At 49.8% G+C, this 55092-nt stretch overlaps 18 protein-coding genes across 18 annotated transcripts; 9 read left to right on the top strand and 9 right to left on the bottom strand.

Moving 5' to 3' along the window:
- Positions 1 to 924: 924 nt before the first annotated feature.
- Positions 925 to 4020, top strand: ANOM_007881 (uncharacterized protein; the record flags this gene model as incomplete). Its single annotated transcript, XM_015553137.1, has 4 exons — positions 925 to 1189; positions 1237 to 2388; positions 2724 to 3434; positions 3595 to 4020. Coding segments are annotated over 4 exons (2331 nt in total), but the record flags the coding sequence as incomplete, so codon positions are not given.
- Positions 4021 to 5650: 1630 nt separating this feature from the next.
- bgt3 (putative cell wall glucanase) lies at positions 5651 to 8257 on the top strand. Its single transcript, XM_015553138.1, has 2 exons — positions 5651 to 7679; positions 7733 to 8257. Exons 1-2 carry the CDS (start codon positions 5767 to 5769, stop codon positions 7875 to 7877), a joined length of 2058 nt encoding a protein of 685 aa, XP_015405496.1. The 5' UTR covers positions 5651 to 5766; the 3' UTR covers positions 7878 to 8257.
- A 127-nt stretch (positions 8258 to 8384) lies between these two features.
- ANOM_007883 (SRR1 family protein) lies at positions 8385 to 9240 on the bottom strand (the record flags this gene model as incomplete). Its single annotated transcript, XM_015553139.1, has 2 exons — positions 8385 to 8734; positions 8787 to 9240. The coding sequence occupies 2 exons, from the start codon at positions 9238 to 9240 to the stop codon at positions 8385 to 8387; spliced, it is 804 nt and encodes a 267-aa protein (XP_015405497.1).
- Positions 9241 to 10163: 923 nt separating this feature from the next.
- Positions 10164 to 11028, top strand: ANOM_007884 (copper acquisition factor BIM1-like domain-containing protein; the record flags this gene model as incomplete). Its single annotated transcript, XM_015553140.1, has 3 exons — positions 10164 to 10389; positions 10453 to 10766; positions 10822 to 11028. The coding sequence occupies 3 exons, from the start codon at positions 10164 to 10166 to the stop codon at positions 11026 to 11028; spliced, it is 747 nt and encodes a 248-aa protein (XP_015405494.1).
- A 231-nt stretch (positions 11029 to 11259) lies between these two features.
- ANOM_007885 (alpha/beta fold hydrolase) lies at positions 11260 to 12481 on the bottom strand (the record flags this gene model as incomplete). Its single annotated transcript, XM_015553141.1, has 2 exons — positions 11260 to 11672; positions 11773 to 12481. 2 exons carry the CDS (start codon positions 12479 to 12481, stop codon positions 11260 to 11262), a joined length of 1122 nt encoding a protein of 373 aa, XP_015405495.1.
- A 564-nt stretch (positions 12482 to 13045) lies between these two features.
- Positions 13046 to 14439, bottom strand: ANOM_007886 (uncharacterized protein; the record flags this gene model as incomplete). The annotated part of the gene is made up of 3 exons (XM_015553142.1): positions 13046 to 13986; positions 14057 to 14186; positions 14245 to 14439. 3 exons carry the CDS (start codon positions 14437 to 14439, stop codon positions 13046 to 13048), a joined length of 1266 nt encoding a protein of 421 aa, XP_015405508.1.
- Positions 14440 to 14925: 486 nt separating this feature from the next.
- ANOM_007887 (aminotransferase-like domain-containing protein) lies at positions 14926 to 16749 on the bottom strand (the record flags this gene model as incomplete). The annotated part of the gene is made up of 4 exons (XM_015553143.1): positions 14926 to 15183; positions 15299 to 16458; positions 16518 to 16551; positions 16603 to 16749. The coding sequence occupies 4 exons, from the start codon at positions 16747 to 16749 to the stop codon at positions 14926 to 14928; spliced, it is 1599 nt and encodes a 532-aa protein (XP_015405509.1).
- Positions 16750 to 17299: 550 nt separating this feature from the next.
- Positions 17300 to 19024, bottom strand: ANOM_007888 (uncharacterized protein; the record flags this gene model as incomplete). The annotated part of the gene is made up of 3 exons (XM_015553144.1): positions 17300 to 17785; positions 18353 to 18912; positions 18970 to 19024. 3 exons carry the CDS (start codon positions 19022 to 19024, stop codon positions 17300 to 17302), a joined length of 1101 nt encoding a protein of 366 aa, XP_015405510.1.
- Positions 19025 to 19189: 165 nt separating this feature from the next.
- On the bottom strand, positions 19190 to 20114 carry ANOM_007889 (sulfotransferase family protein; the record flags this gene model as incomplete). The annotated part of the gene is made up of 3 exons (XM_015553145.1): positions 19190 to 19735; positions 19806 to 19972; positions 20030 to 20114. 3 exons carry the CDS (start codon positions 20112 to 20114, stop codon positions 19190 to 19192), a joined length of 798 nt encoding a protein of 265 aa, XP_015405511.1.
- A 1061-nt stretch (positions 20115 to 21175) lies between these two features.
- Positions 21176 to 22543, top strand: ANOM_007890 (uncharacterized protein; the record flags this gene model as incomplete). The annotated part of the gene is made up of 1 exon (XM_015553146.1): positions 21176 to 22543. The coding sequence occupies one exon, from the start codon at positions 21176 to 21178 to the stop codon at positions 22541 to 22543; it is 1368 nt and encodes a 455-aa protein (XP_015405500.1).
- A 1690-nt stretch (positions 22544 to 24233) lies between these two features.
- ANOM_007891 (uncharacterized protein) lies at positions 24234 to 28454 on the top strand (the record flags this gene model as incomplete). Its single annotated transcript, XM_015553147.1, has 2 exons — positions 24234 to 24343; positions 24399 to 28454. Exons 1-2 carry the CDS (start codon positions 24308 to 24310, stop codon positions 28452 to 28454), a joined length of 4092 nt encoding a protein of 1363 aa, XP_015405499.1. The 5' UTR covers positions 24234 to 24307.
- A 4141-nt stretch (positions 28455 to 32595) lies between these two features.
- On the top strand, positions 32596 to 34990 carry hexA (putative Woronin body protein HexA; the record flags this gene model as incomplete). The annotated part of the gene is made up of 3 exons (XM_015553148.1): positions 32596 to 32617; positions 32968 to 33373; positions 33901 to 34990. 3 exons carry the CDS (start codon positions 32596 to 32598, stop codon positions 34988 to 34990), a joined length of 1518 nt encoding a protein of 505 aa, XP_015405502.1.
- Positions 34991 to 36689: 1699 nt separating this feature from the next.
- On the bottom strand, positions 36690 to 38828 carry ANOM_007893 (putative transcriptional regulator (Cti6); the record flags this gene model as incomplete). Its single annotated transcript, XM_015553149.1, has 4 exons — positions 36690 to 37390; positions 37448 to 37704; positions 37786 to 38064; positions 38224 to 38828. The coding sequence occupies 4 exons, from the start codon at positions 38826 to 38828 to the stop codon at positions 36690 to 36692; spliced, it is 1842 nt and encodes a 613-aa protein (XP_015405501.1).
- A 2345-nt stretch (positions 38829 to 41173) lies between these two features.
- Positions 41174 to 43180, top strand: ANOM_007894 (uncharacterized protein; the record flags this gene model as incomplete). The annotated part of the gene is made up of 3 exons (XM_015553150.1): positions 41174 to 41294; positions 41444 to 42208; positions 42273 to 43180. Coding segments are annotated over 3 exons (1761 nt in total), but the record flags the coding sequence as incomplete, so codon positions are not given.
- A 1259-nt stretch (positions 43181 to 44439) lies between these two features.
- ANOM_007895 (uncharacterized protein) lies at positions 44440 to 45111 on the top strand (the record flags this gene model as incomplete). The annotated part of the gene is made up of 1 exon (XM_015553151.1): positions 44440 to 45111. One exon carries the CDS (start codon positions 44440 to 44442, stop codon positions 45109 to 45111), a length of 672 nt encoding a protein of 223 aa, XP_015405503.1.
- Positions 45112 to 45348: 237 nt separating this feature from the next.
- On the bottom strand, positions 45349 to 46939 carry ANOM_007896 (GATA-like domain-containing protein; the record flags this gene model as incomplete). Its single annotated transcript, XM_015553152.1, has 4 exons — positions 45349 to 45995; positions 46068 to 46524; positions 46601 to 46785; positions 46834 to 46939. The coding sequence occupies 4 exons, from the start codon at positions 46937 to 46939 to the stop codon at positions 45349 to 45351; spliced, it is 1395 nt and encodes a 464-aa protein (XP_015405506.1).
- Positions 46940 to 50341: 3402 nt separating this feature from the next.
- ANOM_007897 (C2H2 type zinc finger domain protein) lies at positions 50342 to 53254 on the bottom strand (the record flags this gene model as incomplete). Its single annotated transcript, XM_015553153.1, has 7 exons — positions 50342 to 50568; positions 50633 to 51048; positions 51102 to 52143; positions 52197 to 52308; positions 52371 to 52486; positions 52541 to 52951; positions 53062 to 53254. 7 exons carry the CDS (start codon positions 53252 to 53254, stop codon positions 50342 to 50344), a joined length of 2517 nt encoding a protein of 838 aa, XP_015405505.1.
- Positions 53255 to 53540: 286 nt separating this feature from the next.
- Positions 53541 to 54153, top strand: ANOM_007898 (SDR family NAD(P)-dependent oxidoreductase; the record flags this gene model as incomplete). Its single annotated transcript, XM_015553154.1, has 2 exons — positions 53541 to 53598; positions 53654 to 54153. 2 exons carry the CDS (start codon positions 53541 to 53543, stop codon positions 54151 to 54153), a joined length of 558 nt encoding a protein of 185 aa, XP_015405507.1.
- Positions 54154 to 55092: the final 939 nt, after the last annotated feature.

Below are 55092 nucleotides of genomic sequence, written 5' to 3' on the forward strand. Positions count from 1 at the left end.
TTTTCCATTTTTCCAGAGCATCGCGTTGGACTTGTTTCAAAGTCACATTTCAATAGCACTATTTCCATTCAAGGGCAACCTAGCTTTTGTATGAGGCTTACCACCAGAGACTCGGCAATAAGCTAGAGATCCTGGACTCTTGGGCCTGTACTCAAGAACCACCGTCAGTTCTATCTTCCTAGTCCTGATCACAGAGCTCCATCCATGGGTATGCTTGCCTATAAGCTGATGCAGAAGCATGGCCCCTCTTCCCCTTTGCTATTTTGATCCCATTGATATCTTGACTACGTCCGGAGTTTGATCCTACCCTGATTCCGAATGTGGGTGCGTTTGCAAGCTACAGGCCCCAGCATGAACCACTTCCTGTATCACCGAGTTATGAGATACCTGAATGCGTCCCGCTGTTATACCTGACCCCAGTCATTGAGATCCTGTGTCATTCAGCCTTCTCAAAACTATTTGTTGGTGACCCTTCCGCCAATGTGACTTACGCGTTCAATCGGCGTGTTTAGCACCAAGTTCGTGCTGAGCTGCTGGGTGAAATCTTGGATGACTCTCCATGGGGGGTAAAGGAAACAACAAAAAGAAATTTGGTGTCTCCTTTCCTATTGGATTCAGTGGTGAAGTTGCAAGAAATGTTTCATCAGAGCTACTCCTGTCTTTGAGGCATAGATCTGCGACTGGAACTAAGTTGCCTGCAACATCTTGCTACACCATGGATATGACTCTATGGAGCTCCCCTACGTCCAGGACTTGAACGATCATTGCCAACACAAAATGAGTCAACCCAGTTTATCAGAGCGTGCAATTTCCTACTATATACTGTTACCCTTCTCTGTTCCGCAAAAGCCCGTGGAGACTTGCTCCAATAGTCTTTCCTGAACAATCAGGCAATAGGCAAGAGCTGACTGGGTCTGTTTATAGCTTCGGCATCCTGGGCATCAAGGCCCGCCACATCTTCAACTTCAACATCCAAGACCACCGAGTCTTGTGCACCAACAAAAACACCCCAACTCTCCTCTTCAGCCCAGTGCAAGTCTAAGTTCTGGTTCATACACCCCCCACGGCCTTGGAAACGGAGTTCTACACCATCAGAACCCGTACGGACCACCCACACAAGAACCAGCGTATTACGCATCCCATCCTCCATATACAGCAGCAAGTGCACCAGCACAGTATCCCTCAAGTGGTGAGTTAGAAACCTTCATGGGTCCTCTATATGTTCTACCTTCATAGCCGGCCATATCGTCCCTGAACAGAGCAAGATCGAGTCGTCAACCGTTTCGGAAATCCCATCCTGGTCGTTTTCTGTCGTCACTGACTTGTTGCTAGGACCCCCTGAAATGATGGCAACAACCACGCAGATGCAGAGGCCTTACCCTCCAATCTACCAAACACCACAATCCAATTCTCCAGCATCGGTAACTTCTCAGTCACATGAGCAACACAGCCGGAATCTTTACAGTCAATCGCCACAGATGGCATCGCAGATGTATGGCTACCAACCATATTCCCCTATAAACCCCGTGCAGCCTTCACCGTATGCACACACCTCGTCACAGCACCCTCTCACATCTCAGTCGATGATATTACCTCACCAGACCAGTTCTGCGCCGATACCCCATACCCAGGCGCCAGCTGTCACCATGGCGACTAGCCCCAGTACAATTACGGCTCAGCAACAGCCGACGCCTCCGCAAAGGACGGTGCTGAACCCACCACTTCCTGCAGCGACCAGTGGCCCAATTCATCCAAGTGGTGTGCATCATCAAAACTCAGCAATAGGAGCAAGCACTAGCGCTGCACCAGGCCCCATTCCGGCCACCACCCCACTAGTCGTACGCCAGGACAGCAACGGCGTCCAATGGATTGCTTTTGAGTACTCTCGAGATCGTGTGAAGATGGAATATACCATCCGTTGTGATGTTGAATCTGTTAACGTGGATAGCCTCAGCCAGGAATTCAAGACGGAGAATTGCGTCTATCCTCGAGCCTGCTGCAGTAAGGACCAATACAGAGGTAATAGACTAGTCTACGAAACAGAATGTAATGCTGTTGGATGGGCTTTGGCAGAGCTTAACCCATCATTGAGGGGGAAGCGGGGTTTGATTCAACGTGCTGTTGACAGCTGGAGGAATAGCAATCAGGATCCCCGACTTCGAAGCAGACGCGTGAGAAGAATGGCTAAGATGAATAGGCGGCAAGGGATCCCAGCACAGCCGCCTGCTCATATGGCTACTGCTTCACCTGTTGCACCCGGTGTTCCCAGTGCTGGGCTGACAGCTCCCGGCCCACGTCCGTCATTGGGTCCTCTAGCAATGGGTCCTCCACAACTGCATCACCACCACGCTCAACCCGAGGGAAATGCAAGTAATGAGGAAGTAAGCGGTATGTTCCACCACGTATGATTTGCTTTCGCCACCATTCTCAAGATTGATCAAATGGTGGCCTTGTTTTAATATCATGTACCATCCATCTGTATTTTCATAACACCTTGCGGAAGGATACCATTTTGGGCAGAGGAGGCCTTATGGACTGGTGGATATTGTACCCTATGTATTTGTATCGTGTCTGGAGTGGCCTTCGTCTTTTTATCGTTTTACCCATACCCTTTCGTGTTTGTTATTTTACCATCGACACCGTACCCTCGACGCCCTGAATCATGATCCGCAATATGCATTTCAGTGTAGGCTAATATACATACTGGTCTGTTCATAATACAGGTACCGCTGATTTTGCGAATGGTACCAATCGTCCACCTGCATCGGACAGTCATCCGACCCCTGGGCATTCACCTACAGAGATTCGCACTGCCCAGGTATTCCACGGCTTCCCTGCCTTTCCGCCTCCTATTGGGGGTGCTAGGCCTTCAATACCTCCCCTCATCCGAGATAGTGGGATCGCCACCCTTGGGAGGCACCCAGCTGTTGCGACATCTTCAAGCAAGCTCGAGGAAGTCGAGGAGGACGATGACGATGAGCACAACCCAAGCAATGATGCGTTGTTCGGCGTATTTCCCGAAGGCAAGCGCCGCAAATTTATACTTGTCGACGATAATCAGCGGGGTTGCCGCGTTCGTGTTAAAGTTATGTTGGATCAGGTGGACATGAATGAAATCCCCGACTCATATCGAATGTCGAACTCCGTCTACCCTCGAACATACTTCCCCGTTCAGATGAAGAATCCTCCCGGTCGAGTCGTCCCTGGAAAGAGATACATCAAGGATGAGAATGACACGGATGATGAGGAAACCCCCACCGTCGGACGCATTCTGGTCCCAGCTCCCAGTATCGACGGGGAGACTGAAGTTGCTGTCCCAAAACTGTCTCGAGCACGTCGAAAGAAGGAAGTCTTACTGAACGACCTGGGTTACCGGATGAGTTGGAGCCAAAGTCGTGTGTTCGCTGGGCGCATGCTATTCCTGCAGCGATCTCGTGCGTAATTCCCCACATCCATTTAGCATTCCTTACATATGGTGTCGACGGATCGGGAAACTGTCCGTCACCGACGCCAAAGTCATCGACGTGGCTCACATTATGAGGTTAAAAGGAATTAGGAAATAATTGAGGAGGCTAATAACTTTCTTGGAAATAGTTGACGCGTATCGAAACAAAATGCGCAGTACTATGCTGGCTGCGGGCCAGGAACCGACTGCAATTCCCCGGCACTTCGAAACCCGAGCCGGAAAACGAAGATTCCTCGAGCGCAAAAGACGAACAACAGCTCCTCTGGGTCGGACCAGTGGAGCAAATACATACTCTGCATCCCGGCGCAGTGCAGAGGAAGTTGAGGCTTAGAGATTCTAGGTCCATATAAACTGTCGTCGATCGTCGAAGCCGAAACCGATCCTCTCATATCATCTCTGCGTTCATTCATTACAGTACTTTTACGAATTCTGTTCTTTGATCCGGCAGTGAACCTGGGGTATGGAACATGGTCGCTGTGTAAAATATATAGAGATCATGGGTGTCTCCAGAACCGGAAACACGGCGGTTTATAGCTGGTCTAGTGTTGGCTTATGAGGCTGTGGTGTTTGGGAGTGGGAACACCATATTTCTTTTCTACATCTTTCTTTTTCTTCTTCTTTGCCCCCCTTTCTGTCTTGTACGACACACTGTTATGACCGTAATGACTATGCTAGCAGGAGGATATGATTATGATGGGACTGTGATGGAAAAATGATTTCCTTATGTGATACGGATAATATGTATGTTGCCAATGAATTACTGTATGTACCATGAATGAATGGGATGCATGTCCTTGCGATCGTTCTTTCGTTTGCTTTTTTTTCCTCCGTGTTGTCGCCAAACCTTCCTGGCTGCCTTCATCCAAATGAATATTTATAGATCTTTCAGATTAAGGTTCAGGCAGACGACGGGACGGAATGCGACGGATCCCGAGACATCAGAATGTTTTCGATACCTAGTAGTTATTTCCGGTATAGATTAAAACCAATATCCGAAGAGAGACTGAGGACTAATTGAAGGAAAAATAAAACAAAAAAGAAAAGGGACGGAATAAGAGGAAATAAGATTCCAAGAAATTGTGAACACGAGGGTCGTGGATGTAGTCCAAGCTTGAATAGGGCATTAAATTCATATAAGCTCTGCACCACGAGAGGGAAGGTCAATCAGTGATCATGGCTTCTGAGACACAACCCGAGGCATGTGCACATAAGGTGAAAAGCTTACGTGTGCATGTCCGGGAGCGGTCGCCTGGGTTCAGGGGAGAGGAATACTGGACAGATTGGGCCAGTGTGGAAGTGTTAGAGTAGAATACAAATCCATTGGATCCAATCTATATTTATAGTAAGTATGGAGTAGTATTCTAGAAGTTGTGCTGGAACAAAGGCTGCATTCAGGGTTGGATCAAGTTGGAATGGAACATTGACATCTCGCAAAGAAGATGGGGAAGCAGACTGGAAAAGGACTAGTCCGGACGAGGTAACGTGGGAGTGGAGGTATTTTTGGTCCCTCCGGGACGGGATTGGACCCTTGGACCCTGTACAGGTACGGTAACGATTTCACTCTCTGGTTGTCAGGGTCACCAGCCGCCACTCAACTTTGCGTCTCTCTTCCGCATGCAGTTGTTCTCTCTCTCTTCTTTTGTCTTGTCTGTCTGTCAAAGGAGACATCGGGTGGACAACTCGCCCTTTTTCTTCCATTGCTTTTTGTTCAGTTATTGAAACAGGCCTTCTTCTTCTTCTACTTCTTCTTCTTTCTCTCTTCCTCCTTCTCTCCATTGTCCTGTCGTGCGATCTACATACATACTTGCATACATACTTCCCGCGTATGGGCTGTGCCCCCCTCACATCCCGTCACATTTATTTTACTGATATCGTCAGATTTCTTGCTTTTTATTTTTTTACAGTATGTTCCCTGCTGGCGCTCTATCGTGTCTCTAGAAGTTCAGCACACTCAATCTGACACAGGTTCCGTGTCGATTCTTGGATGATCCAGACACTTGTCTGGGTCGGGAACCGTGGTTCGAGACTCTGTCCCTGCCCGCTGATCCGGCACTTGCAAGGCCTGTTATTTCTCCATCAATCAACCCACCACTGCGTCTGCGCTGTCCTCGCCTGATTCAACTCCTTGCTCACTCACTCACTTCACTGTTTCACTTCATCCACCCATCGACGGCCTTAATATTGGGTCCCTTCTCAGCTTCGGTTCAGGTCTTATGATTTTCGGGGAATTCTGTTTGAACTCTAAAAGCAACCTTTAAACCGCAAATTAAAATCACCACTACCACTTTTTATCCATCACGATGTCCGGTCCCCACCGGACATTCAGCTTCAACCAAGGTGATGATGGTGCGGAAGACGCAGGGGATGTTTCACCAATCCGCTCTCAAGAAGGTCATTTCATGAACAGCCCTCCGCGGCACAACGACGTGTCCCCGGTTTCTGTCAGAAGCCAGGCGATGGGGAGTTCACCTTCCAGCGGCTTTCTGTCGGCGCACGAGCACGGCGATCGGGGTTGGGGTCAGGGTTCGGGGCACACGCAAGCGATGCGCACGAACTCAACGACGCCAGGAATGGACAATCTTGGCCCTGCCGCCGTGGGCGGTGGTATCAGTGGTATCGCCCTTGGCGTTGCCAACTCCCATAACCGTCAGAGTGGAATTGACGCTTTTAGGGATACAGACGGACGCAATCTGCCTGCTGAACGAGGTTATAACACTACCGGATCCGACAACCCATACGTTCCAGCTCCCCCGGGCGGCGGATCGCACGAAAGCGCCGAGAACCTGCGACTCCGAGATTCTTACGGTTCGAACGTTGCATTGGGTGCTGCCGCTGCTCCCGCAGGCCAGTTGACCCCCGGTGGCTCTAATCCGTCTCAACGCAGTTTATTTGACAGTCCGTATCAGGGTGTGGGGGCTATGGATGCAGGGCCATATCAACGACAGTCCGCCTACAGCACCGCGGGTGACTATCCCCTTGACATAAACCCTGATGAGATCGCCGATGATGGAGATGATGGCTTCATGGCTGCCCCGAATGGCAAGTCTGCGAGTCAAAATGCGAGAGCAGTTCCAGCCGCCGCCGCTGGGGGAGCTGCCGCAGGTGGGCTATTTGGCTTGTTCAAGTCGAAGAAAGTCGATAATCCGTCCTATGGGCCTGTACCGGGAGCAGGTTTGGAGGCTGGAGAAAAGAGCAGATGGACCAAACCTACACCTGGGGGAGGGAGTCGCAAACGTGGCTGGATTGTAGGCCTTGTCTTGGCTTTCATTGTGGTCGGGGCGATTGTTGGCGGTGCTGTCGGTGGTACTCTAGGAAATCGACAGAATGAAGCCCCGGATACTACAAAGTCGGCAACCAGCGATACCGAGTCGAATGGTGACCTCAATAAGGACTCCTCAGAAATCAAAGATTTAATGAACAATCCCGACCTCCACAAAGTATTTCCGGGCATGGATTATACTCCCTGGGGCGTCCAGTACCCGCTCTGTCTTAAATTCCCACCTTCGCAAAACAATGTCACTCGTGACGTGGCAGTGCTATCACAGTTGACCAACACTGTCAGGCTCTACGGCACAGATTGCAATCAAACAGAGATGGTCTTACATGCGATTGACAGACTCGAGCTGAAGGACATGAAGCTCTGGCTAGGAGTGTGGATCGACTCGAACGACACGACGAACGATCGACAGATCAAGCAACTATACAAGGTCCTGGACGAAACGAAAGATATATCTATTTTCAAGGGAGCCATTGTTGGTAACGAAGCACTATATCGGGCGGGCAATGATGTCGCAAGTGCGAGAAAGAAGCTGATCTCGTATATGGACGATGTGAGGAATCACTTCAAAGAGAAAAACTATGACCTCCCCATAGCAACATCCGACCTTGGTGACAACTGGGACCAAAATCTCGTCACGGCTACTGATCTAGTGATGTCTAACGTACACCCCTTCTTTGCGGGAGTTACGGCTAAGGATGCTGCCAGCTGGACCTGGAGTTTCTGGAATGAGAAGGATGTCCCTCTAACGAAGGGCACAAATAAGAAGCAGGTCATATCTGAGGTGGGATGGCCAAGTGGTGGAGGTAACGATTGTGGTTCGAACAACAAGTGTACGGACGATAAATCCGGCTCCGTAGCTGGCATCGATGAAATGAACCAATTTATGTCGGATTGGATTTGCCAAGCATTGGAGAACGGCACAGATTATTTCTGGTATGTTGCCCCATTTACGTTTCAGATGGACCGTATTCTAACAGATTTTCTAGGTTCGAGGCGTTCGATGAGCCGTGGAAGATCCAGTATAACACCAAGGATGAGAATTGGGAAGACAAATGGGGCCTTATGGATGCCGCGCGCAAGTTGAAGCCAGGGCTCAAGATTCCCGATTGTGGCGGTAAGACAGCCGCATAATTGATGGCTCCATTGATTCTGTCGCCCCTCATGATCTTTCCTACGATTCTCACGAACTCCCTTTCCTCTCTCCCCTGTCTTTCCTTCCTATCCTTGATGATAACGACCACATTCCTTTTTATGATGCAGTATAGGCTTGCAAGGATACGCTTTGGTGTTGCATTCTGCTCTTGGGTTTGTAATTTAATGGATGGTTGAAATGTTTGATTGATGCTTTATTTGATATCTTCTTTCTGTGTGAACTATTGAGAGTGGTTCTATATTGCATATGCATGCCTGGATGATGGCTGGAAGAGTGTCATTGTGTATATATCTCCTGAACGCTCGACGTTGGTGGGGTGTTTCAGACTTTTGCAAATACTACTTTCAATTCAGCATCCATCTGTTCGTTGATAGAGATATTCAGTCGTTGTATTATACTCCTATCCAGTTCGTCTAGACGGAAATCATAAATCGTATCATACCGACGTATTTACAGTGAGTATTAACAATACGTTGTCTTCTCATCTATTGCTCATCACTCTTATGTGAATATAGTCTCATATTCCAGAACGCATGTTCCATATCTTCGAACCGCGGGATCCTAACAGACTTCGTTGATTCCATGAACTGCTTCACAGCCTCCGACTCGATGTCTTCTAATGGCCCACCAAAAACCAGTGTAGGCGCGTGCAAAAGAAGTTGTTCAAGGTGTGTCCGTTCCGCGCCGGGGCAGTAGAGGAGAGTTCCAGGACAGACTTTTTCGAAGCCATGGGGGTGGTCGAGAACAGCAATGTCAAGAGAAGCGAGCAGGGATTGGTCATGGGTATTGAACACAGGGTCCTGAGCGCAGACTTCGAGATTCGGAATTGATTTCTCTAGCCAGAAAATGTCAGCGTGCAAGATATTTACCCGCATGTAGAAGCGCACGAAGAAGCTCGAGGACGTAAGACTCACTCAGGCGATCCACAACGCTCACCAACCCGGCGAGCTGATACATTGATACGCTCCTTCTATCCACCCAACCACCCTTCAGAAACCCACTCGGACTTCCCAGTCCAATACAGACAATGCGATCCACTTTCACTGTGGCCGACGACAGTGCAGTCTCGACCACCCTCCAACTCTCCGACCCCTCCCATCGCTGCTGATACCCTCGGAATTGTGCTTGGAGATCTTCCAAATTCAACTGTGCCGGCGCTTCGGCGGGAACAAGGATCTGGGACTGTTCGCCCTGTTCTGGGTTGTCATGGTGCTGTTGGGTGGTACGTAGAGCTCGACGGGCGCTTTTTCCGCCCGTGGTGACGTGCGTCCAGCCGCTGGGGTCGGTGACTTCGAGACGCTTATGGTGCTTGAGGTTTCTCTTGCGATTGCTGTGGGGCATTATTGCAGGGATTCCAACTGGGATTTCGGGTCGGTGTTGAAATCGAGGACATGGTGGTGGTGGTGCGATTGATGAATTGATTAATCGCGATGCGGGCGGTCAAGAGTGGGATTCGTTATCTTATCGGGGATTTTGATCAGCTTTGCCCTTCTACTCCTCCCAACGGTTGATCTTCCTCATTGTATCTTGCGGTACTCTAAGTGTCAACATGATTCTTTCTGGGCGACAACGTTGCTGATTTTCGATGTTACTTCGACTGTGCTCGTCTGTCCAACACCCTGTCCGCGGGTTTTCTCAGATGATCTCTCTAAGCGCCCAGCCTTTGATAGCGGCTGTGATGTGCCTTTGTTAGCGTCCGATTAGGGGCGCTTGCAGGACCGGCCTTCCACGAATGAGATGGCGAATCACGCTGCCAAAAGTGATGCCTCCTGCAGTGAGCGTCTTGGAGCTCCGCGCCGGTCCAATCCCAGGCGTGGACCTGCCGTTGACTCCTCTCGCGCACATCCAATGCCATGCTGCAGCTGTCAAAGGTTTTCACAGAGTTTTGTGTCGCATTCCCCCATCTGCGGGTTGGATCACATCGCTCTTCTGCGTCCTCACTCGTCCGACATGATCACCTCCTCCCCACTGAGCCTGGAGGCGAGCGCGATTGCAGGATTTAGACCATGCGTTGTGCCCCTCAAAAAGTCTTGTCTACCCGCCCATCCTCCTTCAGTTGCTGGAAGCTTGTTTCGATGATGATCGTGGTAAACGATTAAACTGCTCGCATATTGGTTGACGTCGTGCTGGCTTGGATCTCTGGATGCGTTTCTAAGTTGAGAGAGCTCAGGAGAGTTTCGTATCTCTGCGCTCTGGCGTCGTCGCTTTCACCTTTCTTTTCCCTTCCTTGATCGACATCTCTGTCGAGACTTACACCGAACACCATGAGGACATCCCAATCATCAGTATCGCGATGGATGGCCTTCCTCCTTCTGTGTCTGGGCTTGGCAAATGCCCACACGGTCATCGTTTATCCCGGCTATAGGGGGAACAACTTACATACAACCGGCACTGTTCAAGAAGCCAACGGCCTCGGGGCAGCTATGAGCCCCAACGCAACGAACAATAACTCCTTAATATACCCTTATGGACAACAATGGATCTATCCTTGTATGATGACCCAGCAACAGTCTGAATAAGTTGTTATTCTGTTAACAATCACTCATCCTACAGGCGGAGGGATGCCCACAACAACGAACAGAACCAAGTGGCCTGTCGGCGGCGGCGCGGTCTCCTTCCAACCTGGCTGGTTCCAGGGTCACGCCACAGCATTCATCTACATCAACTTGGGCTTGGGCACGGTGCCCGAGAATATGAGCCATCCCATGATCCCACCTTTCCAAATCAACGGTCCTTCCAACGATCCGTACCCGGGCACAGTTTGCTTGCCACAGGTCCCGTTGCCGGCCAACATCAGCGTGAGTCCAGGCGACCATGCTACGATTCAACTCGTCGAGACGGCCAAACATGGCGCCGCTTTGTACAATGTATGTTATATGTGCCTTGTGTATTCTTCATGGATATGTGCTGATATGTTTGCAGTGCGTGGATATCGAGTTCGCGGAACCCGAAGACGTCGCCGAGGTCACCCGCGAGAACTGCTTCAACTCGAGTCATATCAGCTTCTCACAGATCTTCGCTGCGACGTCGCTGACGTCGGGTGCTGTTGCACAGGGTGCAACGAGAGGGACGTTTGCGACGTTATTAGCTACTCTAGTAGCGGCTGTGATGGGTGCTATGATGATGTAAATGCTGATGTTTATTTTACCTCTCCTAATTGCGCAGGCTTGTTATGTTGTCTTCACTCGTACATACCCAATATAGTTACCCTTTTCTCACTGATGTCTGTAAATCAGCTTAGCATAGTATATGGCATGATTGAGCGAATCAATGTGACATTCTACATTCCTATAATCTACCTTCTACCTGTCTATCATCAACTAGATAAGCCACCACTTCATCACCCAGATAGCAGATCAGCTACAGCCCCCGTAACAGCTCCAAAACAACCTCGACCACAACCTCAGGGCATTCCTGCGGCGCCCAATGTCCAACCCCATCCACCAACCTCAGCACTCTAAAGTCCGAACAAACCCTCCCATCCACCATCTTCTCCAAAGCCCCCGGCTCCTGATAAATCCCCCAATCCGCCTTCCCCGACACAAAAGCCGCCGGCACCTCAATCTTGCGGCCAGCATACACATCAAAATCCCCAGTATACCTCCCGCCAGCAGCCGTCCTCACGCGATACCAATTCAGCCCGCCCTGGAACCCCGTGCGCGCATACTCACTCACATAAACCGCCAACTCCTCATCCGACAACCACGCCTTCGAAGCCGCAACCGCCCCCTCCGACTCCGACTCCATATGCCTCCGCACCGCCTCCCGCATATCTGCCTCCAACGGCATCACATAATAATACGGCAACTTGACCAAATCCTCCGCCGTCCACCCTTGCAACGGAAACGGCCGATTCCCACCCCCAACACCCACTCTTCAGATGAAAGTACCCGCGCAGGAACTCCCCAAGCCCCTCCACCGGCTCCACCATCTCCTCATTTGCAGGCTCCGTCGAATAATACCACTTATAGTGCTTCCTGCCGCGCGCCGCAAGCTCGCCATGCACGTGGTCCCCCGCCGCGGACTCCGCCCCTCCACCACCACCACCACCACCACCACCACCCTTCTTCTCCGCTACCTCCCCAGAAGAGGAAGAGCCACTGGCAGCAGTCCCAAACGGCAAAACCGGACTCCCGTTAAACGGGTGGCTGAGGAGCGCGACACTCTTGAAGAAATCCGGCCGCACAAGCGCACACATCGCCGCCGTCACGGCCCCAAGGTCGTGACCCACCACGCATTGCACGGACCGGTACCCCAGCGCGTGCACGAGCGTTACCATGTCCCGCACGACACTCGTCAGCGTGAAGGTGTTCAGATCGACCTCCGAGAAGGGCCGGGTGTCCCAGCCTGTTGTGCGCCCGAAGCCGCGCTGGTCCGGCGCCACAACGTGGTAGCCGGCTGCGGCGAGTGGGGGGATCACTTTGCGCCATGAGAAGGCGAGCTCGGGGAAGCCGTGGAGTAGCAGCAGCAGCGGGCGCGGCGTGCTGGGGTCCGGGTTGGATTCGAGGATGTGGAAGGTTAGGGTTTTTGTGGGGATTAGGCGGCTGGTTATGCCTGCGGGGAGGGGGAGGGGGGTCGTCATTTTTTTTTTTCTTTCTTTCTTTCTTTTTTTCTTTCTGGGTTGGGTTATTTGGGGTGGTGTTGGGGTTTGTGGATATGAAGTGTGTTGGTGTGTTGGTGTGTCGGCTGTTTATACTTGGGGGTTGGTTATGTGTCACTTGGAGAGTGTAGATTAGCCACATTGATTACCCGAGGGGTAAGATGTCACATGTAGGTGTCGGATGAACGGGGCTGTTATTGTGGGCATATAGGACTGATTACGAGTGTTCTCTCTAGGATGTCGCTATGCATTTGTAAGAAGCTTATTTTCTATAGTTTCTGTGACCTCGGTTGTTTGGGATACTGCAGACTGTGGAGTATAATGCCTTAACTCCACCTATGACATCACATAAGTGTTTGGTTCCTAGTTGAAGCCTGAAGAACTAGATCCTCATGTATAGATATATACAACTGTTTATTTAACTATCGTCATATGCCGCGCTATGCTTGTAGACTGTATTGGGGAATGGGCTGATGTACCCTTAATCAGTTCGAGGTCTTAGGCAAACAATACTACTTTCTGAAAAAGCTTATCGATATACCCCAACTATAAATGAGGCTTTGCAGGCCGCTTAGTATCCACTGGCTCCTTCATATACTTCATCCACTGTGCCGATAGGACCCTCCCGTCCTGTCCTGACTTCCCGCTGTCATGCTGGCATTCCCAAAACAATTTTTCTTTCAAGTACAGTTCCAGTTGTGCCTCCAGCCAGAGCGATATCAGCCGCGCTGTATCCTGCACCTTCTCCAGCGGCGCCATATGGGACGAGCCTGGGAGGACCTCGGCGTGTGCGCGTCCGGCTGCCACGCCTCCGCTGCCCCCCAGCCCCGTCCCGATACGCTCGAGTTTATCCCGCCGCCGCGCAGGAATATTAATATGGCTCTTCTCCCCGAAGACAAACAAAACTGACGGCCGCACGTACGGTAGAAACTCAAACGCAATGCACGACCACGGGCACACAGTTACGTAGTTCGGGTTGTGATTATTCCCTTCCTTTGCCGTAACGGCGAGATCGGGATTTAAGAAACGCTCCATGATATCGCTACCCGCGTGTGGGGTGGGATTGAACCGCAGATACGTCCAGGCCTCTTGCGCCTTGGTAGTCGTGAGTATTACGGTTCCCGAGGACGACGTTGGAACGCGCCGCAGCCCGAATCGAATGTACGCATTCACTGCCCTCGGATCCCATCGGCGCCAGAATGCGTTCCTGCGAATGTGAGTCTCCGCGTCTTGCTGGGAGGGCCACGCATCGGTGCGGGAGCTGGTCCACAGAGCGGGACTGGGGCCCCCGGGCTGGCTGGGACTTTCCACTTGGATCATGGGCTCCAGGAAGACATGACTGTGTATAAGGCGGGGGTGCATGATCGATAAATGCACGAGTTGTGAGCAGCTGAAGCTATGGGCGACTCCTACGATCGGAGGTTGGATCTGGTCTCGGAAATGGTTGACCATGAGTAAGAGATCTCGGGAATGATCGAACCAGTTTGCTATTGAGTTCATATATATCGTGAGCAAAGAGACTGGTATTGGGCTTTCTCTCAATGGGTAGTCGCTTACGGTCGTCTCCGAGGATTTGCTCATTTAGCACCCCGCTGGCCCCTTGATGAGAACAGTCGGCCATCCAGATTGCCTTGATTTTCACGTGGGTCAATCTGAGGAGATCATCCCAGATGGGCTCATAGCACTCCTATAGAAGGGGTCGGATCTTAGCAAATGTAGGTGCGGATGGGGAAGCCCACACTCACTTTGGGGATTCCATTGGCATGTCCAGCAATGATTGTAATATCATCTGGGCTAGGGTTGAGGTTGTTGAGCGGAATGTATTGCTTGACTGCTAACTGCAATGGAGGGTCGACTCCTTTCACTGCATGATGATACTCTCGAATGGATTGACACGGGATGGTGTGCTCTTTGACCTGGAACTGAGAGGTTGTCATCATGGCAGCTTGATCTATAATTCCTTAGCCTCCCTGGATAAAAGGGAGACAACAAGGAGAGAATGGTGGGGAAGAAGAACCCGTCGTTTATTTTCCTGACCCCTGTAATCTCTCGGGAGAGCCTACCAGGGCTGAGCGTTAGTACTAAGCACTAATACTAACTAAAGGGCTCTCAGGAAGACTTTTCAGCCCATTCGTCTCGGTCACTCAGTTTTCTACACCTCCAAAGGCTTAGCTTCTACTGTTTCTAAAGGCGGTTTCAGATACTCTATTACCTCGATGTATAACTGTCTCCTGTATCTAAACATTATAAAGTGGTTTGTATGAAGTACGAAGAACTAGGATCCCACTCGTAGACCAAGTTCCATTATACCATTTCCTATTGCTAGGTGCTATACTGGGCCATTGTTAGAAATCCCCAATATAACCTTCTAATTTGTGGCCTGGGGTGACATCGTCGACCAGCCACCTGTACACTCGGCATTGCATCTACTCGATTTGATATGACTGGCGGATCGCCTGGCCCAATCGCTGAATGGCAGTGCCCATCGCTTCCTCACTGGCGCTTGCAAATGTTGTGCGAAAGAACATCCCACTCGCAGGCGTGTTCGGCTCAGCGCGGAACCAGGCACCGCGAGTACAAAGGACGCCATTGCTAATACCCTGAAGGAAGATCTCTTCCTCAAGCTCTTCGATGGAACGACTGGGGTATTCTGGGTGTTTTGTATGGTCTACCTTGAGCCAGAGCTGCAGTAGTGCGTCAGTGAATGTTCAAGGAACTTATAAGAGCAACTAGTTGTCGTTCTTCAAACCAAGGAGATAAAAAAGAAAAGAAAAGAAAAAAAAAAAAAGAAAAACTTACAAACATCCCAGCTGTGGGTGGTGTCCAACTAACAATAGCTTTGGGCAAGAACTGCTCGCAAGCGGCAAGCAGCATATCCCTCCTACTGGTGTAGTTGTTTTTCAAATCCATCAGCCATTTCAGGTATCCTTCATGTCCCCAGGTCTCATCAAGCAGCTTCCAGAGCATGAGTTGTGAGATCCCACTTGGGCCATGGTTGGCGACCTCAGCGTGGTTGATATATCGGTCGACGACTTGTGCGCTGGCTGTAATCCATCCCAACCTTGATCCTGGCATGAGTACTTTGGAGAAAGAATCCATACGTAGTACTCGGCCGTCGACGTCAAGGCTTAGATACGAGGGGACAAGCCCGGTCAGAAAAGATTCAATATCTTCGGGAGACTTTGCAGCGGTGCCCTTGCCTTGGTAGGGAGGCATTTGAATGAAGTAGTATGGTTCATCTTCAATGATGTAAATGTCATGCTTCTGGCAGATTGCGTAGATTTCGCGACGTCGCTTGAGGCTTTGGGTCGCGCCCGTCGGGTTCTGTCCTGAGGGAACAGTATATAGGACATGTGGCTTTCGGGCGCCACGGACCTTTTCATCCCAAGAACTGAGAAGGCCATCCATACTCTCCGGTAAGAGTCCTTCTTCGTCCATTTTGATGCCAAAGGCTTTAATACCCTGGGGTGCAAAGGTTTCAAGTGCGCTGGAGAAAGTATACTCTTCTGTAAGGATGGAATCATTCCGTCCACGGTCACAAAGCATGCGGACCGTTTGCTCAAGGGCACCGGTGCTTCCGACCGTCAGACAGACTTTCCAGTCGGCATAGGGCGGGTTGGAGACTAGCTCGGTGTGCTCGGTAATGAAGCGTGTCATCTGGGGCGAACCCGTTGACTGCCCATAGTTCAGTGCGATAGAGAGGTCATACTCGGAGAGCTCATTATTAACGTCATACTTCCCAATGTTTACAGTCTGGACTGTAGGACTGTCGGGCGATAACGCATCTTTCTCGGCAAAATACGGCGGTTTGGGCACACGAAGTGTACATTCATAGAGCGGAAAGTATTCGCTGGAGGGGAGCCCACCCCCAAGAGAAATCAGACCCGGGGTTTTGAGGTAGCCAGCGGTTTGTTGAAGCACACAGGGCAATCGTGCCTTGCATTCCGAGCTAAAATGGGCTTAAGGATTTAGTCAGCAACTGAAGGTATTCAAGATCATGAGGGAATTGAAGCCTCACAGTCCCAGCACTTAGCCTTCGGTTTTCCAGATTCCTAGCTTTCGTGTTAGAGAATTTAAGATGAAGCTTGAGTAGGTGGTCTCACCTTAGCCTTGAACAGGTCACTATTAGATTTAGCAGCCACGCCAGCGACGAGCTTGCCAGCTTTGGCTCTTCTTTCATAGATCTCGTTCAGAAGTCTCCATTTTTCAGGAACTTCTGTGCAAGACGATTGAGTTGCAGAGTGGTCCATTATAATATCGACCGGAGACCCGTTCGTAGAGGCGCTTCTGTCGTCAGATTTGATAGCTCAAGAAGCGGCTCAAACATTGTGAGCGAGCCCATTTCCGGGGGGCAATTGAATATTTAAACGACGCATATTGTGCTGTTCGCTCATGGTTCGAAACCGGAGGTCCCTTGAAGTCGGTGAAGACCCAGTACGTGGTCTGGCGCGAGATAAGCCTTAAGGCGCAGTTTAGTGGAGAATGCGCCCTAAGGCTAGCTTATCAGAGCCCACTCAACCCATTTTCAGCAAATAACCAACAAGCCTGTATCAGAATAAGCTCGAGTTGCCCCACCTAGCCTCTCGGTTTCCTCTTACTCATTTTACGAGTACATCGGAAGAGCGATGTGCCTTTAAGAGGGTGCAGCCGTGCAACATACTCTGAGCCCCACTGAGTCACCGCGCTCATATCACGTGTAAAGAAATCAGTTCGGATAAACGGTGATAATCTAGAATATTCGGGAAGCTAAGTATAAAAGTCCTTGTGGCGCTGCACTGGAGAGCATCAATCATTTACCATTCAAATCGGTGGAAGGCACTGCCTCCGAAAGGCTGCCAACCACTCGTTATTATCTGCTACGGTTTGCTCCCATGCATCTTTATCTCCATATACCAGCCGCCGGGATTCATCTTGAAACATCTTATCGGTAGGAAAGATACCGTTTGCGATACTCTGTTGTGCGAAACGGCCTAGGCGGAAAGTCACCCATCTCATATAAGATGTAGGTGTGAGGTCGAATAACGGGTCACCCTCCGAGGCGACAGCATCCAGTTGTTGATCTGAATATATCTCTCCATTCCGTTGATAGATCTGGGACAAATGATCGAGTGTCGCAGGGTCGGTCGCGGAGAACGGCACCATGCTCTTAGCTTCAGACGCCAGGAGGTAAGGGGGGAAGGCATTCTTGATTTGAGCCGCAATGGATGGCTCAAAGCAATGATCGCCTTTCCAGTCGCTCATGGTCAAGCCCTGCCGGAAATGACCCGCCAAATGATCGGCACGAGCCTGCCATGAAGGTAGCTTTTCATCACAGAAACCACACCGAGAGGTGACTAAGGGGGGCTCCACCTTCCAGTCTTCAATGGTTGGTAAAGTCTTAAGATTATGAAATCCTCGAAGGTGCTGTACAAGGTGGTCTTTTCGTCTAAAGAAACGAGGTTCTTGAGCGCTACGGCAAGCGCTATGGTTATGGCTCTCCAGATGATCGTCAGTCGGATCGAGCAAATTGCAATAAGCACAGTGGTTTCTGCCTGTCGAGGACAATATTGAACCGCCATATGGGGCACAAGCCCATTGGTCGACGTTTAAGTGGAGTGATTTTTCGTGGCGAGTCCAATCATGCTTCCTTCGAAATGTATCGCAACAGAACGTACAATGAAACATCCGAACGTCGCTTGTCTGTACGGCAATATCATTGCGTGTCTTTCTTACTCGGCCTCTGAACTTGGGTACTGGACTTCGGCGGCTGACTGATTTCGATGATCTGGTCGATGCAACTGAGCTTGAAGAGAGACTAGTGCCGCTCTGAAGGCTTGCGATAGATTCCGCTCTTCCACCTGAGCTCGAACGTACATGCCTACGAGTAGACATTGTACGCAAGGCATCCGCTATAGCCGACAAAGATGCTGCTTCGGTTTCTGGGGGACTCTCGCGCCATCTCTGCATCGGATCCATACCGCTCTCTGATAATATAGATATGGGCGTTGATAAAGAACTTCCAGTTAATCGGCTGCGACTGTTACTTCTGCTGCCAGATAGACTTGCATTTGAGCTATCAAAATCTCGTGAAGCCATGTCGGGTTCAAAGAAACTCAGGTTCTGCGTCGATGTTACGCTAGGTGACTGTTGTAGCTGTCCATCGTAACCACTGATAAATTGCGGCTTCTGCAACTCCGCTGCATTCCAGATGTCAATATCGTGGGTATCGTAAAAGCTGTAGGACGACCCATCATCCAGAAAGTCGTTCAACTGCGTCTCGGGGAGCGCAGCCTCTTCATTGAGAGTGCCGATATCGAGTGGTGCATGTTGCATATATCCAGGGAGGGATGTTATGTGGTCATCAGATGTCACATAATTCTGATAGGTATTGTCCCCCTGCAGCAGAGCCGACAGAAGACTGTGGGGTGCTTGAGCTACAGATACTAGTTAGGGGATACCACTTTCTCGCAGGGGATTATTTTGATGCTCACTATCAGGATACACACTATCAAAGTTAGTGATATTCAGGTCACCCTGAGAATCCATGGGGTGCTAAAGTTGTGCGGGGAGGAAGTAGTCGGATTGAAGGCGGAGGAAAAGTCACTAAGAGTCAACTCGGCGACTCGGCCTTTTGCGCTAGTCTGCCCCACCGAACCGTTGATGAATTTATTTATCGATAAGGTCCACGTTTATCGATGACTTAACCTAATCTCACTCATCTCGAAAGTACCCCTGTCCCCAGTAGAACCCATGCGCCAAAATCCACACGCAGACAGCTGCTACAGCTACATTTCGAATGCTCCTCCCAACACCGTCCCTCCATCCCCTCGCAGCAGTCCTCATAAACTGTGCCCCCGTATGAACAACCGGAAATGGTTCCTTGGGCTCCTCCACCTCCAGAAAATGGCACAGAGGTCCCCATCCTTCCTGCACTTGATACTCCAGCAGTCGCTCTGGCGGCACAACCTTCCGAACATAATTGTAGTGCTCGACGAACATCTCCAGGCATCTCTTTCCTTCATCTCCTCCCCAGATCTCATCCCACAGAGTAATATGATGCTGCACGATTGCTCCTGCGTAGTGCGGATCCGTGTATGCCAGGATTCTCCAGGATGGCCATCGCGCGGCGGCGAATACAGTGTCTTGCATTGATTCGAGCCATCTGTGTGGATCGCGGTAGTTTAGTATGACCTTTGCGGTGGGGTAGGCGGCTATTAGTTCGTCAACCAGGAGGCAGCAGGGGGTGTCGATGATTGCCTATTAGCTCCTTCTCTCAGACATGAAGGGAAGTACAGAGAGCTGAAGGGTAAGGAATGGGGTGCGGTACGTCAAAGTCACTGGTGAGCTGGTCCATCTCGTCGACTTCGAGAGGATAGCCACGGCCCAGGTATTTCGCTTGGAGGCCTTCGGTCCACCGAGGGAGGTGACCGAGCATACATCGGTCAGGCCAGTCGTAGGGCTTGTATCCCAATTTTTGGAGGGCGGCTGTGAGAGCTGTTTGGTGGTTGTTATCTTGGTATTCCAGGGGACTGTGGGGGGCTTGCTACTTACATGACGTGCCGGTGCGGGCTAAACCAAGGATCAGTACTTTCATTTCCCGGCTTCGGGGTTCTCGATCGTGCGGAAGGTTAGCCATTATTGATGGGCAGTTTTTAGTGAAACTTGATGGGTAGGTTCAGAGAATCTTTCTGCAAAGGTGTAGTGAATTATAGTACGAGGGGGATTGGCAATTGAAGGCAGATATGGTCACACAGTTCTCACGTAGCCTCCGCTAGACAGGTTTCACAGCGATAATACAACCCGAGACCCTCAGCCTCTGGCCTGGGGATATCGATGAGAAAAGAGATCGGTTAGTCTGCAGAAATACGAAACCTTAAATACATCTGTCTAGTAGGATGGCACGCAGATTGCACTCAGCGACCTGTCCTGTCTCGTTGTAATATGAACTGAAGTAGTCAGAATGAAGTATTTTCGGATCTTTACCTCGATTGTTTCACTCAATTTAATTCAGAGAGGTGGCTGACCTTGGCCACCGTAAGCTTAAACAGATAATTACCATTGGCCAATTCCATGGGACGCCTGTCATATGACAGCAACCAAATGAGGCCCTTGTTGAAACTCGGAATGGGGCGACCAGAGGCTTGATTTTCTGTGGTTCTGGTTATTTCTGTAGAATGGTGTCCTGGCTGTACTTCAGAACACAATGCGTGGCAAACTATTATCCTCCTAATCGATGCTTGACACGCATAAGAAAGTGAAGCCGCTAAATGGCATGCATCTCGTTCTATCCAATTTTGGCTATAGCTAGTGTCTGAAAACCCAGCATCAATGATTGTATAACAATTTATACTTTGAACCCGGGGAGTTCAAGAAGTCGCACTATCATTAAACAAACACATTACCAAGTAATAATTGGTTCCTAGTAGCTTGGTAGAAAATGATCCCATGATTATCATTGAGTTCTACCTCGTAAAGCCGACTATGGCACCTCTGCTAACGTCATGTCTAGCCCCTTGGAAGGAGCATTGAATGGTAGGACGAAGCTGTAAGCTTACTCAAAGTTAGCATATGAAGTTGGCTATTTGCCTGCTCCATTCCCTTGGAGGCCTCTTTAACAAAAGTTGTCATAATAGAAAACCCCTCTATATAGCATATCCTATCAATTTATGGCCGCAGGGTACATAATAAGATTTCGAAATGTCTTCAACCGTTGAATATTGTCTAAAACATCGCTCCACAGCTGAGATTAACACGTATCCTGATTCTCCTGCTAATGGCGCGTTCTCAGAACTCCTTCTCCCTGCTATTATAGTGCTGAACAAGAGATATTACCCTAATAAACATGGATCCGCAGCTACAGTGGGAACTGAGGCGTTATCGATGTCCGTCGTACAGGCATTCAAGAGCATGAAGGTCTTTTGTGGCATCATCCTCTACCAAAGGGACGAGACTATTGATGAACCATCCATAACCATCCAAGTTATTAACTTCAATCCATGTGCGATACTCGCGTTCAATTTTAACATGAGCACCCCTAGCGTAGAAAAGGCCATGGCTCTTGCCGCTAGCACTCTCATGGAGAACTCTGGCTTCGAAGGCACTCCCATGCTCTATCATCAGACAGATACCCTTCTGGAATATCATCCCTGTGATTTGCCATTTTGTGTCACTCATCATGCCCCATTCCATCGGCATTTCTCTGAGGTTTTCTCTGAGGAAATGGCAGCTCACGCGTACGGGGATGCAGGCAAGGCGGAGCACCTGGCACGAAAGCAAGAAATAGGGTTAAAGCTTCTCAAGCGCCGGGGAGATGGCCACGTGCTGCAGATTTCACGTTTACAGAGGAAGCTTCTCTTGTCTTACGGGGTGAACGCAGCGAAGATCAGGGAGATATGTCCTTCCATCCAACTCTCTAATCCAAGCTACCATGTCGAGAGCGAAATTGCGGAGATATTCAACACCGACCGGATTACGCTGTTCACGGCAGTTGCTCGAGTTGATTACTTCAAGAATGTTGATCTCCTCGTTGATGCAGCGGTAGCTTTGTGGTCACAGAATGTCGCTGTGAGACTCTTTATCGCCGGAGGTGCCAGCATGGACAGCGTCGAGCTCCACGAACTGAGCAACAAAGTTCCCAGGCAGTTCGCTCAGTATGCAACTTTCAGATCCAAACTATCTCGAACATCACTTCATGCTCTGCTCCGCCTTGCAAAGGATAGGGGGGTTTTCATCTGTACCTCTCGCTATGAGACACTGGGAGTCACACCCTTGGGGGCAGCCCTAAGCGGGGTGACCACGCTCATCGCCGATTCAGGTCACGTTGAGGCGTCAAGATATTTTCCAGAGAGATATCGTTTTCGGCCAGTCAAAGAGGAACTATGTCAAGTGATTTCAAACTTACAAAGTCGAAATTTGGCGTCTTTGGGAGAGGTGCTTCGATGCCATGTGGAAGCTCACGTCTCCGATCAACGATTCCAGATGGACTTGTATAATGCTTGGGCAGAATTTTCGCTGCAGTCGAATCCTATGCACCTCGATGACTCCCATGCCAGGGCAATGAATTGATCTAGATACAGCAACTTGTTCGTCTTCATATTGGTCTGTTCTGCCGGAGGATCACTGAGTGCTGAGGCCAAAACCAGGCCCTCTATTCATTTTATCCGCGAGGAATGGTAGTCAAACACAAATCATCACTATGCCTCTCAAAAAAGAAAACAATAAGAATCCACTAAACATAGCAAATCTTACCGCTGTCCTTCTAGTTGAACCTACGCGGTATCCTATATCTTTGTTCGTCTGGTGTCCTTTCACTCTGTCCCGCAATGCCTTATCATTGGGTACAGCCTCACACATTCTTTCAATTAGTATATGTACCTATGTTTGGATAATCAGACTGTGACTGGTGAAAATCGAGTATGTAAAATCCTAAACTGATCTGAGTCGAGGATCCCAACAAACGTCAACAACCACATCAGATGAAGCACTCGTCTCGATAAGTAAAATGTCATTGCAGGGTCTACATGTTGCAAAAGGTAGGTCGAAGGCCAGGTAATGTTGATACTCCAATTTGCCAATGTAAGAAGGATCTTGTTGTTCATCGTGAGATGTTCATTCCTATTTTCCTCACAGAGAGTGGTGTAGACCGGGCCAAGAACCACTAGTGCCACCTACTGAAGATGTCTCCGCCCCGAAATGCTAAGCGCCTCGAATCAAGCCGCCGCTGTGTATTCTGAATACAGCCGTCGATGGCCCTAAACCCTAGCATGGATCCTATACCAATGACTAGCCATGAGTCGTCTTACCAAGTTTCATCAAGGAAAGTCTTGGCAATGGAAGAATGCCAGACAATGAAAGTCATATCGATAATTTCAACCGATATTCAATTGGAAACACGTTGCAGCCGGAAAATTATCTGCAACAAGCGAACCGTAGTTTCTTGTCCAGGAGTTTAGATTGAGACCAATGACCCCTTATGGAGTCTTCTAAACTTCAGATATCAGCGCTACTCAGTACTCCGGAGTACATGAAGCAACTCTAACCATAGGTCATTGTTTCTTAGTGATCTCGTAGCGAATTTCTCCTTACTAACGAAATCGAATAGCGCCGAATTATTTACAAATAGACTCTCATTTTGTAGGTATTTACTGTGTATCCCATGTAGTGGGGATTCCCTTGCCCTTCTACGAAAATCCGATATGATGTATAAAAACGTTATTCTCGGGAAATAGATCAACCCTTACAGGGAGTTTAAATTTGTTTTCCTCGAGCTAATACTGTTTAATTAATGTATGCAACAATAATAAAAAAGTTCTATGTTCCTGCGGTTGGTTTCTGTAGGTGACAAAAACTAAAATTACTCAGGGTCCAAAAAAAACACAACCTTAAAAAACCCATATTTATCCGTTAGTTTCGTATTGATTGCCCGATTTGCAACTCCACCGTCATGACGCAAGTTCCAGACTTTGTTCCTTTTGCTCTCCGCTCCCTTTACTCGTTACTCGTGCTTCTTCCTTCGACCACTGACTTCATCATTTTTACTTGGACACGGATTAACTAAAAGCAAATCCATGGGGCATTGGCTTCCTTTCTTAACCTTGTTTTAGCTCTTACTTGGCGAACCCCTCGAACTTCTTCCACTCACCGGTTTTTATTTCCTTGTGTTCCATCCCTCTCTTCTCAGTCAACAACGCAGAACCCGTCAAAACAGTCGCATTCTTTTCAAAGGCCCCAACCATTCTTTTTGCCGGGGAGAGAGGAATAATTACTCTTAACCCTGCGTGTCTGCCTGACGGCGACACGTTCTAGGGGTTTTGGTCTTGGTCCGCCAAAATGTTCCGGAGACGAAGGAGCACGTCGCATCATCAGGTATGGCAAGCTAGTCTAACACCATGAACAACTAATAACTAATGTCTATCTCTAGCAGCCCCTTTCGACATCTAATGCGCAATCGGCGCAGTCTGCCGCCTCCCATGCCTTCCTCCAGTCTCAGCCGTCCTCATCGAGTCTTTCATCTGCCGCCGCTGCCGCTGCCTTACGGAGTCTCACCCCCACTCCGACTCCAGTGGGAAATGTTCAGACAAAGCGAATGATCCAGCGGCGCGCCTCCATCACCTCCCAGTCTAGTATCACTGGCAGCTTGCGCCCTTCTAGCCAAAATACCCTTCGTCGAGCTAATAGCTCAAGCTCTATGAGCAACCGGACCTTCCGGGATCAATCCCCTCGCCGTCCGGCTTCCAGCTCCGGTCCAGTTCCCATCGCCCCTCCTCTCCCTTCGATCCCCCGGGAATATGCGACTCGGACACCCCCAAATCGGCGCTCAGTTAGTGTCGGACCGACCTTGCGACCAACGTCACCTGTGAAACGGCAGCCATCAGGTCGAGGAGTGAGCGTTGACCCGGCTGCCAGAGGCTCCGTTAGCCAGCCATCAGCTCGCGGCCACGAATTGGACCATATACCAGAGCTCCAGAGAGCTGGAAGTAGAAATTCGATCAACTTCTCCTATCCGATGAACTCTCGGCCCAACTCTCCGGCCTTGGCTTCTGAGCCCCTTGACAGACGGGACACTTCGGCTTGTGCATCCCTAGCTGGCCAATTATCATCCCCGGATTCCCCGAGGACTCAGAAATCCGCTCTGCAGACTGCCAATACTTCTGCACGGAGGAAGACAAGGGGGGTTCTCTCGAGCAGTCCTGGGAGAAGCGTCCAGCCGGTAGACACCGCGGTCCTTGCAGCACAAGCAGCAATCGTGCCCCGAAGCGAGGAAGCGGCATATCAGTCATCCCCTCCTCGCTTAGCTGCGCCTCGAGATCAGAACACCAGAGATCTGACATCTAAAGCTCCTACAGCTCGAGAGACTGGTGGTCGGTCAGTACACGACCAGCAAGATCAACATCAGTCTCATGATCCTGTGTTCAGTCAGCAGCTTTCAGAAACGGATCATAAACAGCCACCACGTTCGGTTCTAACAAAACGACCTTCGACCGTTCCTGAAGACTGCACAGGGGAGGAACGTGCAGAAGCAGACACCTCAGCGGAGGGGATCGAACATGCGCCGGTCGAGCGTTCCTTGCCCCAGACCAGATCAACAGTCCGGACACCAACACCTGAAAAGTTAAAGGATCTATTGCCGAGTTCTATTATCAGCTCGCCAGAGTCTACTAGCTCAATCGGTCCTGAACGGGAATCCCGGCTGTCGCAGGCTCGCCCGCCGAGCAGCAGTCCCGGGAGATCCACCCGCTTCTCCGATCAGCTCTCGGTTATGGGCCTTGTTGGCGAACATCTGCACCAACCCCCTCCCCGCTCAGTTTCTCCCGCCAAATCAGCAATGAAGAATCCGAGAAAATGCTCACTATCCCCTGATGGAAGAAATGGGGCAGTGCTGCGGCCCGGGCCAGCTCTTAGCGAGCTCTCGGATGGGACATCTGCTGGATCTGATGAGGGTTCTAGGCTTGGGTTCCGAAGAAAACCTGTCAAGGTTAGCTTTGATGACGAGGCAGAAATTGTTGGGGTGGCTGCGAGTCCACCAACCTCCCTAGAAGATATTGTTTTTGAGTCGCCTCCAGTGAAGCCCAAGGGGAAGACAAGTTTGTTTGGAATTAGTAAAAGGAAATCTGCTACAGTGGGGTCGGATGAATTTGATGAAGTATTCAAGCCTCGGCCTGAGCTCCCCTCGTTTGGTAGCATACGAAAGACTAGGGATGGTGAGCTGCGAGAACCTGCCCGGCAGGATATGAGTGATAATGAATCGACAACTTCCTCAGATCCTTCTGTGTCTCCAGTCTCCTTCTCGAACGACCATGCAATTGGAGCTATCATCTCAAATACACAGTCACGAGACGCCAACCCCAATGTACAACTCGACCAAACACCATCACCTACCCCTGCGATGACGGCTCAGAGTGGAGCACCCATGTCAGAACTAGGCGAAAATAGTTGTGTTTCAAAACAAGACACACAAACTAAACAGGATACTCGGTCAGTATCATTAGATTCACGTCAAGAGAAGAAGCTGGGGACCAGCGAAAGCTTGGCAGTCCCTGGGATTGCAGTTCAACCAGCCACCCCAGAAGGCGAAAGAGGGCGGTCGAGCCTTGATTGGTATACAGTACCGGGAGGATTTCCGCGGTCGTCTTTGGAGCTTGATAACACAATCCACGACTCTACTAGGCGGAAAGGCAAAAAACATGCCCCAGGTGACCCTGCAGCTGATGCGACTCGGAGCAATATGAGCGATGAAGACGAATCTGGCGAGAGCATCTACAGTGACGCTGAGGAAGGACTTGAGGGTGATGGTTTTGGTTCTATCAATGCTGTGGTTGATGAGCCTACGTCCACCCAGTGCAAAGATGCAGTGGAAGTTAATATGACCACGGATAACATACACAGCATTGACCAAGTACCTCCGAACTTGGCTGACATTCCCCAAACCTGTCAAATTGCTCGCCTGGCAAATCCAGTACACACTATATCCCTCTCGCCGGTTCCCGAATCCCCAAGCTCATCACATGAGCGCCTTCCGTACTCGTCTCCATACCCGCCGTTTCCCAAACGGTCCAACAGTAGGACGAGTGCGCGAGAAGCCCCCCGCTCCTCTATGGCTGTGGGTACAGTAAGACGGTCTATGTCTATGTCAGCAGACGCTCCCGACAGTCGCCATGCGCGTGAAACAACTAATTCAGTTGTTCATGGCCCGTTACAACCACAGTCTGGAAATATTTCCAATCAGCCGCGTCACAGGGCTGGCGATGAACAGATCAAGAAGCGACCCGCTTCGTGGGCCCCAAACCTGCTGAAAGGTGCCCTTGATGACGATCTATATGTTAATGGGAAAGGCCCCGAGCCTCAAAGGCCACTATCAAACGGTAGTGATTCATCCAGCAGCTTCAAGAGGTCTAATCGCCCCCGGACAGACTCCCCGCATACAATACGACGGACTCTGCGAGGTCCTTCAAGCAGCCCCCCCAAAGCCTATTCTCCTCAATACACAAAATCACCACCTCCCAATAGCCGACCTCTTTCATCTGGTTCAGGTACCGGTGCTCTGCGTGCTACTCTGCGATCAAACGATACTCGGCGTGAGAAACCTGCTTTCTTCTCTACCGGAAAAGTGCAGAAGGCCAGGATTACAAAGGCTTCAGGAGCATTATTCACGTCACGATTCGCGGAGTCGGATGATGAGCAGGGAACGAGTCAACAGAAATGGAAAAGCCGGTTTGAGGATTCGAGCGACGATGAAGAACGTGTGGTGAATAATCTCCCTCCCGTTCGCGGCATACCCCGACGGGCAGGCGCCCATGATGGTGACTCAACAGAGTTAGAGGATAGCTCTGATAATGAACGGCCTGGCTTGATTTCTAGGGCTACCAAGGCGAAAGAAAGTGACGTCAGAACTGCTCGAAACCCTGCGCTTGCCGCGGTGGCTAAGTCCCGCGGGATGTCCGAGGAAGAAATGGAGGAGTTTCTCCGACAACCCAGTGGACGCAAAGGCAGTCTATTTCATCGTTTAAGCATCCGAAAACCGAAAGTACCGTCAGAGCGTGGGACTTCCCGATCTCGCTCGGAAGCCAGGAACGGTTCTCTAGATCCTGAACAAGTGCGGGAGAACCCTGTGCTTGATGATACTCGGGGAAACACCGTCACAACAATAACTACAAACAACACTAGACCATCCTCCTCTCCCAGGCGGCTCAAGAGGGGAATCTCCAGATCTTCGAATGGCGATAGTTGGCCCCTCCGCTCCAATCGCAAGGAGACGGACGCAGGTGCTCCGCTCTCTGCTCTGCGTTCTTCTGAGCGACCCCAAACGGCAGATGGAGCCTTTCAAAATGGCAACATGTTGTCAAAAGCCATGGATGCTAGCACCAAGAAAGCCGATCTAGCTGGTACCAATACCACAGATGCCATGGACGTGGAATTCGCCACCGGTCGAAAGAAGCGATTCCCTCGACTCCGGAAGGCGTTTGGCCTACGAAGCTAGACGACATGGTCTGCTTTGTAGCATACATTCTATTCTTCTTCCAACATCTATGGACCATTTACTTTAATATATGACTTTTCCTCGTTTGTTTATTTATATTACATCTGCCTGCTGTCTCTGGCTAGAGGGCTCCAGGTACAGGGAGTTGGTGGAATAAGGGAACAAAAACTAATGAGATACGGTTCACCTATATACGCTTTCGGTGGCCGGGATTTCTCGACACCACAATACTACTCTAATACTGCTATTTGATACCCCTATTGGAGATGATATTCCTTGGCTAGCAGACCTGTGCCGGTCAGATACCAGGAATGATTCTCTTGATTTGATCTGACTTCATTTGTGATCCCTTACATTTATTTATGATTTGTATAATGAACTTTTGGGTCCATTGTTGCTAATCTATAATTAATTACTTTTGTGTGATTTTTCTCTTTTGTCTCTTTTATTGTCCATTGGATTCATATCTGGTGGCTCGCCGCGTGCTGGAGGCAATTGGGCGAATAAAGAGACTAGGGCAGAGATAATGGCATCTTCAATTCTAATATAATTGAATATTTACTCTACATTACCATACCTTTTGGCAAGAGACGATAGTGATGAAGTCTCATATCGAGGGTCGATGGGTTAAGATCCTTGCGCATTACCAGAAAATAGCCAATTCATTTTCCCATTATCATCTAGTCTTCCTCCAGGGTATGGATATAGATATATATATATATTATCTTAAATCATAGACCTCCTTATAATCAATCAAGAAGAGAGCATAAATTCCAGATAACAACTAATGGGTACTATATTCGCCAGGCACATCTATATAAAATTAATTCAACGTGTGATCCCACCATCTATGAGTTGAGATTACCTATGTAATAGCCCTAGTCAACGCCCCGTCTAGCTGCTATCTCAACGCAAAAGTCAAAAGTTGACAGATATACTGGTCGTCTCGCAGCCAACCCAACACGATAAGTATATCATGCTGCACACTTGACTGCTTAATCCATTGTTATCAAACTTGTACTGCCGGCTAAGCGTCTTCTATTCTAGGATTATCACGAAGTTCTGTATTCGCATTTCTATGATATAACACGGATATATAAAGAAGGATAACTGGGGTACTATTCTAGTATCAAGACAGTAAATATTGCCGAGGAACAGGTGAGTTATAGAATGCTTCGCATAACCCTAACATAAATGGTAGGTACTGAGCGGTGGGTAGAAGAGGGCCAGTCTATAATCCACCAGCGAGCGTTGTTTAGTGGAGGCGAAGAACTGGTGTATATACAATTCGTGTGGGTATGAATGCTACCGAATCAAGCATTACTAACTACGCTCGTGGGCTTACCTAGTTTGTCTCTTCTCTGTGGTGCAGGATGCTGATAAGACAGTTCCAGGTTGCTGTGATACCATTTACCCTCACGCAGAGTTCTTTCTCGAAGGTGCTTTCCTCTGCATTGTTCACAAGGGTGAAAATGGGTCATTTACTTGCGATCAAGAAGAGGACAGTGGTGTGAAGTAGGGCACTATAACCAGCTGTTAACTAGGTATAGAGACATACTTGCTGATATAGGTGGAATCATGGGCTGTGTTCAAACTTGACCAGGTGCATAACTCCTTTGTTGCCCCTCTGGACGAGCCCATCATGCTTGTACAGTAGTATGCTGCGGTCAGTACGTAGCGGGCATGGCTTGTTGGCCTTTCTTCCGGCGCAGAGGCAAAAGGTTGTGGCCAAAGTGAAGGATTCTTCGGACTTCCCCACGCCGAGCAAGAGGCTGTATAATTTGACACACAGCATTCGCCATCGAACCTGTAACACCCTGTGATGCAGCAGCATCTTGGTTCTTAGGAAACACAGGTGGGCCATGTAGAAAGCAATCGAAAATCCCTCAGCGTCTCAAAAGTGATCCAATCACAAGTAGATATTCTCATAGAGACAAGATCGCGAGAGTCATCTGATGCCATCCGAGTACCCGCAGAACCCCTTTCTTGCGGCTAATTGATAGTAGTGAGGTAGCTGAACATGCTCTGGAAAGTATCATTGATATTTTGAGGAGCCCGGGCGTCGAACACCCGGACATGCTGAAAACCCCAGTGACCCGAGGACCTGGGCTGCGGAGCCTGCAATGGCTGGCTGAGCAATAAGCGAAATCAATTTAGATCGCAAATATGCAGGCCCGCATACACTCTTCACGAATTTGTCGCCAGCATTTCCGGTACAAATCTCCTTTAACTTTGGTACAAGTCTGCTGGGTGGTGACGCTGCTATCCACGCTAGTCACCATTGCGATCTAGCCACTATGGGGCTTTGTATGAACGAGCAAGGGGCTAGGAGGATCCACTGCAAGATAGAATCAATTTATTCTTGCGTTATACCTCTGCTGGGCCCGCATATGTGGAGAGTGTTCTCCCATGGTAGTTATGCTTTCATACTACTCCGTACGGAGCACTTCCGTTCGATCACCGATGTATATCACGCCGCGGTCAAATGTGGAGAGCCATTTCGTATACAGCGCCGCCTGCTGTGTTAGTATACAGCTCGGAAGGGTCAGCTCTACTCAAAAGGGCGATCCGCAAGCGGCACCGTATCAACAATATCTCCTCCGTACTGCCTCCAAAGTTCAAACTAGTGACATCTCCGGCAATTCGGCCAGTCGCCTACGTAGGAGTTTCTCAGCCCAGAGGCGATCATCGTCAGTACGCGGTTCTAGAAGGCACGAAGTACTACCTACTACAGAGCTTGACTCTCATATTGGGCTTTTACGTACTCCGTAATGTCTCTTTCTTCCTCCTTTGGGATGATGGATCGCCCACCGTGGTTCACTTCGGTTAGCCGCATGTGGGGAATTGCGGCAGTGAGAGGCTTAAGCAACTTTTAGTTCTGATACCGCGGACTGTTCGGAGTTCTAATCACACTGTACACCGTACTATGATCATACGTATCTGGCTTCAGCTGAGAGTCAATAGTACCGAATATCAGTTTCCATCAATTGTGGAGGAGTTGATCACCACGGGGAACCTGATTCCGGTAAGATTTTCGGGTGCTCTCCACTCTGATCGATGGGGACGATGAACTCTCTCCACAAGAGGAAGCAAAGGTACATAGCCAGCCACCTAAATTGTATTCGATGAGGGCAAGGCTAGGCCTGTGGCTAGCAATTCATGAATCATCAGACAGCTGTGGCAAAAAGAAGGAAAAAGAAAGAAAGAAAGAAAAAGAAAAAATCCCAGAAAGAAAAAGCCAATGCACGGGACCCGTTGGAAAGACAAGGTTCAAGGGAAAAAGCGAGGCTGGCGCGCGGGCGAGCAGGTGTAAATCCAGAGCAATCACGATCGATCTCGGACGCACACTAAGTGGAGCCCAGAGCCGAGGGTAACACAGGCGGCGGAGCAGTACAACTCCAATGATGAAGTTCCACGAAGGCAGGTAGCTGAAAGGAGCTGCACAAGCCGACGGTGGACCCGGCTCTGATAGGTTCCAGCCCATTGCAATAATTGACTCCCGGACTTCCATAGTAGAGGAATTGAGGTGAGCGACAAAAGTCGATCACCTCACATTTCAACCCGTAAAGGACGAAGGATTATGACCATGAGCCGATACCCGTAGCTACCAGCGTCGATCACCTGGAGCTCCGTGCCAAGGGATCCAGATGCCCGATTCGCCCCGGAAGAAGCGAAGGTTGCCATGGAGATTCGAAAGTGGGTGCTGGTCAAGGTGATTCGGGAAAGCCTCCATTCAGCCCGCGTAAAATTAATTGATGCGCACTAAACCACGTATCAGCCCAGGATTTCAAAGGCTCCCGAACTATAATTGGTGAAGTGCATGTGAAGAGTCTTAGTTCTCACAGGAAAACAAATTAGCCACCCTCAAGCTCATTGATAGCGGTGAACGCCGATTGGACTAACTGGAGAGGGAAAAGAGAAAGTGGATGAGGTTGGATATATATAGCCGGAACCTTACTGCTTCTTTACGTCTTTTGCACTCGGGGGGGTGTGCTTGATACGAAACATGTCATTAGACAATGACTTGGATGGATGTATTGGGGATGTATCAGCTTCCTAAACCGGAGGATGGAATGGACCTCGGGAGAAAAGGGCGGACGGGCGAAATTTTCAGAGATAGAGAGACAATTGAATTGATAAGATGAACTTTGACGAGGGGAGAGGTTGGTTTCCCCCACCCCAAATCGGGGAAAGCGCCGTAAACAAACGCGTGTTGTCAACAACAACCAAACCGATCGTAATGAGAATACTTGGGAAATGGTGTTATTATTTCAGCTGATGCCTTTCCCAACCTCTCCTCCTCTTCTTTTCTATCCATACTTATCCTCTCAACTTCTCCCCTCCTCAACATTCCTCAAACCCTTAAGCTTATCTCGCATTCCTCTCATCAGGAATTCGTCTCCGCTTTTATACTTTTATAGATCTATCCATCGGATCTATAATCGCCTCGTTCACCTCCACTTTACTTTCCCCACGAGAAAGACTACCCCTTAAAGAGTCTTTTCTTGTCTAGCCTTTCGTTCGTATCAGTTCGAAAGGCATTCGAGAAAAGACCACCAAAGGACAGCCAATCTGGACTTTGACGCTCGTGTCCCCATCCCCTTCAGTGTCTTCCCGTCGTCGTACCGGAGTGACGCTGTTCCTGAGCCTACTCCTGAAAGAGTAGAGGGAGAAGTCAACCTCGATCGTCCTTCGCACGTCGAGCGGGAAGATACTCGAACCTCTGCTCCTCTCCCAGATCCTCGTATCTACGGAAAGGAAGAGATCGATCTACACGTCCAGCGCGACTCTCGTCCTATCCCGCCCCCTGCCCCCCAGCCTGACCAATACTCGGTTTACACCGAAGACCGCTTCCAGCACCAGGAGCAGCAGCAGCAGCAGTACAAGCCCTATCCTGAGGTCGATCTCGCGCGTGAACGGTATGTTTATCGGTTATTCTGCATCTGAGCTCAATTTTGGAGCTCCGATCTTCGTGAACTATTGATTTTCTGGTGGCAAGCTGCAATTGCCCCGGTTTTCTTCTGATATCATATGGAAGAGCCGGGTCAGTTCGCTTGCAATCAGCTGGCTTGTATTTTTGTCTCAATCTTTCTTCCCCGATTACCCTCGGCTTCGGTGTATTTCTCCGTTTTGTTTTTGTTTTGTTTTGTTTTGTTTTTTGGTACCCTTACAGGTGGGGACCGGGGTTTATCCACACCAAGTGGAGAGGGTCAACAAGCGGTGTCACAACATCAATGGTGGCTTCAGCTGGTCGGGGGCTAAGGCCATTAGTTCCCAAAACTAATTACGTGGCACCAAAACAAAACAAACCAAATCATGGCACAGATCATATTCTTTTTCAAAACACTTTGCCCGCCCCCAGCCTCTCGTCCCCAATATAATCACCCAATCACCTCGTCCCCCAACCTCCTTCTTTGTATCTTGATCTAACTTCACTTGCCTTTAGCTATCGTGAACCTACTTCTTCGGTCCGCTTCCAAGAGACCCCTAAGGTTTACGATCAGGAACTTTCCAACCAGCTAGACATCACTGAGCGTGAATATCGTCGTCGTGTCAACCAACCGACCTACGACGTATACAACGCCAACGCTAGCTATCAGCACTCCAGTGTAGAGTCCTACGAGAACCGTCAGCCCACCTCGTACGACCGTGTTCCTACCCACCCTAAGCTCAACGTCTCGTACGACCAGGCTTATCAAGCTCCCGCTCTCGACACCTACGCCGGCTCTTCTTTCAGCCAGCGTCAACTCTCTGTCGAGCCAGTCAACCCTCCTGCCTCTCAGTTCAAGGCTCCTAGCACTACTACTGTAGTTGATCATCCCCCAGCTCGCAAGATGGGATACTACGACGACGACGGTAACTACCACTCCTTCCGTCGTGGTGTGGAACGCGCTGCCGACCGCATCATGCACCCTTTCCACCACCATGATCACCATCATCATCATCATGGTGATCATCATGGTGATCATGGTGACCATCATCACCATGACCGTCAAGATGTCGTCGTTGCTGACGATCGCGGTCCAGTTTCCCGTGAAGGCGGCCACCAGTCCGTCCGTGTCATCGAGCCCCGCAGCGGTGGCCGTAAGAACGCCGACTCCGTGCCCATTCCCTGCCACTTCATTCGCATCGGCGACATCTTGATCCTCCAGGGCCGTCCCTGCCAGGTCATCCGTATCTCCGTGTCGCCCCAGACCGGCCAGCACCGCTACCTAGGTGTCGATCTCTTCACCCGCCAGCTCCAGGAAGAGTCCAGCTTCATCTCGAACCCCTCTCCCTCGGTTGTCGTCCAGACCATGCTGGGCCCTGTCTACAAGACCTACCGCATCCTCGACCTCCGTGACGGTGAGATCGTCGCCATGACCGAGACCGGTGATGTCAAGCAGAACATCCCCGTTGTGCCCCAGGGCAACCTCTTCCGCCGCATCAAGGATGCGTTCGAGGAGGGCCGCGGCAGTGTCCGTGCCCTGGTCATCAACGATGGTGGCCGTGAGCTCGTTGTGGACTACAAGGTTATCCACGCTTCCCGTCTGTAGATCATTTACCCGCTTTGGTTTAGCCGGTACCTGGTTAAGGTTAGTCTATCCGCAACCTCCTTCGCTTGGGTCAGGGGTACTGACGTCACAGTCGTCTATCTGAACGATCAATCACGACCTGAATGTTGTATCTCCAATGGATGACTATGGATGGAAGTGGCCTTTTTCTTGCAACGATTTCAATTTGCTTCAACTTGTATGATGGCCTTTTGTACCTAGCAACGTAATTTACTGGAATTGGTTCATGTAAATTTTACCTTGGTCATAGTTGTCTTGTACATTCATTGGTCTATTGTAGTTGTGCTTGATGCATATAAGCCGTACGAACTATAAGCCAAAGCTCGTTATTATCGATCGTCTCCCACTACTCATACATATATTTCTTGCATTCCGTGGTCATGTGATCATAACGACCTGTAGGAATAAGCGCACATCACCAACTTTAATTGAGACCGCAAATTAACTAACAATATCATAAACTTGTATGTTAATATTACAAATTTGTCTTGTGCTAGCCCTTGCTTTCTCTGTATCTCTTGTGCCGTACAAAACTAACCTCTTAAACTCCCTTATCACTAGTCTTTCCTAGGCCACTGAATCACAGTTCCTATCTGTATTCGGTCCTGCGCAACCGGGCAATATATATACAATTACATGTCAGCACACCCACCCAAAGCAATTAGAAAAACCAAATGGCAATGCCTATAAAACATCCAGGGAAAGAAATAGAAACTAGATTTATTGAAGCACTTGCCAATCTATTTGATAGAACTATCCGTTGGCCCCGTTTATATTAGAACAGACATAGAATGTCGATTCCTCTCGTAAAATGCCTGTCGGTTTAGAAGACCCTTATGAATGACTGATCTCTTTACATGGAAATGATTGTTCCCGAGAGGCTTCCATAGGATCCTTGCCACTGCCGGAGGGTCTAGCCTGTGTAATGTTCGGTCCAGTAGGAGATGCTGCTAGTGATATTAACATATGTAGATTAGATTCTGGGCAAAGTGCCATGATAAAGGTTTGTGTTTTGGATGGAGCAGATGGGTAAAATCGTAGAATTTATATTTCACATAAAAAAGAGCTACAAGTATCTCAGCTTTAACACGTCAACGCGTCCAGGGAGACATCAAGGAGAGAAAGAAAGGAAAGAGAAATGTCCGGATGGGTTACCCGGTAAAGACCAAAAGCTAGCCAAGCGATGAATGCAGCCGACCAACACCAAGACCCCCGTACTGTATTGAAGCGAGGAAAGAAACCGATCAAGATATAAACCCAAGAGAAAAACACCACACAAGGTGTTGACATGAATGAAAGGAAATGATCAGACCGTGTGGTGAACGTAACGTCCTAGAAGCAAGGCGTCGCCGCACCCGAGAAAGAAACCAATATCGATAGTCAGTATGGAGTATATCCAAAGTCAGTGTGACTGTAACGCCGTTTCCCGTGAAGAGGATCAAAGCAAAAAATCATATTAAGCAGAAAAGTGTACTAATGCCGTAAGTTTCACGTAACGCCGCGACCGGTCCAAGTTGAGACTGTTGCTCCAGTATCCGTAATATACATATCCACATGTTGAGAAGAGACGAACAGGGTATCGTACGCATCAAAAAGCATCCCTGGTGGAAATATTTGCCCAAGAAAAAAAATTGGATCACATGAGAAAGGACGAGAGAGGAACCCAAAGCAAGAATTGTTGTCACCTCTCGCCGAATTTCCCATACTCTTGCTGCCACTTGAGGAGGTGCCGTGTGAGCACGTCCATCATCTCAACACTGCTTAAGTCCTTGAATTCCTTTTCCATCGATACGGCCCCAGCTTCACCATCAGTGGTAGCTGTACCAGAGTCTGCTTCGCTGACCGTCGATGCCATAGCATTCTCAAGCTGCTCACTCACAGCCTTCATGAGGATGCCGTTAAGTCGGTCACTATTAATCCCGGGAGGTGTAGTACTCTCACCGGCGGAGGCCATTTCCACTTGCATTCGGGAGATGAACTCCAGAATGGCGGCAACGCGTCTCTTCATTTCATTCATAGTAGTTCGTTGGTTCACATATCGCGGTCTGCTAGGCTTCCCGGACTCACTGCCGTTCAAATATGTCCCGTTGGCCCCACCCACTCGAGGTGAATCTCCGTTGGTGTCGTGGGACTGTCCGCGCCGTGGGGAATTCATCATGAAGCTTGAGTCTCCATTGCCATTGACATCACGATCTCTGGTGTATTGATTGCGGCCCACTCGTCCACCACGGCGGGCGGGCGGCCGACCGGACTTCCGTGTAGATGGACGGGAAGGTGCAGGTTCTGGAGCAGGAGCTGTTGTCTCCGGACTCGGCTGTGGTGGTTCTGGATTAGTCGCAACTGTTTTTGTTGGCGAAACCGCTTCGTGGTCCGAGTCTGCTCCTTTACAAACATTAGTCTCGCAGACACGACAAGGCACAGAGTTGTAGCGCTACTAACCGTCACCTTTCCGTCGATCTGACCTTCCCTTTCTACGGTTTGTCGCCTCTGGCGGTTCGACCTCAGGCTCCTCAGCATCCTTGGTTTCCTTGTTATGCTGGCTTCGGGATGCAGCTCTCTGTCTTCGAGTCCCGTTTGTGGCAGCCTTGGCCTTTTCGTCTTCTGATACGGGCTGGGATACCGAATTACTTTGTTTATTTGAAGCAGCCCCGGGCGACGGTGAGCTTGTGCGCTGACGCTTCGCCGCTTGTTTGTGACTGGAGTGCGTCTCCGTTAGCAATTCATTTTCAATCGTCATTTATCCAGGAGCTACCCCACTCCATCCCATATTTACTTACGCTTCACTATCACTTCGACTTCTTTTCCCTCTCCGAGCTGCAATCTCTTCTGAAGCTGGCTTGGTTTCCTCCTTGCTTTCCTCGATTGCACGACGAATCTGCTCTTCTTCGTCGTAAGCAGCGTCGCGACTGTTCATCGTCGACCGACGCTTAGGATTAGTTGGATCATTTTGTCGCGATTTGGAATCTTTCGCCCGCTTGGAATTATCGCGGGATGAGTCTCGGGAGGAAGAAGCAGGGGAGGGCGGGGCGACTGGAAGATACTGAGACGAGTATTGCCTGCTAAATGGTAAGCGAGTGCCACAATGGTAATGTTGGGATGCTCGATGATTCCAGTGGCACCTCCCCACAGGAGAGGCGCCGGCTTCGGGGATAAGGACGAAAAAATATTTTTTTAAGTAATGGATGTAAAAACCTGAAGAACGGTGGTGGACATACCCATTTGACTCGTGCTTTATTCTGTGAAGATCTTTGCGGCATTGTTCACAGAAATATTCATCGGGACTCATGGCCTCGTCCATGATTCCGACACAGCCACCATGCTGCCAAACTTTACATTGATCACATTGAATGAACATACTTCCGATATCATCAGACATTAAGTCTGACGAGTCCGCAGAGAAGTTCAAGATGGGGTCATCTTTAACTCTCCCATGCAAACCATTGCGACCGAGGAGGTCCCGACGAGAAGGGGGCAGGCCTGGGTATTCCTGTTGGCCACAGAGACACCTGGTTATTTCCTCCTCCTCTTCTTCATCTTCTTCGCCCTCCTCTTCCTCCACCTCAGCAATCTTATCTATATCTTCGTCTCCCCGGGCGCGCTGGCGCTGCCTTGTTTGTGGGAAGTCGAGTTTGGAGGCGTCGGCATCGTCGATGGATTGGGAGCGGTGGCCCGACGACCCCTGAGGGGACGGATTCTTAGCGTTGGAACGAGTACTTCTCTCGCGAGTCAATGAGGCGGAAGAACTCGAGGAATTCGTGTGTTGAAGTATGGCGGGAGAGGGTTGGGAGGTACGGGCACGAGAGGAGCGACGAGGAGTCATGGTGGAAGGTGGCGGGTATATAAGGTGGGATAAGGATAAGAAATTCTAATCTGACAGTATAATAGCCGTGAGAATGCAAAGATGCACGATGATATAGCTATAATGAGTCGGCAGAGGGCGATGTCGAGCAGACGCTGCCCGTGGGCAAGCTGTCGCACGCGAATGGAGAGCTGGGAGTTGAAAGCGACTCGTACAAGAATGAAAAAATGATGCAGAGGAAAAGCAAAAGTGCGTGAGAGAAGGTAATAGGAGCTGGCAATTGAGACAAAAGGATGAGAAGATCCAAAAGCAGCGACAGCGAGCTCGCACCAAAGCCGAGGACTACATAGTCTGAAGGGTGGGGGGAAGCTTTTTGTGAGAAAAGCGAGCGAGCGAGAGAGAAATCGAGTGAGGAGAGCGAGAGAAGCGGAAAGCGAGCAAGACTGAGTGAGTGACGGGAACGGTTACGGGCGACCGATTGCTTGCCATGCCAGAGTCCTCATTGGCTGCCGTCCGGTCCGCCTTCTTCCCCGCTTTCGCTCTTCCTCGCGATGTGAACTTTCGACGCGACACCCACGAGCCCATTTTACCAAAAATTTCCCTTTAATTCAAGGAGGGTCTCGGCGATTTTCCTTTACCTTTCTAATCACTAACATGGAGGTTTGCATGCTCTAGATGACCTATTACCGTCTATATCTAGCCTTCTAAATGGTAAGGGTGCTGAATGCGTTCCCGCGCTCATGATGGAATTATCTCCGTCCATTTCCAAAACCCCGCGCTGATAACATCGTCATCCTGTGATCGACTCTCTACATTCCTTTCCTCCCGTCTCCTTCCTATTATTAGGCTACGGAACGAGTCTTCTGTCGCATTCGGCTACAGCTAACAAGTTTTTGCAAAATACCCTACTTCAAAGCCTTCCCCTGCGAAAATCTCCGGTACCGCTTAGCTTGACACGAGCCCAAGATGGCATCCCCTTCAGAGTGCAGTCCAAGTCCCACGATTTCCACAAATTTCACACCCCATCAACCAATAGGTGCAACGCTATTGTGAGACTGGACAAGTACATGTTTCGGGATGCGGCTGATAAAACTGTTCATTTTTTACGAACTCTTTTACCGGTACTTATCTCTGAATGGCAAGTGAGTGCGATCTCGTCGAGGATGTCGATGGATGTGAGACAGACCAAAATATGCGTGAACTGTGGGAAAATACTGGTACTGGTATCTTGATCCCAATGTGTGTAAGGGAAGGCTCAACGCCAGCTGTAAACCCACCCCGTCAACTGGGTAACCAAGTCTCAGAGCACGCATGGAACTTATGGATGACACGTGTGTGCCTTCCAACAACCCCATCTTCGTGGGAACGTTGCCTTGGACCACGCAAGAAACTCCAACTTGCTCAGGCTATGGTACATACTTGTAAGACTATGTGGTGGATGATACGGAAGGAGCGAGCCAATTCCTTGCAGCTATGTGAGAGTTGAGATAACAAGGGGTGATAGTAGAATAGACATTGGGAGTGTCAACCGGGAGATCGGCCGACAGACCAGTGTCAAAGTAACACTAGTTATGGAATTAGAATTTATGACATATGTCTTAATCCCATCACGGTCTTACTGTGAAGAGAAAAGCGAATTCCAAGAGACGGGTATTGTCTCCTGTGATATGAGTGGATATTAAATTGACAGCCGACATGCGGATGATATCCCCAACCCAACCGGGATTAGCGGCCCGTTCTGGCCTGAGGCACAGACGCTAACTAGTCCGCAGCTCCAGATGAACATTAGTTATTATTATTAACGACGAAACGATTCCACACCCCTCCGCCTTCTTCCTCCCCTATACTTCCCCCTCGTTTCCCGTTTCCATTTCCCCCTTCTCCGATTGTTTGGATTGGCCAGTCATTTCTTCTCAATTATTTTTTGTCATTCCCTTTCCTTTCTGTTCTGAGGTGACGGTCGGGGTTTGTGCCGGGGTCCTTCCTTACCGACAACTTGGGCTACCAAAAAGTCTGCATCAGCGGTGTCGGTAAATAGTGCCCTTGGTGAGTTTCTTCTATTCTTCTAGATTGTCTTTCGAACTGTCCTTGGCGTTTGAGGCCGGTGGGAACCTGGGAGAAATTAGGCACCGCGTCTCCGAACTTAGTCTCGAGTTGTGGTTGGCAGTATTTGAGAACATGACAACTGACAGTGGGTATTGGGGTTTAGGATCATCTCCGTATTCGTCCTTTCTTTCCACCCTCACCATAACAGGTCTGGCCACAAAGAATATCACTCTAGATAATTTCAAAGAAAAGGATCCTAGCACTCACTACATCCCAAAAGAAAAAGAAAAAAGAAAAAAAGAATATAGAGTGAAGGAAGTGGGGGAGACTTAGTCGTATTCATCATCAGCAAACTGGAGTGTCAGGAGACAAAAGCCCGTGTGGCTGTGGTTGTGGAGGTTCAAAGAGACGAAGACACTGGCATAATGACTGCTACGCTGAGTATGTCCTTTCACCAAGGATACCTACTCCTCTGGGGGATATCATCTGGCCTGGATATGTGTCATTTCAGGAGATTGTCCCAGGGCTGGATGACAAGCTCCCTAGAGAGGATCTGCTGGTTGTTCAGTTGCTGATACTGTCGCCCGCAGATGGGATGTATAACACAGCCCCAGATACTCCGTCGCCTGTCTATCCGGATAGGCTGATCCGTCCCCTTCCCAAGCGTACTCTTCGCTCTCGGCTGTCTTCCGAGGCGGCCGAGTCCATCCTCTACCCCCCGGCTCCCCCAGCGACGCAACTGTTCTACGGAACGTGTACAGATAATGGAGAAGCTGTGAATGAGTCTAAGGTTTATGTACAGCAGTGTGACGGCCCTGAGCAGACCCCTGAGCGCGACCACCACCACCCTTATGAGAACGGTTTTGACGCAGAGAGCGGCGACGAAGATGGCCCAGTGGTTGTGCGCCGCAGTGCTGGCTTTCGTGAATCGTCCTCGTCCCCGACGATGCCACCAGGACACCCGGGTAACGGACCACGGACGCAAATCAAGTCATCCTCGGCAGGTCCCGACGGGTACGATGCCTTTGAGAACACTAACAATAAGAAGAAACGCAAGATCCCCACACCGGGAACTCTGGCGGGTCACCACTCCACGCTCTCACCTGAATTTTCCAGCATGGGCCTCGCAAGCTCCGCACCTACATCTGGGGAAGGAAGTCATGTGAGTACTTTCTATGGCACTGGAAGCCCTGCATCCCCAGTCTCCAATGGTCTTTCCGGTGCGGGGAGAGGGCGTCTTGGGCGTCATGGCGCTCGTAGCAGCACAAGCAGGGCTTCGCTGTCTCTCCATACTCAGGTTAGTTGGCCACAAGGTCGGACGTCAGGTCGCCGCGACGGGGTTCTGTCTTCACCAGGTAAGTAACATGTGAATTCGGATGTCCTTCCCTCCTAGGGAACTTTTCTCACATCTTGTTGCAGTTGACTCTGCAAAATCTGATCAAGGAATCATTTCTGCTGCTATAGCCAATGCTGCAGCCTCGGCATTCTCCTCGCCTCCTCGAGGATCGGGAAATGTTAGCATGTTGGAGCAACAGACTACCACCCCCACAAAAACCCAGTTTACCTTCACGTGTGAGTCCGACTCCTCGAAGGGTATGGCACTGCAAGCGCAGAGTCCGTACCCCACACATCGTTCACCCAATTCCCTACCCCCGGCTGCACAGAACCAGAGAGGGTTCTCTACACAAGGAACGCAGACCAGCCCCAACGCCGTTTCCCAGATAGATCAGCAAGGGCAATCGTCACACCGAGCTCCAGGGGCCGATCCGACAACCGCAGGTAAAAAGAAGAAGCGGTCACCAGGGAGTATCTACGCCTTGGCTGCACGCCAGCGCAAGATCCAGCAGCAGTACGCTAACCTTCACCACCCACCGAGCATGGAAGACATCTGGATTTGTGAGTTCTGCGAATATGAGAGTATCTTTGGTCGTCCCCCCGAGGCTCTTATTCGGCAGTACGAGATCAAGGATCGCAAGGAACGGAAGCGATTAGCAGAGAAGAAGAGACTACTGGAGAAAGCGAAGATGAAAGGTCGGAAGAACAAGAAGGCGACGAAGAGCGCGACGAAGAATGCGGCGGCTCAACCAGCGGCGTATGATCAGGGATATGACCGGGCGTCTGTCGATCATTCCTCCATGGGTGGGGCAGGACTGCATGACGATGACTATATAGCAAATGAAGACGACGAGGAATCAGTTTCTGCACCACCCCCGGCGCCACCTGCACCCCCGACGTGCTTCAAGACTCCGCTACCGCCGGGGGATCAGACCACGGCCACAGCCGGCGCTAAAACTGCGACAGACGGGGGGACGACTCGACCACCCTGACAACTAAATGCGCGGCCCACTGGTGTGGAGTGATGTTTCACCCTTGAGGCCGTGCTTCTTCGTTTCCTTTGTCATCTTTGCGTTACTGTTAGTCTTGGTTTTTGCATGATCGCATCTTAGCCTTTGATCATTCTTCTTTTTCAGCAGCTGGTTGCATAATGAATCCCCACTCAGAGATATTAATGAGCATGACGTCGGCAGTGTAATGCACGGATTTCCTGGCTACTGGTTGTAGACCAGGCTGGTATTCGGTATCGAATTAATTTTGTTATGTATGACGGGCATAGGGAGGAACAATGAATTGTTGGGATGTGTCCTTCGTCTTGGCAGGAGCACAGGTAATCATGGATGGATTGCCATTGATCAGCGATTGAGAAATGGACGTTTGTATGTATGTATGGTTAATCATGACAAGCATTATCCTCCAATCAACTATCTTCTGCAGTCCCAAATTTAGACCATTGATGACGGTCCACCCCAGCGCTTCCCCAATCACCATCCAATCCCAACCACCACCCATTCTTCAGCGCCTACCGAGGATGTACAGACAACATCCAAAACCAAAGCAACATCACTAAGCGCGCGCAACCTCTCCAACGACCCCATAACAAAATCTCTATGTTTCAGCAGAGGATACAACCCCCCAAATGAATGGACAGGAACTGCGCAAACCACTCCAAGAAAAAAGAAAGAAAAAGACAGAAGATACTTAATATAGTAACACTCAAACGACAGGCCAGTCCACAGATAAAGCGAATGAAGACAAAAACAACTGAAAGCCGTATACCCATCCATTGATACCAACAACGACATATATAAGGGCGTAAGTCGACTCCCATCCTCGAGATAGACAATCACAACTCACCCTCCCCTCCCTCTTTTAAAATCAATCAATCAGTTTCGCCTTTCCTTTATCCGGGATTTTCTTCATTGAGAAAAAGTTCTTTTACTCCTCTCGTTCGGCACACGCCTTCTTTCTATTATATCCTCCCCATTGTTGGGACTTAATTAATATCTCTGCGCTGGATCGCTTGCTTCTCGACCTTGGGAACTGGGGTCTTTTTCTCTTAATTCTTCTGTCTTAGTCTGGGCATCTCCTTCTGCTTCTGGCTATTTACCTACCTACCCACCTACCTATACTACCTATCTACCTATCTCTCTATTCATCTTCGAAGTTCTCTACAGTCTCCTATACCAGCCCAGGGCCACCACACCTAATACAACACACCCACCACCTACAAAAGAACCTCAAACAAAAAATGTGGTGGATGCTCCTCTTCAAAGCGTTCAAAATCGGCAACAAAGCCTACAAAACCCACAAAAACAAAAACGGCCATGACGACGCCCTGAACCCCAACTCGATCAACCTCAGCGGCCCCCCACCCCCACCGCCAGCGCCGCTCAAGACCCGCCTCAAAGCCCACAGCCAGCTGCTGCTGCACTTCCTGGAGCTCGTCTTCGGGCTCACCGTCGTGGGCCTGTATGGGCGGGACGTGCGCGCGGCGCATAAGAACGGGGATGCGCAGAATGCGAAGTGGGTGTATGCGCTCGTTACGGGGGCGCTGGGGGCGGGGACCGGGTTGGTGTATCTTGGGTATGGGGTTGTCATGGTGAAGTTGGATAAGCTGGGGCGGGAGAGGAGGATGGTGGGTTCGTTGGGGAGGCTTGCGTGGGGGTTTGTGTTGGTGGTTTTGTGGCTGGTGGTGTTTGGGGTGTTTGGGGGGATGTATATTGGGGTTCATGGGGAGGGGTCGGAGGAGGAGGTGGAGAAAACGAAGAGGATGAGGCATGCGGTTTGGGTGGATTTGGTGAACTTGGTGTTTTGGGTTGGGGGCATGGTCATCGAGGGACTGAGGTGGTGGAGGTTACGCGGTGGACGGGGGGTTGGTGGTGGTCTGGAGACTGGGGAGAAGGAGGTTGCTCCTGCTTAATGATGGGGACCTTTTTCTTTTCTTCTTGGGTTCTATGTGGGAGGTGAGCTGGTCTCATGGGGGGTGGTTTGTATACATGAGGTGGTTGGGTGCGGAAATGATATTTGCCGTGTATTCTACTTGCTCTTGGTCTTCGTTAATACATATCATAGACCCTGAATCTCTTATTAGCCCCAAGCTACGTCTTGGTTCTCAAAAATCTCTGGTACCCAGTGTCCTCGTCCAAGGCGACAGCTGCTATCCAGGTGTCCGCATTATGTCACTGCTGTTCGTCACTGCCCACTGGATCACTTCCTGCCGATTGCTTTTTCCGGTGCTCTTCAATGAGCAGACTAAGCTGCTGCGCCCGCGCGTCAGTGAGAAGGGTGTCAATAGAGTTGGGAAGCCTCCAAATGTCGCGCGACCAAGGCTGTTAGTAGAGAATGTTGTAGAACTATCAGTGTTTGGTGTTGGGATTGGGATGCCGGCGCTCGTGGTGGGTGTATCTACAGTCGAGTCCGACTGGGCATGAGATGCATCACTGGCCTTGAATTCAAAAGATCTAGACTGAAGAAACTGCAGTAGTCCGTCTTTCGAGCTCGCTCCCACGGACTTGGCCAGATACTCTTTTTCCAAGCCAACTTGCTCCGTGAAGCGGGAACGAAAGCCCTTATCAACCAGCGACTCTGATGACGGCTGTTCATAGTTCTCCGCCGATAGATATCTTACATCGTAGTGGGTCCAATCGTCCGTGGTAACAAAGCCCCATTTGGGGGGCGTCGGTTGGGTACTCTGCGGGTCTGGTCCTTTATTGGTGAGGATTTCTTTTAGGTTGCGTAGAAACTCTGGTGGCAGCTCGGGTGGCTTGTCGGTCGTATCACTGCTCTTTTCACGAGGTACGACATCTATGGAGCAGTTAGGAATTGAAGGGGAGCTTCCCTAGAGGGTGATTTCCTAGCCCTGAAACGGCGACTTACGCTCTATGTGCACTGCCTCAGCCTCAGAATCACTGGATTCTTCCTGCTTGGACGGTGTTGTCCGAGCTCCCAGGGTCAGTAGTTTCGCAGTGCGTTGTGGGCTTTGGGTACGGGTACTTGCACCGGAAGATGTTTGTGATGATTTGCGTCGCATGATCACCGGCCGACGCTTGGTATTCTTCCCTTTTACAAAAACGGTCTTAGGCTTCGGAACAGGTCGATCAAAGTCTCCCACCAGAGGCTGTGATTGTGGAACGGGAGTTGGGGGGTTGGATGGTTTGCGCGTAATGCTCTGGCCTTCTAGACCGGTAAGGAGCAACCGAGTTGTTTTGTGTGTGTCCCCCGAGGGCGCACTTGATTTTTTCAAGATGGGCTGTAGAGGCGCTCTCCTGGCGCTATTGCCCGGCGTCCCTTGCAGTTTATCGTCGCTTCCTCTTCCAGCAGGAGACGCTCTTTCCTGGATGGCGAAATTAGTGTCTCTTGTCTATACCATGGGAAGGTTGATTTAATGTCGTAGGGCTATGTCTGCTCACTTTCTTCAACTGCTGAAGGGCAAAGCTCGATACTGGATTAGACTCGGATATTTGTTGAAACAGTTTGGCCAGCGTGGATCCGTCCAACGAGCCGCAAAGTCGATCGCTACTCCAAATCCTCCAGAAGAAGTTCTCCAGTCGGTATCCAATGTCGCCTTCATGGACCGAAGGGTGAGTGTTGTATACTGCAACATCTGAGTCAGCTTATCGCTACATCGGAGGAAGTGGGCTACCTTTCCACAGTCGCCTAACATCGCTTGTATCCACGATATTCCTGTCGTCCAGCTCCGACGGCACTTTCCTCGTTGTCGACACCAAGCCTTTCGGGAGAGACTCCATCTTGAGCGCAAGGTGGGGGTAAACTTGGCGAGAGGTAAGTACGGAGCAAGTGAAGTGTATCGCAGAAACTACATGGTCCGGGGGGAAGGTTGTGGCTGCATGTTTGGGAGAAGGATGTCCAAGGAGCGATGGCGGTAACAGAAATGCATTCACAGATAAGAAGCCTGGCGGTGAATTGAGGGGTGTGGAAAAGAGCACAACCAACGCAGGGGGAAGCGAGCGATACAACCAATGGTAAACTTGGTCGATAACTACTAGAGAGAGAGGTGCAATGAGAGGTGGAATACCCTCTCTCGTATTGGGACAAAACCGTTGGCTAGTCTGGGGAAGCCACTGCAAGGGCACGTTGTCAAAGGCCGAGTAAAACCCTGAAGTTCCTCGCAGCACAATGAAGCAATCAAGCGTCCCTTGCCAAGCTATCCACTCGGCCCGCAAGATATTCACACCGTTCTTCAGCCGCAGTTGAAGTCTGCAGATGCAGTAGTTTCGAGACAGGCGAGGCGAGGGCTAAAGCAGGCAGAACAAGCGACGATCTCGCTCTTTGTCGCCCTACCCGTTGTTTTGGTCTTACCGTATGCTGTATGCAGAGTGAGAGGATGACCAAAGTGGATGATGAGTGGAATAAAAGGCGTTCAATAAAAGGAAGAAAAGGAAGGAAAGAAAGAAAGAAGAGAAAGAAAGCTACTGCCGTATCATGGCACCATTGGATAGCTGCCGTTCCCACGAGCTCCTACTGGTCCAAGAGGAGATTAAAGAGCAAACGGTGAACAAAGGGCGGTCCACCTGAAGTAAATACCAAAGGTAATGAGCGAGGGATGTACAGTACATGAAGAATCAGTCCGTCGTCGTAGACTAAACACTTCTGGGCCGCATTTCTAGTAGTTTTGTCCACATCGGGTAAAGTCCTGGGGACTATTAGGTCATGATTGTGAGATGTCCTGAAATGTTAACGCGACAATTGGTTTATGCTTTGCCACCGCACTACTACTAGTAGTATTTCGTCGACACTCTCATTGCTCTTTATTGGATCCCTCGGAATTCTAGACATAACTATTCAGGCCCCCTTCCACGAAATGGGGCCGAACTAAGCAGCAACAGACAGCGGATATCCATCAGAGGCTGGGTGTGGGATGGGCTTCCCGTCAAATGACCGGCTCACCGTTCAGTTCCTAGGTGTCATTGGTGATCCACTTCCTCTTAAAGGATCATGAAAGACCTCAAGCCACATCTGTCCGAGGGTCTTGTCAGACCTAGATTGGAACGAGTTACATGGACGCGGGTGTAGGGCTCCTCCTCCGAGTGATTGGTTGACCAGCTGGGGTACAAACGAAAATCAGCACCGGGTCCTCTCTCTCGGGGAATATCGTTTGTCCTTGCATTATTTCCATCTCCTATCCTGGTCTCAACCAGAACATATCGGGAAAATAAAACCTTCCTCTGGGGGATGGGAAGCACTAAGACCCTGGAAATGATGAACAGACCGAAGGGGATAGGTCATATTCAGTCACGGGGCCCTTATCACCTGATACTGCGGCTTGGTCATTGGGCCTGCCGCATTCCACGTTTCGCCTTACTCCAGATCCCTATAGATGTTACATACGAATTACCGAGACGACGGTTCCTTTCACTCCCTTGCTGGGCAATTCATCGGAGGACCGACAGCCGCGGCAAACATCAACCCCAGAGTCCAGACCTCATAAATGCCAACAGTCACGGTTCCATGGGAATGGTGCAGCTATATTAAGCACTCATCCTACGTCACTATATCAAAGATTCGAGCATGTTCGACTAACTTAGCTACCTGGAAGCATATTACTCGTGCACAGAGCTAATTTGACCCTGGAGTCCCACAGATGCCGTCCTACACATCGCCCTCAATAGAAGGGAAGGGAAACGGACGATCGCCCTGTCTGAACCCCGATGAATTCGATGGTCGTAACGTCTTGGGTTTCTGAGTGGAAATCATGATATCAGGCTGTTCTATTACCCGACACCCAGCCTTGCGCAACAAATCACTATCCTCTTCCGCCAATTCTATATTTCATTACTCCACTTCCCTTCCTAACTCCACATTCCCTTCAGAAGTTCTACCCAAGGCTGAACCAAACAAGGTAAAAGGAGGTAAAACAAGATAAAACAAAACGAAGACAAATAGCAATTAAAACTCGAAAGCAAATGTAAAAAGTGCATTAAATTTTCCTGTCTTACAAAGCGATGGCATAGAATGGGTGCTATTGCATTGCATTGAAGAAACCACAAATCAATCAACTCTACAACCAATAGGCGAGATGGCCGAGCGGTCTAAGGCGGTTAGTACCACTATCAATCTCACATCTTCTCAAACATTCACTAATAATCTCTCAGCTGGAGTAAGGTTCCAGTCTCGAAAGGGGCGTGGGTTCAAATCCCACTCTCGTCAACATCTTTTTTTTACCCTGGCTGGGTTATCTTGATATTCACATTCGGCTTTTTCTTTTTTATTTCTTTTTGCTTTCTTCCCCCTTTAATCTCCTTCCTTACCCTACCTTAGTATTGATTCTAAATTGACTCTATCTCATCCATCTAAATATCTAGTATACCAATGCCAAGGCTATATCTATACTCTGAAATCATTTCCAATTGTCTGAAATACAATCCATGATCACAATGAAGCCTGTACATAAGGTTGAAGTGCCAACAAACGTCTGTTAACATAGAACAACCACTCGCTTAATAATAATTCTGGAGTGCACTCCTAACTATAACTAGGTGCGTATATATGTATCCAGGAAACTGTGCCGGCACCCACCATTGTTACCTCCATGGTACTTATGGGTATGACCGAAGACCTGCACATGCTGGTATGTCCATATCTATATACGTGCCATGCTGGTATAGCACATGCTTTCGCCTGCACTCAGTGGGGATTTCGTCGAGCAATAAGTATCCCGATAAGGTAATCTTGAAGCTTTCCGACAGCGCCAAATCACAGGTAATATATCTTCCGCCGATCTGAGTTGGATTTAAGACAATACGTGACTTTAAGGTGTCCTGCTGAATACCCATGCCTATCTCCTCAGGCGCACCCTCGACCCGCGATGCGCCAAGATTACCGAATCTTATGGGACTGGGATAGTGTAACAAGCTGGGCGCTCGTCAGAATAGGGCTCTCAACTATCCAGATATATGCGTGACGTTGCATCCGTACTTGGCTTGGCCACAATATCACCGATTGAACGGGGAGGCAGTGCTCAGTAGGTCGAGTTGGCCCACATGGGGACCCTAGTATGAGCTGAAGAACACGCGGTAGAACCGAAGTTACCGATGTCGCTTTGTTTTTAGGTCATTTGTCGACCCGCCTGGTATTGTACCCTGGGGCAAGTAGCGCCCTCTATACTGGATACCAAGACATATGCTAATCTTTCAGCCCGGCCGGATCAATGTCAGGTATTTTTCAAGACTCTCTCCAAGAACATTGATAAACGGCCACTGCGTGTTCTTTCGGAATAGGCGGGACCAGAGCTTGATGACTGCAAGTCCAAGGCTGGCAGGGTCCAAGCTAGGGACGGTTTCCCAGTCTTCCAAGTCCATCGAGGAATATGCTTCTTCGACGATACAACGTGTCCAGTTCAATATTCGACTCTCATTATCTAGGCGAATCGAAATTAGCTAACCCGCATTGTAAATCCTGATGATTAACCCATGTGTACATACCACTCAAATTCTGATCAGTCCCCGTCTCTGCTAAAGAGAGAAGCCACTTGCTGAGGAGGACAGCACATTCAAGACTGGCAATCGAGTGGCGGACGCTCCAAAAGAACGCTTGACTGCGCGCAACATGATCGATTCCAAGCCGCACAGGGATACTTAGCGCATGCGCCGAATATATAAGTGCAGGAGTCAGTCGATAGCTTCTTCCAGGCCGAGGCGATCTGTGCAAAGCAGAGGCTATACGGTATGGGTCCCTTGTCTCGAGTTGGCGGTATGGCCCCAGATTCAGGGAAAGGCGCACGTAGGCTAATCCTAATAGTGAACTCGAAGTAAAGGGGATGGGACCGTTATCATTGTGAGGATCAAGGCTCGATTCTGGGGCTTGTTGCCAAACTGAAGTCCAGGACCGGAGAGCTCTCCTAGTGAGGAACGTCAATGGCTGACCAAAAGACATAAGATAGGGGCAACTTACTCGAGTTTATTCAGCTCTTCGGTCGGTAGCGCAAGGGCTTGATCTCCGGTCGGTAAAGAGAGCTCACTCACAAGATGGATGCGCTGAAGAAGACCGTGAAGAAGAATGTAGTTTCCAAGTGGCGCAGGGATCGGATCTAGCAGGACTGTCGTCCGCGATGGTTGTAGTAAGAGTGCTAGAGCGTCCTGAAAGAACAGCTGTTGAGCGCCGACCTCTTTCTGAGCAAGCTCCCATTCCTGGGCGGTGGTCGCTTTCCACTCCTTCGTGGAACAGGGTAGTCGCAAATGGACCTCACTGCTGCGAAGTACCGGGTAGATGTTGTACGCTATACTATGGACATGGACGAAGCAGAAGGAAATGAACCTAGTACGTCGAATTGATTCTTCTTCCGCCCACTCATGCCACTGCATGGGTGAGTGTCTTGGGGCAACCGTAATGTTTTCAGTTAAGCCGAATTCGCGCAGGCACCGCACCAACAGGCCTTGTAAACTAAAAGCTTCTTGAACCAGTTCAGACTTCTCCCATGTGGCGTATCCCATTAAGGTGAGCAGGGTGCGAATGGTTTCGATTTGTCTCCACGCAATCATTCCGAGATCATTCTCCGAAGGAGAGAGTGCTGTAGCTTGACCTGTTTGTTGGGATAGTTCACGGATGCTATCTAACGGTATTTGGATGATACCATTATATGTTGCCAATGGGGCGTGTGTTTCTTTTGACAGTTTATGCAATACAATTGCCTTGGAAGCATAGAAAAGCCGTTCTGCGTTCCGGTGCTCAAACCGATACTGGGCACCTATTGTCATCAAGGCTAAAACAAGCTCGGGGGCGCGCTCATTGATTCGCAGTGTTGGAAGATGTAGATATGGTAGATGAGGATGAAATCCATCAAAGAAAGATGTCAGATACCTTGTTAACGTATGCCGCGACGGGAGGACGAAGTCAGGGATAAGGTGGCGATGCTCTTCTAGGGAAGCGGCAAGACGTAGCCGCTGTTCTTCGCTAACCCTCGGTGGAATGACCTTTGTGGAATGTTGAGGAGGCTCTAGAGAGAAAGTTAGTAACCTGGATCTCAACAGAACTCGGTGGTCTGCTCACCATAGTCGGAAACCGTTCCTAAGCTTTGATCTTCAGAAGGTACCGAGGGTAGCCAGGATCGGAAGGGCGAATCAGCGCGCGAGCGCTCCGCCTGGCTCCGACGAGAGGTACCCTGTTGCGGCTCTCTAGGGTTCCTGACCGGGTCAGGCACGTCCGCAGGAACTGTGCCCTGACCTGCGGTACTTCCCTCAGGGCGGGAACCCATTCTGAAGGCAATCCAATGGAGTCCAAGAAATGGGTGAATTCTTGGAAATGATTAAGCTCCTCCGGAAGATACGGCAAGGGCTGGGCTAGACAGGGGTTAGCCATATGCCTATCTGAGGACCGTGGTGGATGATACTTACGAGGGGGCTGGGCGTCCCGAAAGCTACCAGGAAGCAGAAGTTGAGCAGCCTGTAAGATGTCCGCATCATGAGTTACTGCAGGATGTGGGCCTAAGCCTGAACTATTACCACCTGCATTAAGCATGCTCTGGCTCTGCTCCAGGTACGGTCCGTGCTGTGGCCCGGACCACTGCCCCATGGGAGGTGGTACGAGAGGAATATCCGGGCGTGGTGCAGGTTGTACATTGTACGGCTGAGTTACCGGAGGGTCTGGTGTACGCCGCACAATCGACTGCCCTGTAGCTTCTTGCTGGGACTGTGAGGTCGGCGATATCAAATTATTCTCATGGGTAATGCGCGTATGGCGCTTTAGCAGATCCCGTCGGGTAAATGCAGCCCCGCAGAAACAGACATACGGCTTCTCCTTTGTATCTGCACAAGAATCCTTAATAATGGGCCACTTACGGCGGACAATGCGACATCCGACGTAATTTATTACTTGGATTTTCCACGAGGGCGGGGTCCAACTTACGAGTGCGTACGTGCCGTTCCAGATGTTCCGTTCTCCTGAATGTCCGTCCGCAATGATCGCAGACACGAGCTTTTGCTCCAACACTCGAGCGACGATTGCCCCGAGGTTGAGGTGAGGACGATTGTGACAGCATCAAGACATTTGGGGAAGTAACACACAGACGATTCGGATAGGTATAGCTCCCCACTTGGAGACAATTGCATGCAAGGGGGGGTTCGGGGGTGGGTTGGTGGACTTTTGACTTGGAGGAGGTTGAATGGAGTTTGAGGGAAAGTAACAAGAGAGAAAGATTGACCCCAACACTAGCGCCACTCCGGCAGCCCCACTTCGGCTTGCTGACTCCAACATAACAACAACCCGATCGGCTTCATTGGGCATTCTTCATGTATTTGGATACTACTGTGTATAGGTAGTAGTATATATCCATTTTTCTTTCGTTCTGGCAAGAAGTTCCCACAGCTGAGCTCGAGACAACCTCCGAGCGGATTCATGGCGCGCACTTATACATTTCCTGGTGTGGCCGTCATCACTGGAGCGGGTGGGACTGGTGCGATAAGATATCGCGAAGCTCCTATGGTTTGTATGGCTAACATGCCCCCCAGGTATCGGAGCAGCAGTTGCAAGAAGTTTTGCCTCCGCGGGCTGTGACAGAATCGCGATCACAGACCTTAACCCGATCTCGTTAGACGAAACCAAACAAGCAATCCTTAGCTCCTACCCTCAAGCTCACCTCGTCGTCCGAGCGGGAAATATCGCCGATGAACAATTCGTGGACTCATTTATTGGCGAAGTTGCCCATACTTTTGGTCGGTTGGACTACGCAGTGAACTGCGCCGGAATCCTCGGAGATGCTCTGCGATCGACAGAAATGTCGACGGAGACCTTTGACCAAATCAACAATGTCAACTATCGAGGATGCTGGCTATCTTCAAGGGCAGAACTGAGACAGATGATCAATCAGGAGCCACTACCGAGCCATGATCCCAGTCGCCCTCCTCAGAGGGGGGCTGTGGTCAATATTGCAAGCCAGTTAGGGTTGGTTGGCCGTTCTAAGGCTCGTGAGTCAATGCCTTCTTTTCTTTCCGCCGCTCTCAGTGCGTAATGGTTTCACTGACGTCTGCAGCTGCCTACTGTAGCTCCAAAGCTGCCATAATAGCCATGACACGGTCTGACGCTATAGACTATTCACAAGATAATATCAGAGTGAATTGTGTCTGCCCAGGTATAATCGAGACACCGTTAACCACACACAGCGAAGAAATTCGTGAGAGACTGAGGCCCGCCGTGGGTATTGCCCCAATGAGCAGGATGGGGCAACCAGACGAAGTCGCAGATACTGTGCTGTTCTTATGTTCCTCTTTCGCATCTTTTGTGCAGGGCCATGCCTTGGTTGTGGACGGGGGATATATACTCAATTAGTGCAGCACTGATGAAGTGAAGCTGGCATGCACGAAAGGTGTTTATATGCGCGACACAGCGAATTAGTTCTTGCTCTATTATTAACAATAGGTGAATGAGTTAATAACTAGTTAAGGTTCCGAAATTCCGAGTTGATTTAGTGACTGTACACCTACCAACCATTGATCCCAGAGCATTTCCTAATATTATTGTGCTCCGTGCGATTATAGTAACCTTGAAATAGTAAAAAAGAACCCAATCCGGCCAAGTCTCAAATATCTTGTTATTGTGATGTGATCCCAACTGGTGTCTCCAACTGCCAAGGCCCATACATGTTGGGGTAAACATGTATCGACCCCAACATAACAATGACTCTGCCATACAGAGCACAGGTTCCATGGGAAGTTCTTTTTTATTTTCATTTTCTATAAATCTTGAGCTTAACTTGGAGCCACTTTTATTTTTCTCCGCGCTTAATCTAAAAGCCTAAAGCAAGGGTCAAAGTATACATGTGGAGTAACCCTCATGATAAGGCCTGGAGTATGCACATACACCAAGCTGTACACTGGACAACCATTTTGCTTCTGTTAACCCATTCGTCAAAAAGGATAAACTAATAATTTTTTTTTTTTTTTTTTTAATT

The sequence above is a fragment of the Aspergillus nomiae genome (genome assembly GCF_001204775.2).
Source record: "Aspergillus nomiae NRRL 13137 chromosome Unknown contig00199, whole genome shotgun sequence".
In the NCBI taxonomy this organism is placed as follows: Eukaryota; Fungi; Ascomycota; class Eurotiomycetes; order Eurotiales; family Aspergillaceae; genus Aspergillus; species Aspergillus nomiae.

Coding starts and splice junctions, on each gene's coding strand:
- bgt3 (XM_015553138.1), top strand. CDS start 5,767: ATGTCCGGTCCCCACCGGACATTCAGCTTCAACCAAGGTGATGATGGT. Junction 7,680..7,732: donor AACGGCACAGATTATTTCTG/GTATGTTGCCCC, acceptor CAGATTTTCTAG/GTTCGAGGCGTTCGATGAGC.